Source organism: Pelophylax lessonae (assembly GCF_965119305.1).
Source record: "Pelophylax lessonae genome assembly, chromosome: 3".
In the NCBI taxonomy this organism is placed as follows: domain Eukaryota; kingdom Metazoa; phylum Chordata; class Amphibia; order Anura; family Ranidae; genus Pelophylax; species Pelophylax lessonae.
In genome coordinates, this window is record NC_138770.1 from 407,868,200 (window position 1) to 407,940,288 (window position 72,089).

The window sequence follows — 72,089 nt, forward strand, 5'->3', positions numbered from 1 at the left end:
CATAAGAGCTAGGGGGAGGAGAAATAGCAAGACACTAATTGGTCCAGTAAATGGCTGTGCAGTGACAGGTCTGATTATTGGAGGAAAGCAGGCTGAGTTCCCAGCACAGCTAGAGAACTTACCATGGTAAGCTCTCCTGCATAGTGTGGTCAGTTTTTAATAGAAAAGCAGAGGGACTGGCAGGAACACCAGGGATTTCACATAAAGGAAGCAACACAAAGAGAACAGGAGACTTTCTCATACAAGTACATGGTACAGCAGGCACATATCAGGAATATGAAGTATTGGGGTGAAAAACGCTTTCAGGAGGAAAAAGCAGAGTGACAGATGACCTTATCACTGTGCTGATTCTCCTGTCACTATCCATGACAACTCAGGCTTAGAGAAAGTAAGTTTATTGATAGCAGCTGTCAGTCAACCCAGAAGACTGGGGACATCCTGAGGTTAATATTGCAGAAAATGGCTATATTTTAATAGGTTAAATATATTTTTTTACTGAAGTTTCTTTTAAGATTTTACACAACTGTTATGGCACGAGCTGATATTCACCACACCATGTCACATATTCTTTAAAAGAACAGTGGAAAACATTTGATGCAAATTAATATGTTTTAAAATCCAGACATTCTCTAAGCCTTGACTGGGTTATGCCTGGCTTACACAGATGTACGCAAGCATAAACCCATGCGAGGGCTGTATTTTGCCTGCACAGGATGCACAGGTGTTACGTGCATCTGCATGCAGGCAGTCCTGTTCATGCCAATTGGAATGAAGCAGCTGCACAGACACAGCTGCTACTCCCAATCTGATATTCGTTGGGTAGCATGTGCATTTGGGCCCCTAATCGCACACTGTCTGCGTTCAGGGATCTGCACACACCTGCACCCACACAGATGGCAAATTGAGAGCAGTAGCTGTATCCATGCAGCCACTGCATCCTTATTGAAATCAATGGAACTGCCTACATGCAGATACACAGAACACCTGTCACACAGGTGTACGCTTCAATGGTTGGTTCACTTTTATCTAATAATTGGTTTTGCAGATAAGGGGCATCTGTAGACAAAAACAAACTTTGCAGCCTTGACTAAAGTTGGATAACGCCCTTGCTATAGGTGTAAGCCATTTACATGGTGTGGAAATGAGAGTGAAAGTGGACCTAGTTGATGGAAAGTGTGATGAGGCTGAAGCATTATGGGTGGAACTGCACATAGTTAATCATTTGAGTTTGTTATAGGCCACCCAGTGTTAATGAGAAGGTGGAGACTCAGCTCCTTGCACAATTAGAAAGGACTGTAAGGGCTGGGACAGTGATGATAAAGGGAGATTTTAACTACATGGAAATTGTCTGGAGTAATGGTACCGCAGGAACAGTTAAAAGGCAAAAAATGTATAAACCTATTTCAAGACAATTTTATGGCATGGTTTGTAGAGGATGGATGCTTTGCTGGACCTGTTAAGCTCAAACCATGGAAAGCTTATTACCAATGTTCATATAAAAGAACATCTGGGTAGCAGTGACCATAATATGATTTAATTTAATGTTAGCTGTAAGCAATAAGCACATACTGGAAATATGAATACACTTTACTTTAAGAGAGCACATTTTCCAAGGATGAGGGATGCTCTTCAAGACTTAGACTATTGGCATTGATGAACTCAAAACAGATATGGGGTTTCTTAAAAAAGACTGTATCTGAACTCACTGCAAAGTATATTCACATGGGGCAATATGGCTAAGAATAAAACAGCCAAAGTTAAAAAAGCTACAAATAATAAGAAAAGAGCGTTTAAAAAATATAAAAATGAAGGTAACACTATCATCATTTAAATGTTACAAGGAATATAAGAGAATACATACAAAGGAAATCAAGGCCGCAAAAATTCAAAATTAACGACAGATTGCAAAAGATAGTAAGACAAACCCCAAATAAACCTTCAAATATATTAATAGTAAAAAGGTCAGGTCTGAGCATGTGGGCCCTTTACAAAATAATTTGGAGTGGGTGACTGGGGACAAAGAGAAGGCAAATTTATTAAATACCTTTTTCAGCTCTGTGTATACAAAGGAGCACGGGGAAGCTCATGTCCATAATGGGGATGGTATTGACACAGTCCTAAATAATCCACAGTGGCTCAAAATTGATATGGTCAATAAATATTTAGACAGCATAAAGGTGAATAAAGCACCTGGACCAGATGGCCATGGATTCTAAAATAATTGAGCTCTGTCATTTCAAAAGCATTGTTTCTCATTTTTAGGGACAGTTTAATGACTGGAATAGTACCACTGGATTGGCGTAGGGCCAATGTGGTGCCTATATTTAAAAATGGATCAAAGTCTTTACCAAGTAACTATAGACCTGTTAGTTTACCTTCTATAGTTCAGAAGATACTGGAGAATTTAATAGAAGACCACATAGATGAGTTCTTGCTGGAAAAAAATATTTTAAGCAACAGACAGCATGGATTTATGAAAGACAGACATTGTCAGACAAATCTGATTTCTTGTTCTGAGGATGTAAGTAAAACCTTGGACAGAAGGGTGGCTATGGACCTGATATACTTGGATTTTTCAAAAGCATTTGACACAGTTCCCCACACGGCTAATGTGTAAGTTAAGTCTACAGGCTTGGAAAGATCAGTCGGAGTCTGGAAGTCCCCTTTAGCAAGGGGTCCCCCAGATCACGCCAACCCCCCCCCCCCCCCACACACACACACACACACACGTGAATGGGAATCGGGTCCACGTGGGAATCGGGATCACAAGTTTTTTATTAAAAAATAACAATAAAAAAATAGTGTCCCTCAATGTAAATCCATCCTCAATCACGATGCCTCTTGAGAGGCGTCCCACCGAATGCCTTCTCTCCGCTTTGACAGCTCTTACATAGGCAAGGGGTGGGGCTACCTGCCTACGTCACTCGGTGACACCGCCCTCTTTTGATGTCACGTGACATCATAAGGGGCAGTGCCACCAGGTTACGTAGCTGGGTGGCCCCGCCACTTGCCTATATAAGAGCTGTCAAAGCAGAGAGAAGGCATTTGGGGGGAGACCTCCCAAGAGGCGGAAGCGTTTTTTATTTTTTCTATTTTTCGGGTCACGCGGGTATCGTGATTGACGATGCATTTACATCGAGGGACACTATTTTTTAATTTTTAATAAAGGACTTTTCTTAAACTGTTTTCTGTGGTTCTTACTTTTTGACACTTTTCTGGTGAATGGGTAGGGGTACTATGTACCAGACACCCATTCACATAGGGGAAGGGGGGCAGGGATCTGGGGGGCCCCCTTGTTAAAGGTGGCTTTCATATTTTGATAAGCCCCCCAGATGCAGACCCTCACAACCACAGCCCAGGGTTGTTGGGAAGATGCCCTTGGATGGATCCCCTTCGTCTGAAAGGAGCCTTAGGGTTCTACATAGCGTTTATATATTGTGATACATAGCACACACATTGGGGACAGGTTCACTTTATCCTGACAAAATCCTGTACTTTATTTATTTCTCTTTGTTGCACTAATGTGTTAAGTACAAAAATACTGTTTTTGAACATTTGTTTATGGTTTTACTACATCATCTTTCTCAACGGGAGAAAGGCAGGCGGCTAATGTAAACAAAGCCGCCTGTCTTTCTCCCCTGTGTAACAGCAGAGATCATACGATCCTGCTATGTAGGACCGTAGATCTCTGCTGTTACATGAAAAGCCACGTCCAATCACAGTTAGAAGCACGCCCACACTTAACCCCTCCTTCTCCGATAAAGTTAACCCCTTCCCTGCCAGTGTCATTTTTACAGTAAAAGTGCATATGTATAGCACTGATTACTGTAGTAATGTCACTGGTACCCCCAAAAGTGTCAAAAATGTCAGTCAAGGGTCTGATCTGTCCACCGCAATGTCGCAGTCCCGCACAAAAATCGCAGATCGCCGCCATTACTCGTTAAAAAAAAAAACAATAAATATGACAAAAATCTTTCCCTTAGTAAACGCAATAACTTTTGAGCAAACCAATCAAAATAAGCTTTTTGCGATTTTTTTACCAAACATATGTAGCAGAAAACAAATTGCCCTAAAATGTTAAAAAAATTAGATTTTTCCATTTTTTGGGGGGGGGTTCCATTTAAAAAAAAATGGGAAAAATATTGTTATTTTTGCAAAATTGTCGCTCTTTTTTTGTTTATAGCGCATGATCAAAAATAGCACAGGTAATCAAATACCACCAAAAGAAAGCTCTGTTTGTGGTAAAAAAAGGACGTCAATTTCATTTGGGTACAGCGTCGCACGACCGCGCAATTGTCCGTTAAAATCGCGCAGTGCCGAATTGCTTAAGTGGTTAAGGTCGGCTTGTAAGTTGCATAGCTTGATGTTATCTGCAAACACCGAAATGGTACCTTTAATCCCAGACCCTATATGATTTATAAATATATTAAAAAGTAAGGGTCCCAACACTGAACCTTGGGTTACACCACTGATAACCTTAGACCATTCAGAGTAAGAATCATTAACCACTACTCTTTGAATTTGATCTTTTAGCCAGTTTTCTATCCATTTACAAACTGATCTTTCCAAGCCTGTAGACTTTATCTTACAAATTAGCCGTGTGTGGGGAACTGTGTCAAACGCTTTCGCAAAATTCAAGTATACTACGTCCACAGCCACCCCTCTGTCCAAGGTTTTACTTACCTCCTCATAAAAAGGTTTGTTTGTCAACTTCTGTCTTTCATGAATCCATGCTGTCTGATTCAATCCATCAATTAGAGTGGCAATATGGAAAACAACTTGTATAATACCATTATGCACTATATGACTGCAAAACAATTTTAGAGAGCATCATGCGCAGAAAACGTTTACAAAAACTTTTAGAAACGAAAAAAAGGAGAGCATAATGTTATTTTTTTTCTTTTCAACTTTTTAAATGCAAAACAATTGTACCAATCATTTAAAGTCATGGATAGGGGTTGCCCTCATCCCTGAGAGACAAAGAAAACAAAAAAAGCCCCCTTATTGGATGGGACTATGAAGGCGACCACTACCAAAGGAGTATAAAAGAATGTAAATTTTATTATTACATAGACAATAAAGTATCACACAGTCGTAAGAGATACATTGAAAATGTTACGGCTAAAAGTGAGTCTAAACTGAGAGAAAGTAGCCTCATTCATGGAAAAAGGTGGTCCTCCAATACCCCGACATGTTTCAGGTGTTCATCACCTTTCTTTAGGGGTATAGGGAATGGAGGTTTTATAGCGTTTTCTAAATCATCAAAGAAAATCAAAGATTTAGGTTTTATCAAAAGGAATATGTAACAATCCAAATTATAATCAAGATATATACAACAGCTGGTGAATAATATAATACATACCAAAAATTAGGATATTTGATGTAAAGACAATAGCCGTATAATTTAAAAACATCACATAGGTCTACGGTGAACATGCCAGGTAGTAATAGGGTGGCATACAATGATCTAGAGCAGAAAAGTCCTAACCAATCAACGCTGACATGTAGTCTGGCAACGGTCCCAGAAAAAGGCAGGTGGCGCCCAAAGGAATTACTGTAGGAAGGTCTGCAAATTTCAATCATAGTGAATTTATTACTAGTGGTACCCAAATAGGTAAACCAATCTTTGTGTTATAACTAAAAGTAATAATAAGCCATTGGAAGCATGGTGACTGAGTGTTAGTACCTGAAAAGTTAGATCTCCCATGCAGATATCTGCTCTCAGATGGATAGGAATCAGGATGTATAAAATAGTAATATATACTATTATTATATTCAGGATACAAATAAAAAAATGGGACATGTTAAGGGATCACTTAAACTTACTGGACATTGGTCCCGGAAGGCATCCGCATGACACCCAGCAGCTCAGTGTGTGGAGCCACCAGTGAGTCACGGTTAAATGCTGACCAGGGGCGTGGGACACCGGTGCATGCACATTGAGTGCCTTGCACTGCACCAGTGTGGAAACTGGCCAATAGAACAGTTCGTTCCTGGAGCACACAGGGCCACCTCGGAAACCGGAAGTGCGCGATGCTCTTCAAGGACGTCGGCACAAGAAGTGACCTGGCAACGCCACCCGAAAGGAGTGCCGCAGGAATTTCAAGCGGGTGAAAGCCAGCACTAAACAGAGGGGGTGCTGCATTAGGAGGAGTTGTGACCCCTCACTGTGTGTGTACTCACTTTTGTGAGATACTGTAGCTTTTTCCTAAATCATCAGAGAAAATGAAAGATTTAGATTTTATCAAAATTAATACGTAACAATCCAAATTATAATCAAGATATATACAACTGCTAGTGAATAATATAATACAAACTTTTGAAATGCTTACAAGTTTAGGAACTGGTCTTTAACATAATTTTTCTTTAAAGGATAAGTTCATCTTTAGGAACATGTTACATGTTCCATTAGTATTTAGGGTGGAACATGTAACATGTTCCAGCTCCTGCACCCTCTCCCCTCACTCTCCACCTCAGTGTGACAATGGGCTGGTCACAATTCAAAAACAGCGTGGCTGTGGGGTACTTCACCGGATTTCCTGTGAATGAATAGACTACAACTACAGTAGCCACTTATAATTCGAAATGGATTGCGATTGCACTCATAAGCACTCTCATAGGTAATTCACAAGCCCTGCAGCTTGTAAACAGACAGCCTGTATCAGAGGTACAGGCTGAAAGCGGAAGGGCTTGTCTGCAGAAGCCTGACATTGCACCCCTAATCCACTGATTATGGGTGCAATGTTTTCCAGGCTCCTGCAGGAAAAATAATAAATGCACATTTTTTTCTGCAAAAATATATGTGTTTATTAAATTTTTCTTGAATGGCGAACTTATCCTTTAAAATTGATACAGAGTGGTTTCTTAACAGCTTTTTTACATGCGTGCTAAACTTTCTAATAAGAAAGCCCAGCACCAGCTCTCCACTTATTGACTATTCTTTTCAGCTTTCTGTGTTTTCTAAGCTAAGCTGAATAACTTACAATCAAATAACATTAGTTGGGTCAGGAGGATCTTTAAAACATATCAGTAAAACACTACTAAGAACTCCACCTGCTGGCTGTAAATTTTAATGTTATTTATATGTAATATTTCATTTTTGGATAAAAAGGCATACAATATTTATCACAATTCTGTGTTTTAGTTTAGAACAGAAATCATACATATTTAAACATTATACAAAAGATTCTCTTTAGGCAGCTTTCTTAAAGCCCTCTATGTGCCAACATCGGACTATTAAATACATCTGTCTATAGGAGTGATAGCTATACTTTTAACAACCATTAAGGAAACTTCAATGGATTTTAAGCAAGCTTTTAGCAATTTCTGGCAGGCTATAAGGCTAAGCTCTACGTACCATAATAGGCTGTTTATGTTGCAAGGGAAATTGCACTTTGCAAGGGAATTTTCTCTAGTGTCTTAGTGAATGTAGTGAAGCTCTGCTGACCGACATTATCAAATAATGTGCAAACAAAAATGCTTTTTTTTTGTTTTTGTTTTGTTTTGTTTAATTTCCTTACATGTGATTGCGCTTTCTTTGCAAAATGAAATTTTACCCACAATACCTGAGCTCTGGGGAAATTTCCCTTGCAAATAGAACAGCTTATTTGCCTTTGGTAAATCAACCCCTAAATGTTTTCCATGTACTTGGATCTGATAGTGCTTTTATGTCTGTAAGCCTTCCATGCAGCTGTATGATGAGATTGTTTAGGGAAGAAGCGGATCTACCAAGATGGATTTTCCCAATGGATCCCACAAACATGAAAAATCGCTGATGCAAACTTACCTGTTTATGAAATGAATGTTTAGCAGCATAGGTGTGCACAGCCTATTGCATTAGGGTGTGCACCCCAAAGTTCAAACACATATGCGTGTGTGTGCATGTATATATATACTGATGGTGTAAGTAGAGCGGTGGATGGTGTCATAATGGCAGAGATTGGTGTCAGTAGGGCAGTGGATGGTGTCAGTATTTTTTTTTTATTATTATTATTGTTATTTTTTACTTATTTAGTTGGTTATTATTATTTTACATTTTTTAGGAGAAAAATTAACAAAAGAGAAAAAAATGGTATTTGGTGAAATATCAGGGGATAAAACAGGGCAAATAAGTGCCACACGGGGTGATTAGGGTGTGCACATGCACACCTAGCACACCCTGTGTGCACGCCTATATTTAGCAGCCAGATTGTGCATGCATTTCTGATAACAAGGGGACAGCTTCAATAATTGATTCCTATTGTTTCTTTATTTTACAGCAACAATTCTGCCATGATTTAAACTGAGCAACAAGTGATTGGGTTTTCTTTGTGAGAAAAGCAAACTGAGCAACAAAAAACAAGTTTCTGTGTTGGCCAACATACACCCTCTGACAATGTGATGTAGTTAGATTAGCCACAGCAGCAACAGTAAGGAAAGAAACAGATGTCCTGACCACTCAGCTCTGAAATGACTTCAGATCTCCTGTGTGAATCCATCACTGAATGCTTGTACTTCTTTAATTTATGACATAAAAATACATGTATGGTACAAAGCATGGCAAAGTTATATTTATACAAAAAATGAAAATGCTCTTTTTAAAAAGGGAGAATTTCAGGTAGATATAAAATACACAAATTTATGCATCTCTGTAATTATAAATATATATTTTCTATATGCAAGCGATGTTAACGTCTTAATAAACCCTTTTTTTTTTATTTAAATGGCTTTTTTCTCCTGCAGCCAGTCCCCAAGCCACAGGCACCACTTTCCCATTTTCAGATGTCTCCTTGGCTTGCTGACTGCTAGGGAGACACCCATATGTGTTCCTGGCAGCAAGTCACATTCCCCTGCCCCCTGTAACTGACTGTAGAATCGAGAAAATTGGGATAGTGGTGCAGATTGGAGGATCCAGTGGCAGTGAAGCAGCACTGCAGGTAATTGTTTAGCCACTTCTGGACCAGAAGATTTTCCTGCTTAATGACTAGGCCCTATTTTGCGATTCGGCACTGCATTACTTTAACGGACAATTGTGCGGTCGTGCGACACTGTACCCAAATAAAATTGACGACCTTTTTTCCCACAAATAGAGCTTTCTTTTGGTGGTATTTGATCACCTGTGCGATTTTTTTTTTTTGCGTTATAGACATAAAAAGAGCGACAATTTTGAAAAAAAAAAAACAATATTTTCCACATTCTTTTATATGACATCCCCAAAAAAATTAAAAATCAATGTTTTTTAGCATGTTAGGAAAATTTGTTTTCTGCTACTTTGCTGCTATTTTGATTGGTATGCGCAAAAGTTATTGCGTCTACTAACTACGGGAAAAATTTATGTCATTTTTGTTGTTTTTTTTTTTTTTTTACTAGTAATAGCGGCGATCTGCGATTTTTTTGCTGGACTGCAACATTGCAGCAGACAGATCGGACCCCTGACTGACATTTTTTACACTTTTGGGAGTACCAGTGACATTACTACAGTAATCAGTGCTAAAAATATGCACTGTTACTGTACTAATGACACTGGCAGGGAAGGGGTTAACACTGTGGGTAAGCAAGGGGTTAAATGTAAGCCTAGGGGAGTGATTCTAACTGTGGGGGGGTTGGGCTTTTGAAATGATCACAGAGACATGCGATCCTATATAGCAGGATCACATGGGCTCTGTGATCATTGCAGGGAGAAGGACGGATGGCTGTGTTTACATCAGCCGACCGTCCTTCTCTGTCAGTGGGGAGAGATCGAGAGTGTCAGGTGGCAATAGGAGCCGCCTGACACTCGCGCAAGCTTTCCCGCTGATGATCAGGGGCAGGAGCCCGCCTCCGGTGGTGCGCGCTTGCCCCCTAGCTCCTCCCAGGCAGATGATGCCTATTAACGTGGTTTTGCCTGGGAGAGCCAGCTTGCCGACGTAAATAGACAGTACGCCGATGGCAAGTGGTTAGGGACAGGGGAGCAGAAAAAGTTACTGGGCATTTTTACTTGAATGCAGAGAATTTATTACGATAAAAAATGCTGAGCATTTAGTACCACTTTAGGTACCAATATTTGACTTTGCTTCTTGCAGTCTACAGAACAGGCTACATGGAGAGTGTTACATCATCCCCCACCTCTCAACCTTAACCAATCAGAGAACAATTTGCATGCATTCATTCTCTGAACGGCGTCCGTGCTGAGCGGCCGGCCTGATGCATTGTGAACACAGAAGGCCGGCCGCTCAGCACGGACGCCGTTCAGAGAATGAATGCATGCAAATTGTTCTCTGATTGGTTAAGGTTGAGAGGTGGGGGATGATGTAACACTCTCCATGTAGCCTGTTCTGTAGACTGCAAGAAGCAAAGTCAAATATTGGTACCTAAAGTGGTACTAAATGCTCAGCATTTTTTATCGTAATAAATTCTCTGCATTCAAGTAAAAATGCCCAGTAACTTTTTCTGCTCCCCTGTCCCTAACCACTTGCCATCGGCGTACTCAGCACAGGACCCAGAAGCAAGTGGAGATCACTGGCATAGCAATGTATACTTCAGGTATGTCCAACTTCCAGGGACATCGGTCGGGTATGATATAATCATAGTTACATTAAATGTTTGTTTTTACCTGTCGGGTTGCTTTAACACGCACCCGGCTTATAGCAGATTGATGGCCAGACAGGTCTTTTGTCCTTCTATGAATATTATGGAAGAAATGGGTGTGGCACTGCTTGTTTTTAGTTAAAGTGCGCTTTAAAATTGGTGTATTTAAGAAAAAACTTTCTGATTAACAATGAAAAAATAAATGAATATGTGAAAAACCCTTTTATAAATGTGTGGTATTCTTTCCTTGTGCAAAAATCATAAAACACTGAAGACATTATTACCACCATATTTATAATCTGCAATCAAGTGACTGTGCTGTGCTTGCAATATTTTATTAACATCCGTGAAAAAAGTGACATGCGCTTAAGTCCAATAAAATATCAATAAAGTGACATGTGCTTAAAATCAAAAAATGAGTCCATATTTCAGTGACAATTGGATATACAATCCCATGAAGTGTTGGTGGTTTTCACACGTGCTCTTCCTTCTCCACCTCACCCAGCAAAAATTCATCCCTTACTAGAAATAAGCCAGTATTCACAGCACTATGTGGCTGTACACAATATCAACATACAGGATTTTCTCAACCCCTCCAACAGGTTCCTGTCCCTCCTGATTCCTCACATGCAGAAACATCAACAACAAACGGACCCCATAGTGTAAAGCCATAAAAAAAAATGTTTATTGCAATATACAGAAATGCACTTACATTGTGCAAGAAAAGGTTCAGCGTTTAAAATCAGGAAGTCCGAGATGCTCTCAGAAGGTGCCGCGGGGCCATGCAACGGCGCAATCTATCACCGGCTGTCACCGGACACAGCCAATGAATGATCACTACACTGGCCCACTGCCAGTATCAGGTGATCACTGTGACCAAACACAGCAGATCATACCATCCATTCTATACACTGTGTTGCTAGCTGTGATTGGTCACATAAATCACATGGTACACACAGGGCAAATCACAGCCTATCTGTACCATATGATTAGCTTTGGCTAATCACAGCTAACCACAACAAAAAACACTAAATAAATCTGTTTATTTCAGTAAAAATGGTTGCTTATAACAATGAAATTCAGTGGTATAGGCAATCATAATGAGTAAAGAAAAGAAAAAAAAACTGATCACACACCTTGAGTAGAATTGTTGTAGCACTGTCCCTGTAGAGCTTGCTGTGTGATGATTTCTTGAGTCTCCTCTCATTGCCTGGAAAATCGAATTTCTTTAAAAATTTTGTCCAAAATGTATTCTGCTACATATCTTTAATAAAAAAAAAAATAAAAAAAATCCCAATAAGTGTATATTGATCGGTTTGCATAAAAGTTAAAACACCTGCAAACTATGGTATATACACTGGAAATTTTTTTTTTTTAAATCACTAATGACGGTGATCAATGAATTCTAATGGGACTGCAATAGTGTGGTGGGAAATCTGACACTCACCGACATGTGTAATATGTCTAAAGTGTGCTGTTTTTACTAATAGTTTCTCATCCCTGAGAAGCAGAGGAATAAACAGAGAGATTGTTCTCTTTGTACAGAGCTATGTGTTGATTATCAACACAGAGCTCTGGGCTGTCATTGTACACAGCCAACCAGTGGGTCCCGGCCATGAATCATTGGCCTGGACTTGCTGACAGACTCTCACTGTGTACAATCACAGTGGGTGCCACGGATGGGGGGGGGGGGTGTGTGCATGCGCACACCCTAGACCCAGAAGTAGGCAACGTTGCACAGGTATGTTGCTTTGCCTGTACGACCCACCTGTCTGCAGTCCATCCCGGTTTACAATTGGCTAAGCTCAACATACATGTTACACATCTGGGTGTACAATCTCTATACAATATCTAAACTATCTAGATTCTAAATTTTTTTTCATTTTGGAAAACCCTTGTACTATATAGTTGTTGGTAGATCTAATGGAGCTTGCAAAGTGAGATTTTGATGGGTGTGGTGAGAAGAAATGAACTGCCAGTTTGGACCAAATTTTGCTTGTTCAGTGTCATTCTAGCTGCTAAATTTGACAACTTCCCTTCAGGCTGGTTGTTAGGAAGCCAGCAGCTGCCAGCACCCTAACAACCATGATTTATCACCATATGGCCCATTCAGCTGTCAACCAGGGAATCCTGCCTGACAGGGGAATGTAAACAAAGGGACAGGAATTGTGGGTAGTGTGTAAAAATCTGAGTGCCCCCTGTCCCCAATATTCATATCAAACCCTTACCTGCATTCACACCTGGTCATTTTGTGAACACCCACAAAAAAGTGCGTTTTTGCATGTGTTTGTGAAACACATGAAAAAAACATTGTGTGCGTGCAGTACCATTCATTCAACTCAAGCGCAGCAAGAAGATGTGCATCAAAAGAGTCAAAATGCAAAAAAAAAAAAACGTACAAAATTCATGGAGAAAAGCCCCATGCAAAAAACAAGAAAGAAAGAAGTGTCCCTCTCTGAACATCGTTACAACACCCTTTTCCAAGCATGCAGCCTGAACCATACCAGACGTCATGCCCTCAACTTGGGGATGCCTTGCCAGGAAGGACCTTCCTAAAAAAAGCACCTTGTCCCGATGTTAATGCGGGTTAGGGCGTCTTCCCCACAACTGTGGCCTGATTGTTAAGGCAAAGGATTTATTAGAATATGGAAGCTCCCTTTAACAATAAGAGACCCCTGGATACTGGCCACCACGTGAATGAATAAGGGGTAAATGCTACCCCTACCCAGTCACAAAAAGGAAAACAAATAAACACACTTTTTGACAAGTCCTTTATTTTAAAAAAAAAAATCCCACAATGTTAACCCATCTTCAGTCTAGATTCACATCTATGCGGTCTGCGTTGATGCATTTTTCTGCTGCGTTTTGCTGTTTTTTTATCAACATTGTTGATGCATTTTTGCATGCAGTTTTCATGCATTTTGTGTTCTTTTTTCCCTTTTAATACACTGTTTATAGCTGGGTGATAAGGAACGGGCTGGAAAGCCGGTCGCCACGTCCCTAACAACCGATGAGTCATCAGTTGTCAGTGGGGTTCCCGAAGGGCCTGGTATTAATTTGAGGGGGACCCCAAGCCGTTTTTTTTCCAAATTCTTTTTGCCGGCAATCATTTTTTTTTACGTGCAGCTGTCAGCAGAAACCCCGCTGACAGCTGATGACTTATCAGTTGGTAAGGACGTGGTGGCCGGCTTCCCGGTCCGCTCCTTAGCAACCAGCTATACACAGTGAGTTAAGGTGAAAAAAACCTGCAAAACGTAAAACGCAAAATGTAAAACGAATCAAAAACGCAACATTTGCGTTTCTGGTGCGGCTCCATCGAAGTCTATTACACAAAAACTGCAATCTGCTGCAGGAAAAAAAGTCCCTGACCAATTCCAAAAACACATTAGCTGAAAAACGCATAGATGTGAACGTGTATCATAGCAATCCCTTATAAATGGACTATAGTGCATTTCTGCAAACCACAAAATGCACTAAAAAACACATAGGTGTAGGGTCAGTGGCATTGAATAGCAATCCACATCAGTTCACACAGTTCACACCAGTTCACACCACATGAGTTCCAGTGCTTTTTTTCTGCATCAAATAAAAACATAGAAAGTAGGTTATATGGTTTTCAATAGCAAAGTTCACATCAGTGCTTGCAGTTCCAGTGCGTTACGGTTCCAGAAAAAAAAGTTGAACATGCTGCATTTTTTCTGCACAGAACTGTTCTGAACGTGGTAAAATACATCAAAAACGCACCGGAACACACATACACGTATCAAAAACACACTCAGTACAGTGAAAAAAAACCTAGGGATAGCAGAAGAAAAAGAACATCTGGAACGCATCCGGAAATTAATTAAAAACGCACTAGAATGAATCAAAAAATACGTATGCATCCGGAATGGATCTGGAGGACATTCTTGTGGTGTAAACTAGCCCTAAATCATAATAAAATGATGTGCAATATCTGCTGAAAGACAAAAAAACATCTTGACAACTACCAACATGATCTGCTCCTGTCGCTTATTTGCACCAAAATACATTTCCCAGGGCCTCGTGGCTAACATTGAACATACCCGACCCAAAGCACAAAGGGTCTGGTCAGAAGAGTAACTAGAGCCTTCAGGGCCCTGGTGCAAGGAACCAAGAAGGGCCACCCTGCCCCCTCCTTCGGAGCCCAGGGTCCTAACCTCCAGGCCTGGGACTCATCCCACTAATTCCAGTGCCCTTACCCCCATTGTAGGGCCCTTTATTATGGTCCCACAGTGGGTCCCTTTCACATGTTCTGCAATGGGCCCCCTTCCTGTTTTCTTGGGTAGGGTTGCCACCTTTTCTTCAACCCAAACACAAATACTTTAGCGGCACACTGCAAATTTTTTTTTGTACTATACACTATACATATATTTTGAGATTAAATAACATTTTTATTATATGGATTTAATCACAAGAGTCCACAGAGGTCCCTCTACATCTGAATCCACAGAGTTCCATTTTACATCTTAATCTGCAGAGTTCCCCTTTACATCTGAATCTGCTGAGTTTGCCATTAAATCCTAACCCGCATACATCTGAACTCAAAGAGTTCCCTTACACTGTACGGGGTGACTCCACAGACTCTGATTTAAGAGGGAATACTGAGAACTCTGATGTACGGAGGGAACTCTGATGTAAGGGGGAATTCTGAGGTGTGTAAAGAGGTGCAACCAGAACCCCCATGTACATCTGGCAACCAGAGCCCCCACGTACATCAGAGTTCCCAGCATTCCCCCCCTTACTATGGGTTCCCAGAGGCCCCTTACATCAGAGTCCACAGAGTTCTCCCTTACATCAAAGTCCACAGAATTTCCACTTACATTGTAAGGAGGAGCTCTGTGGATTTTAATGTAAAGGGGAACTCTAATGCAATGGGTGCTCTGGAAACCCAGATTTAAAGGAGTTGTAAAGGCAGAAGGCTTTTTATCTTAATGCATTAAGATAAAAAGTCTTCTGTGTGCAGCAGCCTCCCCAGCATTCCCTAATACTTACCGGAGCCCCATGTCTGTCCAGCAAAGATCTCAAATGCCTCGGCCATCCAGGATTGGCTGAGACACAGCCGTCATGCCACTGGCTCCCGCAGCTGTCAATCAAAGTCAGTTAGCCAATCAGGAGAGGGGGGTGGCAGCTCTGTGTCTGAATGGACATGCGGAACTGCAGCTCAGCTTGGGTGCCCCCATAGCAAGCTACTTGCTGTGGGGGCACTCGATAGGAGGGAGGAGCCAGGAGCAGCAACCAGGGACCTGAGAAGAGGAGGATCTGGGCTGCTCTGTGCAAAACCAGCTGCAAAGAGCAGGTAAGTTTAACATGTTTGTTATTTATTTATTTGTTTAAATGAGACTTTACAATCACTTTAAGGAAAGCCTCTGATGTAAGAAAGAATTCTGTTGACTCAGGTTTAAAGGGGAACTCTGCTCACTAAAGCCCCTCTTACATCAGAGTCTGCAGAGAACCCCTTACTTCTGAGCCCTTTTTACATTAGTTTACTCACTTAGAGGCAAGAGAGAGAAGGGAGGGAGAGACTTCAGTCACAGTAAATGGTGAGCTCACAGACCTGAAGATAGAGGCTCAGGTAACAGCTGCCGGCATCTTTCATCTGCACCATGCATCATCGGGCTGCAGGGCTTTAACATTTGTGCCACACATCCCCCTCTCTGAGGCACAGCACTGCGATTGGAGATTGGAGTGTGGGCGAGCAGACCAGGGTGGGAGGAGGAGGAGCAGATCCAGCTCTCTCTTTCCTCTTCCATTCATGCAAGGTGGGGGGGGGGGGGGCTATCAGTGCTGGCTCTGGGTTGTGCTACAGAGGCACTCTCAGCTCAGATGACTGCAGCAAGCAAACACCTCTGGGGAAACCTTGGCGACCCTGGTAGTTCCACCACTGAGTCTGGTACAGGTGAAGGGAATTACTGGCTGCTCTGTTTACAAACAGAAGTATGTGGCACAGGAGCCATAATTTCCTAGCAATGCAACCACTTGATCTCTAGAAGGTTTTACACCTTAATGACTAGGGCATTTTTTGCTATTCAGCACTGTACTATTTTAACTGCAAATAATGCGGTCATGCAACACTGTGAGCAAATTCGATTTAAATCATGTTTCTACTTTCTGTTATAAAACATATCCAAAAAAAAAAATTTCTTCATAAGTTTAGGCAAAAATGTATTCTGGTACATCTTTGGTAAAAAACCAAACTGCATTTTTGGGGACACTATACTATTGGGGACACTAGTTCTGATCATGGTTAAGATACTGGTCAGTACAGACACTATTTTGGTAAAAGTGGTGATCAGTAACTTACAGGGAGACTGTGATTGTGTGGCAGTCAATCTAATGCTAACTGACAGTGGCTGAGAGGGATGCTAACTAACTAACTGACACTGACATTGCTAATGACACTAAAACAGTATACCGAGATAATACTGTACACTGTACTAATGGCACTGGCTGGGAAGAGGTTTAATTTAGATTTTTTTTTTAAGTTTACTTAGAGCATTATTTAGACTACTCAGCAACTTGAAGTTTTTTACTTTTTTTTTTTTTTTTTTTGAATTGGTACATATCAACCAGAGCAGTACCCAGCCCTCCAATTCATTTTACAGAAAGAAAGAAGGAAGGAAAGAAAGAAAGAAAGAAAGAAAGAAAGAAAGAAAGAAAGAAAGAAAGAAAGAAAGAAAGAAAGAAAGAAAGAAAGAAAGAAAGAAAGAAAGAAAGAAAGAAAGAAAGAAAGAAAGGAAGGAAGGAAGGAAGAAAGAAAGAAAGAAAGAAAGAAAGAAAGAAAGAAAGAAAGAAAGAAAGAAAGAAAGAAAGAAAGAAAGAAAGAAAGAAAGAAAGAAAGAAAGAAAGAAAGAAAGATCAGAGCCATCTGATATAAACTACAAAATAAAGAACTAATAGGATTGCACTTCCCCTCCCATGTATTTCAATGAGGTTCAGATTATGATATTATACCATGGGTTGCAAGAAAGAAAATAACTTGATTCCCCAATCAACACAGTCAATCCCTCCTATGGAGCTATTGTGTTCTCCTGGCGGAGGGGGGGGGGGGGGCGCAGAGAGCTGACCATGCTGAGAGAACACAGATTACTGTTAGTGGCTAAAAACCCTGGTAATAGTCGCATGCTAAAAATCTGACATGGGTACTTGGGTACAAACAACCTGCCCATATGTCCAGCTTTAGGTGTGTTTGCTGAACCTGACTCAGACTGGGTGGTAGTTTTGGCTCATCCCTAGTGGTAAGCTACAAAGTAACAGTATAAGAAAGAAAATAAACGAAAAGAAAAGAAAAGGAAAGGAAGGGAAAGGAAAGGAAATGAGAGAAAATGAAAGGAAAGGAAAGGAAAGGAAAGGAAGACAAGGAAAAGGGAAAAAAAAAAAAAGAAAAGAAGGAAAGGAAAAAAAAGGAAATTAAATGAAAGGAAAGGAAAGGAAGACAAGGAAAAGAAAAGAAAAAAAAAGAAGGAAAGGAAAGGAAAGGAAAGGAAAGGAAAGGGAAAAGGAAATGCAAGAAACGAGAAACAGGAAAGGAAAGGAAAGGAAAGGAAAGGAAAGGAAATGAAAGGAAAGGAAAGGAAAGGAAAAGGAAATGCAAGAAAAGAGAAACAGAAAAGGAAAAGGAAAGAAAAAAAAAGAAAAGAAGGAAAGGAAAGATAGATAGATAGATAGATAGATAGATAGATAGATAGATAGATAGATAGATAGATAGATAGATAGATAGATAGATAGATAGATAGATAGATAGATAGATAGATAGATAGATAGACAGGAGCCATCTGATAAGCTACAACATAAAGAACTGATAAGAATGTACTCCCCCTCCTAGGTAAATGCAGTGATGACACCCTGGGACAAGCCTAATAATAATAGCATCTCCATGACACAATGACACCAGGCAGTGATTGGTTTCTTCTATGCCCACCTCTCCTGGACCCCCCTTCCCCTATCTCCCACCTTCTCCTGTCCAGTCTAGAAGGAACGTAATGACGCGTACGTGAGATTTAAATCCCCGATGTGCAGACAGGCAGCCCGTGCACTGAGTCAGTCCGATGTGGAGTTCTTAGTCCTGCTTCCCAGTGACAAGGATCGCACACAGCAGCAGTAGAGGGACAGAGCTGGCAGGTAGATCGCCGCATGCTGCTGCTCCAGCTATATACTCTAAGGGACTTTTCCATCAGGACATTGAATTTTCTTGCAGCCCTGGACCTTAATGAACAAATACAGCAAATCATCAGAGATTACTCAAAAAAGCACTAAAGAATCAACGTGGTCTCGCCATGAGCTGTTTGGATGTAATGTACCAAGTGTATGGTCCTCCTCAGCCTTACTTTACAACAGCTTATAGTCCTTACCACCAGGTGCGTTCTGCCAGGATGATGCGATCCCTATGTCTGCATGTATAGGGGTTCAGTACTAGCAACCAGATATAAATGGAATATGACATTTTATAGATATAAGTGATCACTGTATCCAGCTAACTCTTAAACTGTTTAATAATGTATGTACACTTATACTGGGGGAATATGGAAATAGCAGTGATCTTCTGAAAATGCTAGTCGCCTGGATGTCATGCTGATCCAATAGTTTGGGTATTTTTGTGAGGCACAAGCTTGAAACAAATCTGCAGATCAGTAGCTCTGACTTTCTAATGTGTATGCTTGTAGCCAGAGACAGCCAGGCAAGGAGGGTTTGTAGGATGACCATCTCAATGTTTCATTTACAGATTAGACTGGAGGTGTCATTCCCACTTTGCTGCAGACTTCATTTGCAGAGAGTGCAAAGAGCTACTAAACTCATAAAGAAGTGATGCATTGTACATCAAGTTAAATAATTAGACATCCAGTACATAATTATAACTTGTGATTAGAAGAAGGGGTTGTTTAGTGTCTAGACTAGGACCCCATACATTGCCCCCAATATATGAATGGTATACAGGCTATCCTGAGTGTGTCGGGCTGGGGATCCGCATTTCCCACACTCTGCACCTGTTCTAGTTTATTTCTCCTCTTAGTACATTCACCAGAAACCTTGCAATCCCCCATTGTTTCCTCCCTGGGCGAAACCAATCGCTCACCAGTTTCCCATCACTGGCTGCTAAGGGTGTCTAATGCACTTCCAGGCGGGACATCTCTTCAGTGTTCTATAGTATGATCACTTCTCTGCACTCTTCTGTATGAATTCTTTGCACTCTTTTTTTTTTCTATATATAGTATGCTCACCTCTCTGCATTTGTATCTATTATATACTATAGTATGATCACCTCTCTGTACTATATGCTGTAGCATGATCACTTCTAGGCACTCTTCTGTATGAATTCTTTGCACTCTTTTTTTACTGTATAGCATGCTCTCCTCTCTGCATTCCCATCTATTATATACTATAGTATGATCACCTCTCTGTACTCATCTGTATGAATTTTCTGCACTCTTCTATACTGTATAGTATAATCACTTCTCTGTACTATTCTGTACTATATACTATAGTATGATCACTTCTCTGCACTCTTCTGTACTATATACTATAGTATGATCACTTCTCTGCACTCTTCTGTGCTATATAGTATGCTCATCTATCTGCACACTTCTATAATATATAATATGCTCACCTCTCCGTACTCTTCTGTGTGATATAGCATGCTCACCTCTCTGCACTCTTCCATACTATATAGCATGCTCACCTCTCTGCACTCTTCTATACTATACAGTATGCTCACCTCTCTGCACTCTTCTATATTATATATTATACTCACCTCTCTGCACTCTTCTATACTATATATTATACTCACCTCTCTGTACTCTTCTATACTATATATTATACTCACCTCTCTGCACTCTTCTATACTATATAGTATGCTCACCTCTCTGTACTCTTCTATGCTATATATTATACTCACCTCTCTGCACTCTTCTATACTATATAGTATGCTCACCTCTCTGCACTCTTCTATACTATATAGTATGCTCACCTCTCTGCACTCTTCTATACCATATAGTATGCTCACCTCTCTGCACTCTTCTATACTATATATTATACTCACCTCTCTGCACTCTTCTATACTATATAGTATGCTCACCTCTCTGCACTCTTCTATACCATATAGTATGCTCACCTCTCTGCACTCTTCTATACTATATATTATACTCACCTCTCTGCACTCTTCTATACTATATAGTATGCTCACCTCTCTGCACTCTTCTATACTATATATTATACTCACCTCTCTGCACTCTTCTATACTATATAGTATGCTCACTTCTCTGCACTCTTCTATACTATATAGTATGCTCACCTCTCTGCACTCTTCTATACTATATATTATACTCACCTCTCTGCACTCTTCTATACTATATAGTATGCTCACCTCTCTGCACTCTACTGTACTATATACTGTGTAGTATAATCATTCCTCTGCACTCTTCTGTGCTATATAATATGCTGATCTATCTGCACATTTTTATACTATACAGTATGCTCACCTCCCTGCACTCTCCCTATACTATATAAAATGCTCACCTCTCTGCATTCTTCTGTACAATATACTGTAGTATGATCACTTCTCTGAACTCTTCTGTGTGATTTAGCATGTTCACCTCTCTTTACTCTTCTATACTATATAGTATGCTAACCTATATGTATTCTTCTGTATTATATACGGTATAGCATGATCACTTCTCTGCACTCTTCTGTGCTGTATAAATAGAAAATAATCACTTCTCTGAACTCTTCTGTGCTATATAGTATGATTTCTTCTTTGCGCTCTTCTGTGCTATATAGTATGAAGATCACCTCTCTACACTCTTCTGTTTGAATTTTCTGCACTTTTCTGTACTATATAGTATTGCCCCACTGTATAATATGATCACTTCTCTGTACTCCTCAGTATGATTTCTGTGCACTCTTCTGTACTATATAGTATGATCACTTATTATCTGCATTCTCAATCTCATGCACTATATAGTATGACCACTTATCTGCATTCTCATGTACTATATAGTATGACCACTTATCTGCATTCTCATGTACTATATAGTATGATCGCTTCTCTACACTCTTCTATATGAATTCCCGGCACTCTTCTAAATGAATTCTATATGCACTCTTCTGTACTTTAAAGAGTGATCATTTATCTGCACTCTACTATACTTTACACTACACCTTCATTGCACTCTTCTGTACTTTAACTTCTCTGCACTCTTACATTATAGGTGTACGTTTAGTAAACTGAGAAGTTTTCTCTCAGTTCAATTCTCGGCAGTTCTCAGAGAAAAAATATCTCCTCTGGCACCCAGTTTAGAAGGGTGAGAACTTCACTTCTCACAGGGTGATCAGAGGAGAAGTTTTTTCTCTGAGAACTGCCGTGATCTCTGTATAACTGGGTGGACTGCCTGTAATCTCGCGAGATTTTGTGAGATTACAGGCACTGCTAAATTTAAAAAGTGAAACTAAAGTTTAAAAGAACTCGTAATGACATGTTCTGACACATGAAAACATATATATACACACACACACACATGCACGGTATATATACATACAGTATATAAATATATATATATACACATACACACACACACACATATATATATATATATATATATATATATATATATATATATATATATATACACACATACATACAGTACATACATACATACATGCCAATCTGTATGCAATTGCACTGTATGTTGGCAGATTGCATGCAGATTGTACACCAGACCACAGGCTATCGTTTGTGGTGTGTGGGTGTGGGGACAGTGGGAAGAGTGATCAACACAGGGGTTCTGGCTTGTAGGATAGCTGGAGGAATCCTAGTAGTGTGTGGTAATTGCTAGACTGCTCCCCAACCCTTAGAGTGCATCAGATTGTATGTAAGATTTGTATCTGCCTGTGTGTGGTCAGCCAGCTGGATTGGACTGGAGTCTCCCTCTAGTGGTGACCGAAGGCAGTGCAGGCTGTGAAAGTATTGCAACCAATCTAATTACTTAAGCCCCGTACACACGTACCGATCGTCGGCCGAACGATCGGCTGTCTTTTGTCCCCGGGCTGTCATGTCCGCTGAAAAGTGCAAAAGACTGCACACGAATTTTGTCCGCCGACTGCAGAAGTGATGTCATGTGATGGTTAACTTTCCCTGTGTTTTTTCTTTTATGAGCATGCCCAGTCTTGCAAATCTGCTGTCTGTCGGCCGAATTCTGTACTGACTGGCGAACAATCGGCCGTTCTGGTGTCGGCATACAAACATTTTAATGCTTGCACGACAGATTCTGTTCGGCCGAAAGTGCGCTGTCGGCTGTCGGAAGCATCATACTAACAAGCCTACATTTGGCCGATCGGTCGTCTGCCGAATCTTTTCTGCGACAATCGGTACGTGTGTACGAGCCTTTAGTAGGAATTTTCTTTATTTCCGTTATCCCCTTATACTGCCCAGTCACGATTCATCACGTCTCGTTTAGCTAGTCGCCGTGGGCGTGGTTGAATCGTGACAGATTGGTTTCCTCCCACACTCCAAAGACATGCTGGTAGGTTAATTGGATCCTGTATAAAAAATTGGCCCTGCTGTGTATGTATGTGAGTGATGCCTCGTACACACGTACCGATCGTCGGCCGTAAATATTCGGCCGACGACCGATCGGCCGATTGTATGCTTGTTAGTATGATGCTTTCGACAGCCGACAGCGCATTTTCGGCCGAACAGAATCTGTCCTGCAGGCATTAAAATTTTTGTTGGCCAACACCAGAACGGCTGATTGTTCGCCAGTCAGTACAGAATTCGGCCGACAAACAGCAGATTAGCAAGACTGGGCATGCTCAGAAAAGAAAAAACACACGGAAAGTTATTCATCACATGACATCACTTCTGCAGTCGGCTGTTGTTGGCCGACAAAATTCATGTGCAGTCTTTTGCAGTTTTCAGCGGACAGGACAGCCCTGGACAAAAGACGGCCGATCGGTACATGTGTACGAGGCATTAGGGACCTTAGATTGTAAGCTTCTTGAGGGCAGGGACTGATGTGAATGTGCAATGTATATGTAAAGCGCTGCGTAAATTGACTGTGCTATATAAGTACCTGAAATAAAAAAAAAAAATATATATATATATACATACATACATACACACCAGTACATACAGTATATATATATATATATATATATATATGTATATATATATATATATATATATATATATATATATATATATATATATACACACACACACAGATATAGATGTGATTGTATAGTTAATGTGTTTCTAACCTGCTGTTGATGTATATTTCACTGCAGTAGGGAGAGTTTTTACTTTCACTTTTGGGCACTGGGACATTCACAGCAGAGATCTCCTATTTCTTCCTGCTATCTCCACCTCTGAGCTGGAGAAGTAGGAAGAGGAGATCTTCAAAGAGAAGCACAGTGATCAGGTGACATCATGTGTTTCTAAACTGGCCGTTTCTATTGCAGTGAATGCAAGCTGTTTGTGTACTGAGATGAGAAGAGAAGACTATGTTCTCCACTACTCTTCTCAGTATTTTAAACCTGCAATGCTCTGAGACAAGCCGTGATCATCCAGATCTCGGCTTATCTCAGTTTACTAAACGTACACCATAGTGTGATCAATGATCGGCACTCTACTGTACTTTATAGTATAATAACGTCTCTGCACTCGTCTGTACTTTATAGTATGGTGACTTCTCTGCTCTCTTCTGTACCTTATATGATGACTTCTCTGCTCTCTTCTGTACGTTATATGATAACTTCTCTGCCCTCTTCTACATTTTATAACATGAAAGTGTGACGTTAGTGTACTATAAAACCCGATTTCTTTGCACTCTACCGTTCTTTATAGTGTGACTTTGTACTTCTCTGTTTACTTTATAGTAGGTCTCTGCACTCTGAGACTATAGTACAGACAAATCACACTAGAGAAGCGCATAGAAATAATCCTATAGTACAGACAAGTCATACTAAATATTGCAGAGTAGTGCATATCAGGCTGTAAGGGACAGCCGGACACCCACTCCTCTTTAACTTTATAGCATGACTTGTCCGTGCAATATATTCTTATTTCTGTGCAAGTCTCTATACTATATAGTGTGACTTTTCTGTACTATATGGTCGTATTTCTGTGCAAGTCTCTATAGTGTGACTGTGCCATACGCTCATTTCCCAGCACTCTTCTTCACTATATGGTGTAACTTGTCTATACTACACAGTCTCATTTCTTTTCACGCTTTTATACTGGGGATATTCTGTTGTCTGATTTCTCGTCTGTACTTAATAATTAGACGTGCACTCTTTTTTACTATATTGTGTGCCATGTCCATAGTATATAATCATTTCTTTGCACTTTTCTGTACTAAATAGCAATTTCTCTGCACTCTGTACTATATAGTCATCTCTCTGCACCTGTCTGTATTTTATAGTAATTTCTTTGCACTTTTCTGTACTATATAGTCATTTATCTGCACTTTTCTATGCTATGTAGTCATTTCTTTGCACGTGTATGTACTGTATAGCCATTTCTCTGCACTTTTCTCTACTTGCCATTCCTCTGCACTTTTCTATACTTGCCATTTCTCTGCACTTTTCTATACTATATAGTAATTTCTCTGCACTTTCCATGTAGCCCTTTCTCTGCACTTGTGTGTGCTATATATTCATTTCTCTGCATATTATTATACTATGCAGCAATTTCTCTATACTTGTCTGTACTATATAGTAATTTCTCTGCACTTTTCTATACTATGCAGTAATTTTTCTGCACTTTTCTATACAATGTAGCCATTTCTATGCACTTGTCTGTATTATATAGTCATTTCTCTGCACTTTTCTATACTATATGGTCATTTCTCTGCTTTTTTCTATACTATATAGTCATTTATCTACACTTGTCTGTACTCCTCTGCCCTTGTCTGTACTATATAGTCATTTCTCCGCACGCCATTGCTGTGGGAATATTCTGTACCTTATAGTCTGATTTCTCTTCTGTTCCCTCTAGCCTGACTTGTCTGCAGATCTCTTGTAGGTTATAGCGGTCCTTCTCTCTGCACCTCTCTGTATTTTAGAGAGTACTTCGGAGAAGTTACTTTGTATCAGCTAAACTCTCTCTTTTATTAAACTTTGTATAATAAATTGGGTGTAATTTAAATTAGTAAAATAATACACGAATACAGATTACTAGGTAGACACAATAACTGATAACAAGAGAGCACAATTAAATCGATAAGACCATAGACAGACAGATCAGTAGATAGATAAATATTCGTTTGTTTTAATTTGATAATATTCATCGTTTGCTAGCTATAGGTTCACCTTAATGTGATCTTGTTTTATTATTCCTAGTTTGTCAATACTGTCTACACATTCCTTCTATTATTATGATCTAATTATTACCTGATTAGTTGGCCTTTTTTAAACTCACTTGCTGTCAAGAAGGTTTATATATTCGTTTATGGTGTGAAATAAATACTAACCAATGTTCTGCCAATTTGACAACCTATAAACGTATCAGCTGTCAAGCAGGTTTATATATTGGTTTATGATAATCTGATAATAACATTAACTCCATTAACATTAACATTTTCTACCGAGAATCTTCGTTTATTTTCATGGTAAATGATCAGTAACCCCTTTGATGAAACGTGTAGGGATTTGTTTGCATCCATTTGATATTAACCCTATGCTGCCAAGAATGTCAATGGCTTGCTCAGTATAAGGAGCTAGAGAGCCGCAGACACTAGTGCGACAAACCAGTTTTGGCATTGGGTTGGCAGAGCTGGTAAAGGACTAGGGAAATGACTATTGGATGTGAACATGTGTTGTTCCATGGGAGATTGGCAATAACAAGTGTGCCTGGCTGTCATAGCTGTCATAGCTCTCAGCACAAGAGATCTGTTGTTGCACAGAGTCATTCTACATGTGTGGCTGATGGGACAGGGACTGCCTAATCCCACTCAGTACAAACTGCACATCTCTCTGTTACTCTCCTAATCTGTACTGTTGCTTAATGAATTAAAAACTTGGCTGATGGTTGTTGTCTGTTTATATTACACAGAAACTAGCCTTTTACTCCAAGATGCAGGAAGCCCCAGAAAGTGGCAGCAACAGCAATGGTAGCAGTGGCAGCAGTGGCAGCTCCTTCTCCAGCCATACCCCAGCCAATATTAAAGAAGAGGACTGCAGCCCAGAGAAGGAGAGCCCTCCAGAAGCTGAATACATAAGCTCCAGATGTGTCCTGTTCACCTATTTCCAGGGAGATATCAGCTCAGTGGTGGATGAGCACTTCAGCAGAGCTCTTAGCCAGCCCAGCAGTTATTCTCCAAGCAGTGCTGCTGCCAAGACTGCCAGGGGTGCCAGCTCATGGAGGGGTGAGTGCATCATCACTGTGCCCAGATTATTAAAATGTCCCTATGTATTGTGCATCAACCAATTAAATGAACCTGTGTAATCATTTTATCATTTTTTGATAGCCAATCTAAAAAAAATACTGTATCCTGATAACTGTATGCAGTTAATATGTATTGATATTTCTTATTGCAAGCATTTATATAGCACTGACAATTTAAGCAGCACTTTACATGTTGTGTATTCAGATAAGTGGCTGCCCTCAAAGAGCTTACAATCTAAGGTCCCTACCTCACATGCATACATACATAATTACATACATATAGTAGAATCAACTTAGACAGTTAATTAAGCTGCCATATCACTTAACAAATTCCTTTTTTTTTTACTTGTCTATATTTGCAGACTATGCCATATTAATATTGCAGACTAATCTTTCCAGAAAAAGACAGGAGCCAATTTTGAAAAAAAATCAACAGTTACAGCAACTGTTTAATCACCTGGTAGCAGTATTATAGTTTGTCTTAACCATGTCATGTACACGAGAAGAAAAAATATCAATGCAATAAGATAGGGAAAAAATAATAATTATACTGCTGAATAGGATTTTTACCTGCATTAGCTGCACACAGTCATCAGAATTAAAACATTTAAGTTACTATTACTGGAATGGTGAATGGAGCAAAACAATTTGTGCAAAGGGTTAGCTGCTTGGTTATACATATAAATATACATATACATATACATATACATATGTAAACATTCTGAAAATTATTTGATAGTATCTAGTAATGAAAACTCCTTTTAACTGTCTATCTGTATGTTAATGTCAGAAAAAAGAGCTAGTGGGTTTAAGGAAATATGTCATCCTTACTACAAAAATAGTACCTTTTTTTGTATATTATTAGAATATATCCCCTGTTATAGTTAGTGTTTAAATATACAGCAATACATTTAAACATATAGAGAGAAGAGGACTACATATGTGAAATCATATGTTTAGGCCAATAAAAGTATTTAAGACTGTGATCATGTTTATTTTTACTATTTATCTTTGTGCTGTAAAGTTTGGAGTTTGAATAAGGTACAGCTTTATGAATATGCACCTTGCTGCATGTATTTATATTACAAATGTGCCTTGGTTATATACATATGCAATAGGCTTGTTTTACTAAAAGCATATAGGCTGTTTACTGATTACTTTCCAAGGGAAGTTGCACTTTGCAAGTGAATTTTCCCTGGAGTTTAGAGATTAAGGTGAAACTCTGCTGGCTCCCATCATCTAATCGTGAGCAAGCAAAAATGTTTTGCTTTGTTTCGTTTTTTTATTTCCCTTGCAGAAGATTGGGTATTCTTTGCAAAGTAAAATTTAACTACATTCACTAAGCTATGGGGAAAATTCCCCCTGCAAAATGCAACTTCCACAGCAAAGTGAACAGCCAATTCCCTTTAGTAAATCAACTCCAAACTATCTTAAGCTATCTTGTATACATGACAAACATGACAAACATGTTCAAGTTCAACTATTCTGTAATAATAAACCATTTTAATGCTTACAGTTTTTAATGTGCTTCTCAAAAAGAGTGAAAACATCACTTTATACTACTTAGGAAGTATATGTTTGCAGATGTTTTATATTATAATTGAAGAGACTGGTATATCAAGGACTGAGGCAGGGGCTGCAGAAGCACCTGCCTTGGGTAACATGCCACAGGGGTGAAGCTGGGGTGGATGCTACCCCTATATCCACTGTTTTTGGTTTGTAGACCATTTCTTTTCATCATATTGTAAGTCTTTTGCATTTTATTTTTTGCAGTTAATTGCATTTTAGCAGTATTATTCCTCCTATATTATAATATTTCTTAGATATCTAAATAGGTGTTTCTACTAAGAGGTCATGAGTTCCAACTGCATTTGATATATTTGAATGGAACAAATTTGGATACTGCTGAAATGAGTTTGACTGATTGACAAAACAGTTTACAGCCAGTAAGAGACATTTGTTATGTCTGTCGTGGACGAATACTTAGTACTCTGGTTTCAAACATGCAGAGAAATACAGGACACTCGTTTTTATGGCAGAGGAGACCTCAGTGGGCTTTGAAAAGCTAAGCTGTCCGCTAAGACAGATTAAATCTATGATGCTTTGCATGCTGTTTTCATGAATAATACCAGCACTGAACCTAGAGGAGAAGGAACGTATAACTGCAACAGACTATAGCCATGGTGTGCATATGATAAATTAAAATGTGAAAAAAGTAATGAAAACAGCTGCTGCTCACTTAAGAGTTCAAAAAATAATAGTTAACATATTAGTTGTTGTTATGATTATTTTTGTTGTTACACATTATGGTGGAGTAACCTATTACGCAGTTTTCTACTGAGTATATTTAAGGACCTACACTTAATTGTAGAGGTTTAACTAATGATAGCTGTTTTTTTTTTTCCACTTCTTGAATAAACACGCATAATAGCGTCTTACGACTAGGTATGCTTATATATGCTTGTGTACTGCAAGCACCTGCTGCTCTATTCTTATCACATTATCTTATCACAGAGATACAGTAGTCCACACTGACAGCCTTTTCATCAGTTAAGCTCTAGTATTGGTATGTGCTAAAGCCATGTGTATTCTATACATTTCTAGTCATTTGCCTCTGAAAAAATTGCTCAAATCATGTGTCAAAAAAAATTGCCTAGATAATGTCGCTGGACTACATTTGCAGTATAAGGTTTGTGTCTTGGCCAAAGATTTGCAGTATGGGTGGCACACAATCTAATTAAACCACTAATATGTCCTTAGACTGTGTGGGAAAATGAATATAGATTTCAAAGCACACCCTGAATAAAAGTTATACTCTTTCATCTGACAATCACATATAATCTGCATTTACGTTATTAGTTGCATGTACTAGGCAGTGTTACCTTTTAGGTTTTGATTGTGCTTTTTTTTTTTATTTTTATTACATTTGTAAAATGAATGTCCAGTTCTCCAGACGCGCAATACTAAGTAACAGCACATATCATTGTACACAAACAGTGGTAGGTTTACAAAAGGAATCATTTTAACCTTTGTTCATGTCAAGGTAGTTTATAGAATAGAATGTTGCTCTGAAATGAATTGTGGATTTAACTGGGTACAGGCTGGATTGAAAAATGACTATTTTACTAGATCAGCTTTATATGGGAATATTGAGTTGTTAATATTATATTTGTATTCCTAACAACAAAACAATTTATAATTCCCTTGGGTGAAATCAGATCATTACATGATTAGTTCTAAGTGACTGCTATGGGTTACTGCACTTATGAATTAGAATTTAAGAGTAAGCAGCTATAAACATTATAAAGCTAAATGTGATTAGAACAACACAAATGACAACTAAGTACTTTATATGTTGGGTGCCATATTCGCCTACTATAAAGGGATCCTGTCATAAACAAAAAAGCAAAAAAAAATTCATGGACTCCCAACAATCACTAATTGCATAAAATAGCATATTTTTACTGAGTCTGTCAGTGTCTATTGTGAAGTTAAACTGCAATTATGAATGCACTGTGGGCACTGTTGTGTAATGCTGTCAAGACACATAGCAGCGTCAAAAAGTCCAACTCTCTGTTCACAGGCTGCTCTCTGTTAACCTTTTGGAGATTTCAATACCAAAATGTTTGACTTTCTACTGCTGGCTGCTTGAAATTGTCATCCTGAATATAGATAGTAATAGCAATTTCTGCAGCGTGTCAAGTCTGTATTCTACAACACTAATGTTTGCTCACATGACTCTTGATACGCTTAGAGTAACAAAAGAAGCTATTCTGTAGCTTTTAAATGCAGAAACCATTCGCATCAGTCCTTGAGAGAGATGCTTCTACCCTAATTTCCACAATTATGCACACAGACATGCAGTAGAACCAGTTACTTAGTGAAAGCTAATATACTGGCATGTTTTTCAATTGTGGAAGGAAATTTAAACAACTACAGGAAACACAGGGAGCACATTTGCACATAGTAAACTAATAGGTTCCAAAGCTTTATTCAATTTTACTGCAATTTTACTGCATTTGGCAAAGGGTTTAATGAAGTGAGCAAAGTGTGTCATGTGGATATCTGTTTCAAAATACAAGAGCTCAAAGATATTACAGTATCTCACTAATTACAAGCTGTCTTTAGAGTACTTTCAAAAGTAAATCCATCTGGTTTTAGAAATATATTGCATGCAAATGTTTTAAAAAAAACATTGGTAACAATATTTGATTTTACTGGTATGGATGTATTCATTTGTATTTTCTTCACTTACTAATCTGAGACCGACATTTTCACAATGAAGGTGATTTACTAAAACAAGTGAGTGCAAAATCTGGTGCAGCTCTGCAGAGAAAGCAATCAGCTTCCAGGCTTTATTGTCAAAGTTTACTTGAACAAGTTGAAGTTAGAACCTTCTTGGCTGCCATCCGTTTTTTCACTCTCTAGTTTTTTTTTAAATCAATCCCTGTGTTTTTAAAAATGGTTTCCTGAACACATTGTGTCTTTTTTTTCCCCATGTCAAATGTTTTTTCCTTATAACATTTCAAAGAGGCACTCTAATGCCAGCTTCACTTGCAGTGGAAGTGCAGCTAAAACCTTAGATGGCCTGTTTAGAGCTAGAAAGACAAAGGAAGCTAGGAAAAGTAATCAATAAATGCTGGCACACTGAAGAGACTCATAATAAATTTCAATGTGTAAGACTGTGGTCTGAAGATCTGACTGCTGCTAGATTATTCAGAAAATGAACCTACTACACCAGCTGCCCAGTTTGAAAAAGAGTGGCCATTGCTGTGGACAGAGCATCATTAGATGTGTGCATCTAATGCATTTTTTGAATTCCTATATTGCCTTGGGTAAAATAGAAGAGAACATACATGTACTGATGTGGACTTTATAAAGTTGTTTCTTGTTTTTGAATTCAGTATCTATGAGGATAGCTGTCGGCCTAAAAAGAGGTATCAACTACAATAAACAAATTATTGGCCCAGGTGCAAGCAGGATGCTTTTCGTTGTGCTTTAACATTACAATTGTTTTGCATAAACATTTTGGCTGTCATTTACTTTATATGTACTATATATTTATCCATAACATCCACAAACCAAAAACTAAGGAAAGGATGTATTTTTTAGGCACATAATGAAGGAAACTGAGGTATTCTTGGGGTTGGGTTTAGGCAGGTTATGTAACTTTTAGTTCCTTACGTAAAGCATTTGTTTTGCATTTGCTCAAAATTAAGTTCACATTAGATTCTTCAATATTTGTGTGAATTTCGCCTAGCATTAAGAAGTTGTAAAATAGCTGTGTGTGTAAACAAAAACTATGAGGCAATCAGCTAACAGCGTCTGCCTTCTGTGCCAAGATGGGTGGGCAGAAAATTCATCAGAAAAGTCCAGGCTTGACAAGTTTCATAGTAATTTGTGAGTACAATTAATATTGTTATAGTTGCTGAAAAGTCAACATATTTAGTGCAATCGTTTAATAGTAAAAGAGGCCTCTGTACTAAAATAGATTTATAAAATCTGGAGAAAGGTGGAGGTGCTGTCTAGAGCAATCAATCATATCTGCATATCCAACCTGCACTTAAAGGCTTTATCATCTGCAATCTGGTTGCTTTGGGTAGTCATTCTAATTATATAGTTTCTATCAATTAATCCTAAAACATATATGGACTGAAAATATATCTTAAATAATACTGTAGGATTGTAGATGAAAATATTATTGTTGCTCATATCAGAACTGTTTTTTAAATGTATGTGGGGGTGCGCCTTTGTTTCGGAGAGCATTATTAGCATTATTAATATTGATGAAGGGGTTTATTTTATCTTAATGGAATTTTTATGTGTTTTTTTTTTTCTCTTAACAGAAACGACTTTTCCTATGAGTCAAAGAAGTTTTCCTCCATCCTTTTGGAACAGCAGTTACCAGCCAAATGCAGGGGCTGCTCCCTCATCACTGGGCAGCAGCTTAGGCAGTCCTCTTACTGGTCCTCACAGTGAAATTCCTTTTGGAGCAGATCCTTATTCCCCTGCTTCTCTTCATAGTCACCTACACCAAGGTCCACCTGAGCCCTGGCACCATGCCCACCACCATCACCACCATCATCACCCATACTCAATCGGGGGAGCAATAAACAGTCAGGGTTCCAGTTATCCCCGGCCTGGTATGCATGAAGTCTATAGTACGCACTTCGATCCTCGGTATAGCTCTTTACTTGTTCCTGCATCAGTCCGACCCCACAGGATCACTCCTGCAGGTTCAGCACCTCCTTCAGCACAGTGTGATTTAGGCAAGGGAGAAGCAACAACCTCTGCATGGACAACTCCTGGACCTTATCCAGGACCAGCAGGAGACATGGGACAAAGCCTTAGCCTAAATGTGGATGCAGGTAAGCAGCGTCTTAAAACCTAAACCGACCTACAACACCTGTGAGATTTTACATTTAAGGGTCAATATTTCTTTCAGGACATTTTAGACACTAAAAACACATGAATTCACTATTTTTCAAGTGCTTTTTGTTAACAAAAATATATGTTTAATATAGCACATTTATTTTTAATAAATATCATTTACTGTGCCATCCTTGCCTGCCATACATTGTATGTGTAATTGTAAGTTTATACATACATATACTCGAAGAGGCAAATGTGGCCATGATTTTTTTGGACAGTGAGCATTAATGCCCTTTTTGAATTTTCCACTGTCTCTTTTCTATGGTCAGTTTGACAGTAGGCAACCATCATTTAAACACTTGAACAGAACAACCACCACTTAATAGTGTTAAGGTTTTATAAAAGGTAAAAGGTTTCTTCAAGGTAGGGAATAATATTATTACTCATACACATTTACCTTATTTTCCAGATGGTTTGAAGAGAGGACTAGGGTGCATTTAAAATTGCTGCCACATCATCAGGTTTAGAATGGTTTTAAATTATTTTATACCAGATGATAAGTCTTGAAAACAGGTAACCCATGTGTTAAACCTTCCCCTATATTTATACTATACTTGGTAGTCCTGAAACAGATTATAGAATTTTTGTTTCTGCTACATACTAGCCACACGTATGGAAGGTTACCTACACATCAATCAAGACTTTAGTGCCCTGAGGGTGAACATTACTTAGGCAAATTTTTCATATACTGTATACTATTGCTTTATAGAAATGCTACACACAGGCCACCAGTTTCATAGTTTAGGTATCCACTTAATGACAATTATATATTGCATACTAGCCTTCAGTTTGTGGTCTTGTTATACACTGCCATCTGTTAGGAGTCCTTGCTAAACACTAGACCAGAATATGATGATTCTTTAAAATACTTTGTAGTATTTATGTAATAGTGTTATATTGGCAAATTGATTTACTAAAGGCAAACAGGTTTACCACTTTGCAAGTAACCCAAAGATTAGTAAACAGAGTGTTTCGTTTGAAAGCATGTTTGCTTGCATATGATTTGATGATGGAAGTCAACAAAGCTTTACCCTAGTCACTAAGCTCTGGGGCAGATTTCCTAGCATTCCCTTATGAAGTGAACAGCCTATACCTTTAGTATATCAACCCCTTAGTCTTTCTGTGTCAAAGACCAGGGGAGATGTCCACTAATACACTGAATACCATCCATAAAGTCTTGCTGTAGGTTAGGTAAAGCTTAGCAACATGTTAATCAACAGCTATCAAGTCCTATTACACGAAAGCCTCATACAGACTGGAAGTTTTGCTAACTCTTCTAGTTTCCTTTTCTCCTGGCAGCAGAGTTTTAGCAGAAAAAATGCTTGATGCTTGTAAACTCATGTAACGCATTTAGAAGCATCAAATGCTTGAGCATGAATTCATTTCATTGACCAGAATAATATTATATTATGGCAATTGAAATTAATTAATAATAAATAAATGTTCCTAGTGCTTAGGCGCATTTAGATGCGTTTGCACGAGCTTAGGCGCACCAAGCTTTTTTCTGACAAAACCCTGCTGCTCCTGGACGATCTGGCTCTGACCTTTTTTTTCTGCCTAAATGCCCCTACCTCTAAACTCCTTTTAAACGCCTATGTGTGCATGGACACATAGGCTAACATGCAGGGGCATTTAGAGGCAGGAAAAAATAATGAGGTGCAGCAGAAAAAATATACTGTGCAGTCAAACTAAAGGTTTGTAAGGATTCCCTAAAGTATTTTAAATATATTCATTAGGGTGCAATTCTGGCTACTAACTGTCCCTTTAATGGAGTTCAGCTAAAATTAGCAAATATAAGCTCAATTATTTCTACTGTTTGAGAAAATGTTTTGTTTAATTGTAATTACAAGCAAGCATTCCAAACAATCAATGACACTAAAAGACTTACAAAAGCGATGACACTTAACTATAGTCAGGAGATGTATCTCTGAGTGCTAGCTGACTTCTCTGTTTTCTTTCTACTGAATTGTTTTTAAGTGCTTGTGCTTCACCTTCATGTTGTTAATTCAGTGCATTCCTATCCTTCTCTCAAGTCTCTGTTGTCTTTTTAAAGATATTCTGAATTGTTATGTGAGTTAGAATTGAATTAGTTGATCAGCTCATACTGGTTACAGGGTGAAAAAATAAGCTCTTCTTTTTTTTAGATTACTACAATGTATAAGATAAGTACTGTTATGAACACAAGATGGCGGAGTTATCCATTGCTGATTTAAAAAATATTAATCTTTATGACTGAGAATTTGAGAATGATTTGCAAAATGTCTCCAATTCTTATGTTTTAATTTCTAATAATCCTATCACTATATTTTAGAAGAGAAAGTGTAAAGAAAAAAGAAACAGTAGTATGAGAAAAAAAAAATGCAAATAATGTTAGAATAATGGTGTTCATACGCCGAATAATTTAGCCCGAATAATGCACACACAAAAAGCAAATTTAAGTGATCACCACCAATGCGCACTATTTTTTCCAGATCATGGAAACTGTACTCACAGAGAAATGATTTCCATGAAGTCACAGGGGAGAAATTGTGCATAGGACACCTATATCAAATAATGATATAATAGAAATTGTAAGCAGCTAAAAATGTTTAAATCAGCTGAATCTCTATGTGTTTGTTTGTTTGCCTTCTATTAAGAGAGCTGATATCTTAAATCTACTACTTTTTAGAGGCTGACTGTTTGCATCAGACACATCAAACTGAGGGTGCAAGTATAGTAAACATAATAATAATAAATGTACAGCGTCAACAAAAAAACACAAATGCTAAAAATTTCAGTTTGATGAAAAGTCCCACAAATTTAAATGATACAACTCAAAGGTTGAAATCCAAAAAGTCCAACACCAGGAGATAAGATCAAGGTAGGTTATCTCCTGGTGTTGAACTTCTTGGATTTCAACCTTTGAGTTGTATCATTTACATCATCAAACTGAAATTTTTAGGATTTGTGTTTTTTTGTTGGCGCTGTACCTTTATTATTATTACCTTTGACATATTTGTTTATGTATGGCAGCCTACTGATGTTCATTGCACATTCTTTGCATTAGTCTGTAGTGTGACCAAGCGCGGCTGTTTTTTTTGTTTTATTAAGTATAGTAAACAAGACGAATAAAAAGAACATGACAGTGTCAAATTGGAGCTATCTGCACTGCTGACTTTTTTTGTAACAAAAAATATGCTTATACATTTAATAGGTTAAATAACTATGCCAACCTAATATCAAGGAGACAATGAACTACTTTAAGAGTGATTCACTAAAGTAGTTGTTTTCCTCTGGAGAAGCAAATCTTGCTTCTGTTCAGATGCCTTACACATGTTCACTGGATGGAGTTTAAAGAGCTTTAGTGATTCAACCTGTACATGTTTATCTAGGATGCTTTGTCAAGTAGGAGCTATTCTTAATGGGCCCCGTTAACAGCACAAAAAATGTTACGCTGTTGTCTTTATTAAAATAATTTGTTAGATGTGGAGCTTCACAGTTGTTACCTTAAGTGCCGGTTCACACTAGTACGGCTTGTCAGGCGACTTGGTCAGCCTGACAAGTCGTGCACCGTCGCGGTCCATTGTGTGGTACAGGAACGGTTCTAATAGGAGCGACACAAGTCGCTCCGACTTAGAAAAAGGGTCCTGTACTACTTTGGGGCGACCTGGAGCAACTTGCATAGACATTCTTTTTAAGAAGTCCGTGCAAGTCGCGCCGAAGTCGCGGTGCACGCGACTTCACAGGTCGCCCCCTAAGTCGGATCGCCATAGTGTGAACCGACACTTAGAGGTAAGGGCATTGATAACAAAATATAATTTCTTGAACAACTAAATTATTCAGGTTTAGTGGAACTAGAAAAAAATGTACACATGCATAGCTTTTCTAGAAGACAGCTTGATTTTGTTCCTGTTTTGCTTCATATAAAACATGGAAGTCACAATCCCAAGAGCCATTTTGTTCATTGAAACCTAATTCTAGAGCTTGCGAGTTAGAAATTATGTTATTGAGGATGACCATTATATTTTGGATCTTAAAACCCAAATTGTTGATTTCAATGTTTTATTGTTTTTCCCCTCATTTAAACACAAAATGATATTTATCTCCTCATTTAAGCTTTAATACTCTTTATTTATTTATTTTGAAATGATACATAAGGTAAGAGAGAAAAAAGGGGTGGGATGGGTCCCAATGTTTCCATCATACCATACCACAGTAAAAGACAGTGAATCATTAAACTGTGTTCTTAAATGCTATAATCCAACACAAAACATAGGGGTTGATTTACTAAGACCAGAGCATGCAAAATCTGGTGCAGCTCTGCATAGAAACCAATCAGCTCCTTTTTTTTTTTTTTTGGTCAAAGTTTAATTGATCAAACGGAATCTGATTGACTACTATGTACAGCTGCATCAGATTTTGCACTTTCCAGTTTTAGTACATCAACCACATAGTAGCTTGCACTATATGCAGGTAGTATTTAATTTAAAGGGCTATACTTTTTTAGGACAGGAATCTTTTCGCAAAACGTTTTATTTTATATGGGCTGCTTTTATTAAAAACTTTTCTAACAATTCAAACATCTTCTAAATGCCACAACATAGCTTTTTCTTATAACAGTGCTGGTGCTTGCTTGTGTTTCACCCTATCCTTAAATAGCTTGTGCCTTTATCTCACTCACCTTCTCATACGCCTCTTTCTACTTCATTCTCCTTCTCTGCCTCCTCCATTCCCAGGTTTACAGCCTCAGGATAAAAGCAAGGATCTGTACTGGTTTTAAAACTTGTTGCCCCCCCCCTGCAGATCCTCTCCACCTTGTAAAATTTGGTGGCTTTCTGAGCTGACATGGAGTTGCTTTGGTTTGGTGGTAACAGCTTGTAATCTTGGTTTTCAGCTCGACGCTACACCTTCTGCGGAGGACCTCTCCTGAGCTGATCTTCTTAAAGACTCTGAACCAAACCTTTTACACCAAGGCCCAGAAACACATGTGCCCAGCACTGAGACTGTAACAAGAGGATGGGAACAGGACTCCACTCTACAGGCCAAGTGAGAGGAGACATGTTTATTTCCTCCTTGCTCAGAGACTCATATTTTTATTTAAGATGTGTTCAACAAAATAATTGATGCCACCAAAAAATATAAATAGATATAATTATATATTAATATAAATCCAGATGTTTTCTTATGAGGAAGAAAAAGACTATTTTTGTTGTGAATATTTTTTATGCCTATGTCAAACTGTACTTTCCAAACCAAGCTGCCTGTGAACAAAGATCCAGTGTATTTGTAGTATTCACTTTCTGACTGCACAGACAAAGCACACCCAACACACATACAGACAATGGTAACAAAGGAAACAAATAAACTTTGGTGGACTAAAAGCCCATGTGTGGACATACAATACAGTCTGCTGTGAGTGGCAAGAATTTTCCAGAGCCACCTGCCCAAAGCTTATAGAAATGCAGCTGTTAGATGGACAACTGTTCAAACTCCAGAAATATGACAAGCAAGGTGGCACTTCTCAGGGTTTAGCCCAACAATTGCATCTGATTTTTTTTTTTTTTTTTTTTGTACAAGGAGAATTTTATGATGAAAGAAGAAACGCTTTAGAACACTGACAGCCTCTACATGGATGGAACAACTGCAGCAGGTGAAAGGAGATACTTTGCAGAAACACATTTCAGAGTGGACAATTGATCTCCCCAGTGTGTGTATACGTTGCTGTCATCCTGTCACTTTAATTTGAAATACTGTGAGAGATGTATTTAAGTGTAGGGATTCTGCATTAAACTATTTTAATGTCTTTAGATGCGTTTATAAGCTAACCAAATTATTTTTTTCTATTTTGTTGACCAAGGCAACTCAACCAACTTTACAGGTTAACTCATGATGAGAACAAAACACAACAACCTGAAACACATAGGTGATTTATGAAAGTGGAAGCCAAGAACACTGGAACAAATCTGAAGTTGCTGCAATTAACATTCATGTTTGAAATCAAAAATTATATTTGATTGGTTGGTGAGCAGCACCTTCTCTTTTGCTTTCTTTGCTCAAGGTTTCATAAATCATCCTGTGTAAAACATATATTCAAAGTGATTCTGTCATGTGTCACGTTATTGCGTAATGTTCTAGAATATTTTGAAGAATAATGAATCACTTTACTTTTAAAACTGTTTAATGCTAACAAAATTTGAAATTTAGCAAAATTGATGTTTTATAATAAAAATTTTGACTTTATAGTATAAATCTGCATGAAAGCAGGAGCTCTGAGCAGTTGAAATCACCAATTTTAAAACAATTAACATTTTAACTAATGTACAGTTCACTAAGATTAGGGACTTTTTAGGCACTTGTACACAAAATAATCTAAAAGTACAAAGCTAATAAACATACAAATTCATTAAAACCATCATATAAAGACAGCAGATGTTCAGCCATATAAATATGTTTACAAAGACCATCCTCACATCTACAGGTAATAATAACCACATGTGAATACATAAAACCCAAACGCATTTCAATTTTTAAAAAACTCTTCATCAAGGGAAACTGATGGTCGATAACATATGCATAGAGATGACAGTGAGATGCAGCTGAATCCCACCATGTCAACAGAGAGCAACATCCCTAAGGGCTGTTGAGCCAGGGAAGCACAGGGGGGCACTATAGATGTCAAACTGTCTGTCCACTGGATGTATAGGAGTATACATAGGAGTATATATGGATTTCTTCCATATGGAAAGATGTTACTTCCAAAAAATATCTTTTAAAAAAAAAAGAGGAGCAGTGGAAAGTGCAAGTCTATATACATAGCTCACTAAATTGGTAGGTTCCTTCCATATATACAGTAGATCAAAACCAAAAAAGGCTTGCCCACACACCCACTGTTCATATCCACCATATATAGTATACCACAAAAATGGCCACCAGATTAACCCATGGGTTTTGGTTTTTATCTATATATGGAAGGAACCTACAAATTTAGTGAATTATATAAATCCGCACTTTCCTCTGCTCCCTTTTTTTGGAGATATTTTTTGGAGATGGCATCTTCGTTCCATATGAAAGAAATTCACATAGACTGCTATGTCAGAAATCGGGCTCACCTGGCCCTCCATGTCAGCTCACTATCTAGTGGACATACCTATGGAGATCTAGGAACCCCTTGTGCTCAACTGGCTAAACACCCCTTAGGGATGTTGCTCTCTGTTAACACATGTTGGCATTTAGTTGTATCTCGCTGTGATCTCTATGCATATGTTATTGACCCTCACTTCCCCCTGAAGATTTTGTGAAAAATGTAAACATGTTGGGGTTTCATCTATTCACATGTGGTTATTATTATCTGTAGATATGAGGATGATCTTTTTAAACATATTCATGTGATTGATCAGCTGGCGATTGTATATAATGGTTTTAATGAATTTGTATATTTAATACATTTGTACTTTTATTAACTGCACATTCCACTACATATGGGATGTGGTATACAGCAAGATCAGCCTTATAGAGTTATAACACTTTAACTCTTGTTCCTTCAGTGGAGAGTATCTATTATTCAAACCCAACGCCCAACAACCAAATAAAGTATAACTCATCATATCTTTTCCAATGTAAGGTTTTATGGAAGATAAGACAAGATCTGGAATGATCCTCCAAAGAAAAAGAGAGACTTATTTTGACCCAATAATTTATTTTCTTTATTTGACTTTTTTTGTTCACAAAAGCAGAAGAATGACTTTCAAGCCTTTTTTTTTATTTTTTTTATTAAATGTCACATTATTCACCCTTTAGCCACTTAAAATACAGTATCTACCAGTAGGCTACAATATCCCCGAGTTTGGTGTTTGTGTCCCAATAAACACAAGCCTGTCAGCACTGGAATCTATTGTCTGCCCGATGTCACACCACGCCACTAAAGATCACTCATAGGGCATATTTCCCTTAAGGCTGAACTCAAAGCAAACAGATAACATCTAAATATGGAGATGAGATACGAGCCCTGGAGTTGTTTTACTTGCCAGAGGAATTGTATTTCTGTCCATCCATCCCTGAGATTTCTACAGTTCTGCCACACAGCACAGCCTTGTCTGGCAGAGCAAGTGACCTGATTTTTCTCTGCTGCAGTTTAATAAAACAAACCCACCTTCCCCCATCCTGTAATTGCCAAAAAAAAAAGGAGAAAGTAGAAGCAGCACACTAATGAGCTCATCTCGCTTATCAGCATGCCCCTTGTTAGCACATGAGAACTGCAACTGATTGGCCCCTTGTGCTGCTGCTCCAGTGAGCTCTGCTTTTGAGGGGATTGCAAGAGGTTGATATCTAATCTAAGTTTAATTAATTTACTTACACTGCTTGCATTTAAATATTTATTAATGAATAAAGAGCTATATTAATTTGTGTCTTTTATATCTGCCATACATGTTGCTGTCCAATTTTGCAATCTTCCACAGATCAACCCCAAAAAATATGTAGTGTAAAAGCTTGCCTGATTGGATGTAGATCTCATAACATAATTTTAGTAGGAAGACTTTAGTAATGGTGGGAAGGTGTAGCAATGTCTGCAAATATTTATCTATCAGTTATAATAAGCGGATGTTGCAGTGTTCTGGTTCTGGGTCACATGACTTAAAGCCTCAGTGGCAGCGCATCACACTACATCAGAAGGTTAATGAAGGTTCTGAATTTGCAGTCCACAGTCAAGTTAGCATGCCAAAAACTGAAAACAAAAAATTTATATATTGCAGTTCCCACTCTTTAGATTTGTTAAATGCATTAGTTTCCCTTTTTAGCCTTTATTTTTACTTAATGATCCAAGTAGCAACACACTTCCTATCCCAGGATGGAAGCACTCAAAGGACTGGACTACTTGGACTACAAACACCTCACCCTCTCTTAATTTATATTACATAGAGAATTTCCTTTTAGTTCACATATAGCTGAGAAAACTAAAATAATATGCTCAATCCAGAAAGTTGTAGTGTGTACAAATTCTGTGGGCATCCTGGCTTATAGATCTGTGGACCCCTTTTAGTGTATGCTCAAACAAAATATGGTAGGGCAAGTGACCTGGTTATATTTCCTGACTAAGTAGTGGGTCTATTTTTCACAAGCTAAGCCTCTTAGCAGTTGTTTCATGATGCAATTAAACCTTTGCATCCCCTTTGCCTTGTGGCTATTAGGGGCGTGGCTATTAGGGGCTAGTGTGTGACTTGTGTAACACTATATCGCCAGTGATTTTAACTATCTGGTTACAGGTTGGGACTTCAACTCAAACTTGGTAAAGTGATCCACGATAACTAGTGGATCTAGTGGAATGATGGTACCTGTATTCTGTAGGTGTAGGAAAATCAATAAAAGGGCTTCCAGTGGGGTAGACATGTGTCAAGTCAAAGGTGGAATTTAAGCCTCAGCCCCCTTCAACACTGAACTGAGCACACAGTCTCGGCAGTCTTATTCAACCACCTGGAACACACCCACACACAAGGCTTCTCTCTTAAACCAGGTGAACATGTTTTTTCAAACCCAGTGCCATACTACCATGTGGATTCTTTCTCCTCTAAAAGGGCACTGGCCCTTGACAGTACAACCTTACAGGTCACTGATGACTCATGAAGTAACATTACTCTTTAGTACAGTATACCATCCCTCAGAATGGGGTGGCAGGATTACTCATTCAACAGTTTGTTGATTTCTGGTAATAGCTTTGATCTTTCTCTGGCACTAGGCCTCAATTAGGGAGGCAACCCTAATTCTATCTCTGCAGACATGCAGGGTTGTCGTCTGTAGTTCCACAGACATGTAGGCTTTTGCACTAGTCTGGTGTCATAAGTTCCCACCTGCTGATTGGTATAGCAGCTCCTTGGCCTGTCTCAGACAGTACTTTCAATTGTGCTGACATACTCCCTGCTAGGACTTCCAGAATCTCTACCATTGCTTCCCATGAGAAAATTGGATATTGCCTGGATTAACTACTCTTGTCATTATTATCTATAAATATTAATATCCAGTTGTATCTTTTTTAAAGCCAGAACCAGCTAATGAGGGAGTCTATTCCCCATTTTCACAGTCTTTACTGTGAAGAAGCCTTTTCGAAGGTGAATGTTAAATCTCTTTTCCTTCAGATGTAAAGAGTGCCCCCTTGTCCCCTGTAATGATCGGAAAGTGAATAACTCTACACCTAGTTCACTATATGGACCACTTTCTGTTTGTATTTATATATGTTGATCATATCCTCCCTTAACCTCCTCCTCTCAAGAGAGAATACAATCAGTTCGCTAATCCTCACAGCTGAGCTCCTTCATGCCTCTTGTCAATTTGGTTGCCCTGCGCTACACTTTCTCCAGTTCCCCAATATCCTTTTTGTGAACTTGTGCCTAAAACTGAACTTCATATTCCAGATGAGGTCTAGCTATATATAGTGTGATTTTCTTTCCTGCAATCAAAGAAAATCACTTGATTCCCACAACAACACAGTCATTGTTGATGGGAGAATGCCCTCCATGAAGCTATTGTGTATTGTATTGCTAATCCGACAGGCTGGTTGCAACCAAGTTGATAGATCGATTAACTTGGGTACAATCAGCCTGCCCATACATGTTCGAATCTTGGCCAGTCCCTGCTTGTTAAACCAGCTGAGATTCTAACCATTTTTACTAATAGTTTGTACAGGGGCAAAAAATATGGCTCTTCCTCTGGATTTTTTACCTTGTTTAATACAAGAAAGTATTTTGCTAGCTTTAGAAACTGCAGCCTGGCATTGCTAGCTATTATTAAAGCTGGCCATACAATATACACTTTTCTGATTCAATTATTTTTAGATTTACCTTTTAGATCACCTATGTACTGCAAGGGCCTGCCTGGTTGCATACAAATTTAAAGTAGTTAGGTTTAACCAAATATTATGTGGTTTTGGTAAATTTAAAGGTAAATTGTACATGAGAATTGTATATTGTATGGCCAGCCTTCAGATCCTTCTCTACCTTTGACTCCCCTAACTGTTCACCACCTAGTGTGTATGATGCATGCATGTTTTTAGCCCCCAAGTGCATACCTTTACATCTATCAACATTACACCTAATTTGCCAAACAGTTCCTCAATTAAATAGTGCATTGAGGTCAGCTTGTAAGTTAGAGATATCCTGTGAGGACATTATTCCACTGCAGAGCTTGGTGCCATCAGCAAACACTGAAATGGTACTTTTAATCGCAGACCCTATATCATTTATAAATATGTTAAAAAGTAAGGGTCCCAACACTGAACCTTGGCGTACACCACTAATAACCTTAGAGCATTCAGAGTGTGAATCAATAATCGCTATTCTCTGAATACAGTCTTGTAGCCAATTTTCTATCCATTTACTAACTGAATTTTCTAAGCCTGTAGTTTTTAATTTACATAGTATTTGCTAGACATGCGCAGAATGAAAAAATGAGTTTCATTTAGTTTTTTTTCGGATGGATTTGTTAAGTTTGAAATTTTGTTTAGTTATATTTTTTTATCTTCAAATGATTTACGTAATTTGTTTCATTTTAATCCCAATTGAATTTCTCATACGTATTTGAATTGAAATCAATTTGAATCAAATATCTGAAATTTAGTTTGGTACTACTGGTTCGTAGACTGTTTAAATATTTGTGATTTTTATCAGATAAAAATAAGTTTTAACAACAAAATGGACCCAACAGAGTATGTAAAATGAAATTATAGGCAACTTATCATCCTTATAATTTATAAAAATTGTTGAACTACAAGAGTATCAACATGTGCTGGACCCCAAACCCCTTAATGCTATTCACTCGTGACCAAAATGGAATACAACATTTTTTTGAATGAATTGGAAATATCACATTTGGTCCTAACTGTGTATGATTAGATCTATGGAATGGAAAATCTAGCCTGTAACAGATTTGGCAATTACTAATTGGGCCTACACATTATATGATAGATGGAGGAAAAATTCCATATGCGGAATAATTATAACATTTTTATACAGTGTGTACACAAATTTTAAGAGACAATTCAGACCTTTCAAAAGAAAATTACTAAAGGTTTACATTTATCTCATCACTGAACAGAACTTAAGATTTACATGTCATATGTATTGGTTTTGTACAATAAAACATCCCATGAGAAATACTGCACATAATCACAAATAAAAAAAAAAAAAAAAAGAAATATAACCCAGAAGAACATGCAGCCAGTCATAGCAACAAAGTAAATATCATTGGTATTATAATAATAGTCTACGAAAAATATGCATATGACAATATGTATGACACAATGTCCTTCTATTAATTATGATGAGAGTTTTGCAGCAACATGTTAGTCTTCTTGTTTCTGTCGTCCTTTAGGCCAGTATGGAGAATAAAATAGGTTCTACCCTAATCGACCAGCACTCTTGGAATAAGCTCACCCAATATTTATCATTAAACATATATTTTTTTTAACCATCCCTGGTTGGTTTTGATGGTCTAGTTTGATCTTTAAGAGTTTACTGTACCTACTATGTACAGTACGTATGCCACTGTTGTTTGTTATTCTCAAACTGTGTCTTATCTGCTTTGTTTGCAAGTTCTACCTACATTTGCCATAAAGTTATATGTGTGTATTGTTCTCTATTTGTACTTACAGTAAAGCAAGGTATGGATGGTTTTGAATCTTGGCTGGTTAACCAGGGACCAGCCAAAATTCAAGCCATCTATGGACAGGAGGATTGTATCCAAGCCGATTCATCGATCGACCTAGTACAATCAGCATGTCAGATTTTTCATGCTACTATAGCTGCTAGCAGTAATCATTGTGTGTTCTCCCAGTAGGGATGGCTCCCCGCGCCCCCCTATTGGGAGAACATAATAGCTTCAGGGGAGGGATTCCCCCACCAGCACAGTGTTGATGGGGAATTAAGCGATTTTCTTTCCTGCAACGCATGGTTGTAAAAAAGAAAATTGCACCATCTATGGCCAGCTTAAACCTTTAAAAAAAAAAGGATTAAAAACAGAAAAAAAAATAAGAGTCCTAGGTTCTAAAAGGCATATATGTTGATCTGGACACAAGTAATGATAACATTTTTCATTCACCAGAAATATTGACTGTTTTATTTTGACACATTAATGTATTTGTATTATTCGTAAGGTTTATTCAGAATATGTGAAGTGTTCTAAGTTATAAAAGAAATATTTGACTTCAACATTTTGCTGTCTCTATGTACAGTACTGTGCAAAAAATTTAGGCAGGTGTGAAGAAATAATGAAAAGTAAGAATGCTTTCAAAAATATATATTTTACTTATTTATTTGTATCAATTTAAAAAATGCAAAATGAGCGAACAGAAGAAAAATCTAAATTAAATCTGTATTTGAATACCCTTTGGCTTCAAAAAATTATTTTAGGTACACATGCACACAGTTTTTGAATGAAATTTCAGATAGTCAGCAATATGTTTATATTTTGAATTCAAATTAATTTTCAAATTTGATTCAAATTCTAATGAAATTTTGTTTAGTTATCATTTATTTTGGATTTCCTTTAAACTTGTAACTTTTGTGATTTGGAAAATCAGATACATCTGAATTTCCAAATTTAAAAAAAAAAAATGTCTGTTAGTCGCATGTGGGGAACTGTGTCAAAAGCTTTGGCAAAATCCAAGTATACTACATCCAGAACCACTCTTTTTTCTAAGTTTTGGCTTACCTCCTCATAAAAAAAAAAAATAAGATTTGTTTGACAACTTTGGTCTTTTGTGAATTCATGCTGACCTTTGCCTAAAATATTATTTCCAAGTGAAAATTCTTATGTATGGTCCTTTATTAAAGTATCTTCTTGACTATAGAAGTTAAACTAACCAGTCTGTAGTTACTTGGTAAAGAGTTTGATCCCTTTTTAAATATAGGCACCACATTGGCCTTGCGTCAATCCAGTTGTACCATGCCAGTCATTAAACTCGCTAGCGGTATTCCCGAGTGTGGCTCGGGGTTAAATTTCAGTGCCAAAAGTGGTAACCGCCAGGGAGATCGCTGGATCCTGTAAAAGAGGGTACTCACCTTGTCCCCGGGATCCAGCGATGTATCCCGGCGGTGTGCGGCGGCCGGATCTTCCTCCCGATGCTCTGTGCCCCGGCTTCTGTCTCCTGCGACGTGACGCTCGCAGGGTGGAACCGGTGGCAAATTCAAACAGTAAAACACACCAAACACACTGATACATTATAAAATAAAATAAATTCACATTAGTTTTCCCCCCAGTGCCCTTTCCTGCAGTTTCACTGTACTTTATATATATATATATATATATATATATACACGTGTATCTATATATATATATATATATATATATATATGTATACACACATATATATATATATAAAATATATGTATACATATATATAAATATATATATATATTTATACGTGTATATATATATACAGTATATATTGATATATATATATATATATATATATATATATATATATATATATATATACATACATACTTTAACTTATTTATAGTTATTTATTATATTATAATTTATGATTTTGTGTTTCAAACTTTATAATACCCGAGATGTTATAAAGAAGAACGCACAGTAAAAAAAACATCATATGTAAATAGTTGGTTTGGGCTGCTCGTTCTTAAGAATTACATGCAAAATAATGGTACCGCTTTCAGCACCTAAAATCGGAAAGAATCATGTCGCTAGGGAGGTTAAAGAGTCTTTAAATATTAGAAACAATGGCTTAGATATAATGGAGCTAAGCTCTTGGAGGATCCATGGGTGTAAGCCATGGTGGGGGTGCTTTGTTCCAGTACAGCCAGTGCTGCTCATAGTATCCTTGCCAGAACTTCCAGAACTCCCTGAAACAAATCTGGATGTGTTCTCCAAATGGCATTATAGCTTTAGCCCTGGAAGTGGCTGGTGCTATGTTTTACCACCAGCTACTCCTTGTTACAAAGATCTATAATATTTACTAATGAGATTGCCTGAGAATTGCTGACCTAGATTGACCTGACTACTGTCTTGTTTGCCACCTGCCTTGACCCCTGCCTGGATCTGACTACTCTTTTGATTGCCACGTGCCTGGATCTCTGCCTGCACTTGACTATTATCTTGTTGATGCCCTAGTATACAGTCTTCACACCATAATCTTCCTTTGCTCATTCACACCTTGCTGATGAAATGCTGGAGACCATGACCTAGTACCAGCCTGCAACAAAGAGCTTTATTGAAGACCAGCTGGTGCTTACATTTCACACTTTGGGTGACCCTGCATTACCTTCCAGGAGGTATTGCCATAACAACAAAATGCAGTGGGCTCCATTGACAGAACCAGATTGTATGCGGTATGTAAGTGTCTGGACAAATTTTCCCTAAATTTCGCATGCAATCCTGCAACTGTCAATAATACCAATAAGAAAAGAAAATAAATAATGAAATGCATGTGATAATTAAGAAGTGGTCCAGGCATATAATATAATAGCCAATTTTGAGTCATCTCTGGATTTTTGGCTCAGTTCTCTCAACAGTAATGCATAGAAACCTACATATGGAAATATGGAAATCATTGGGGTTGATTTACTTAAAGTATAACTAAAGGAAAAACTTTTTTTTTTTGTTTTTATGGTTGTCTGTGCCCCTATTAGGGAGATTCACCCTCTCTCTATTTGTCCTGTTTACCATTTTCATTTAAAGTAAAAGTAAAAGAAAATCCTCAATTTTGTGTTGCCCTCAGAAACATAATAGAGGGGAAATCTTCCAATGGGACATGGATGGGGGGAAAAAAACTGGCAGGGGTTACTCTACCCAAAATGGAAAAAAAAAACGTGCCTAAAGTTCTACTTATACACAATTTACAAGTTGCTCCAGAGCTTAGTACATGAGGTAAAGTCTATGTGCCTTCAGTAAATCAATCCCATTACGTTTAGTAAATCCACCCCAATATATGTAGTGAAATTTATCTATTTTCTCCAGTCATTTTGTCAGATTTTTGTAGACTTTTTTTGTGTATATATATATAAGCATATCCATAATTTGCTACAAACCTCCTAATCATGCCAAACATTACACAATGTACATGCATATCACAATGGTCTAATCCCTTGTTAGAAAATATGGCATATGTAGTGGGGATACTTTACTTTTTCACGGTTATTTTTAGAGATATCTTTGGCTCAAATATTCAAAAGACAGAAGGGGATTAGACAAGTATTCTTACAAAGCTGTTAGGGAAGAAGTGTCATCAATTTGAAGGTTTGACAGATGGATACCAGATTGACACTTTCAAGAACATCAGAGAATGACAATGGCTATACTCTAACAAGAAAAAACAGACCTGTCCAAAGATATAGCAATGACTTTGCCAAATATCACAGCAAAAATGACTTTAAGGCTGGGTTTACACATATGCGAATTGGATGCGGCTTTCTCCGCATCCAATTTACATGACAGGCGAGTGTGACCAGCTCTCAAAAAGGGTCCTGTGCATCTTTGGGTCCGATTCAGGTGTGAAATCAGGCAAAAATTCAGGGCCTAATTTGCACCTGAGCCAGTGAACAGGGACGCACCAGACCCCAGACACGAACCTGCAGTGCATTTGTGTGAACCCGACCTAAAGCAGGGTTTTTCAACCAGGGTTCTATGGAAGCCTAGGGTTCCGCTAAAGGTTATCAGGGGAAAATAGTATCAAAAATTACACACATATATAAATGTATGTAAATATGAAGTGGTGGCGCTGCTTATAAAGTGCAAACAGGTATATATAAATATATAAAACGAAAAATATAATGTAAAAACACAGATGTGATTGAGAAATAAAAATATAAATATAAATGGTGAATATGTAAATAATACCACAATATAGTGAAATTCCAACATAAAATGGTATTGGGAATGAGTTAATATGAAATATATGAAAAAATATAAAAATATAATAATAAAATAAAGTGAAGTATAAATAACCACCAGAGTGCGTAGTATGAAAAGCAAAGTACTAAAATATATATATCTCTTAGTATATACCTAAAATAATAATATCAGCATGTGGCAATAAAAATACAAAGGCAATGATATAAAAGGTGTGCAAAAAGTGCAACAATTAAATTGGGTGTGCAGGAAACTTTTACAGAAAAAATATGAGTAAAGTGCGGGAAACTGTTTTTACAAAGTGCAACAAGAAGTGATGTGATCTAGATTCATGTGATAAATAGTCCGTATAATAATAAAGGTGCAAACAGTATTATGGGCAAGCTCAATGTGCAAAGAAATATGAACTCCAAGGTAGAAATGAGAAATGGTATTAGATCAGATCAGCTATTAAGATAAGTCCATATATAGATGGTTGTGCCCCGAGGAGTGGTGAATGGATAAGTATCCAGCGGTGACCCCCAAGGTGGGTGACTGGCGAGTGGTGGGGAAACCTCTAGTAGAAAAACCTACTCACCAGATTTTTCTACTAGAGGTTTCCCCACCACTCGCCAGTCACCCACCTTGGGGGTCACCGCTGGATACTTATCCATTCACCACTCCTCGGGGCACAACCATCTATATATGGACTTATCTTAATAGCTGATCTGATCTAATACCATTTCTCATTTCTACCTTGGAGTTCATATTTCTTTGCACATTGAGCTTGCCCATAATACTGTTTGCACCTTTATTATTATACGGACTATTTATCACATGAATCTAGATCACATCACTTCTTGTTGCACTTTGTAAAAACAGTTTCCCGCACTTTACTCATATTTTTTCTGTAAAAGTTTCCTGCACACCCAATTTAATTGTTGCACTTTTTGCACACCTTTTATATCATTGCCTTTGTATTTTTATTGCCACATGCTGATATTATTATTTTAGGTATATACTAAGAGATATATATATTTTAGTACTTTGCTTTTCATACTACGCACTCTGGTGGTTATTTATACTTCACTTTATTTTATTATTATATTTTTATATTTTTTCATATATTTCATATTAACTCATTCCCAATACCATTTTATGTTGGAATTTCACTATATTGTGGTATTATTTACATATTCACCATTTATATTTATATTTTTATTTCTCAATCACATCTGTGTTTTTACATTATATTTTTCGTTTTATATATTTATATATACCTGTTTGCACTTTATAAGCAGCGCCACCACTTCATATTTACATACATATTTATGTAGCCTTTGGCTATATTTTAAGTGAGGCTGCAGCTTACCTGTGCACGCATTTAATTTATCCTCTGACATCCTTAGCGCGGATTTATTTATATTCTATTACACACATATATAAATACCCTGTGGCAAGGCTGGCAGTGGTGACAGTGGCAGTGATTTTGATAAACGAGTGACTGCTGGGCATAGCATCTTCTAAGCTTGAACATCATGAACAGAGGGGAGGCGCAGTTTGGCATCTTTGCCCTGGGCACTGGAAGATCTTGTCCTGGCACTAAATAACCTTTTTCCACCAATAAAAAAGACAACTTGAATAAATAGCACATCTAGGGTTTGAGCATCATCCTATATTAGTGCAGCTGGGCGAGTACAGCATCTAAGTGTGCAAGACAGTCGCCAAATGCAGCAGAAAACACCGCTATATAATTTATATAGGGCAGGATTCTATGCAGTTTTATGTTCCCAAGGCATTGTTTCACTGCAGAGGAGCTTTGTAGTTTGATGCCTTCTCAACAAGGGGGGATATCTTCCTTGCCCCTTGAAGGAGTATTCCTGTCTATCCTTCGGCATGAGAAATCTTTCTAGAGCGCAGTCATTTCTTCTGCCACGTTCCATACTGCAACTTCCAGTGGAGCTGCCTGTTCACTTGTAGATGGGTCTATGGATTTCCCACTTACAACAACCATGGGTGCATTTGAGCCTGTATGTCATTCTGGGCCTGTGTACAAGATCATAGGTTGGGTCCTCTTTACCAAGAAAAAGAAAATGTGGCGAGTGTGCAACATTCTACAGCAAAACGTAGATGTGGTTTCCATTACACTAAATATTGGGCATGGTTGAAAGGGTGATGAAGAAGAAGACTATTATTATAAAGAATTAGGCAGTGTGAAATAGGAAATGTACAGCACAGAGAACAGAATACGTTGGTGCAGAATAAGGAATGTACAGCATAATATACAGAATGAGCCTGTGTGGAATAGAGAAGACATAGCACAGTGTAGATAATGAGGCGGTGTGGAATATAAAATGTACAACACAATGTACATAATAAGGCAGTGTGGAATAGGAAATGTACAGCACAGCATATAGCATGAGGTGATATGGAATATGGAAAGCACAGTGCAATGTATAGACGTGGTTGAAAAGGAAACATACAGCAAATATAATATATAATGAGTTGCTGTGTAACAAAAAAAATTTACAGCACAGTGTTAAGGTAAATGCAATGTGTTGTGTAAATGACCCTTTAAAATTAAAATACACCAAACTGCTGGTCAGCCAGTGTGAGCCTGCATACTGGACCCTTGTAGAGTAGCAAGGTCACTTTAAAATGTCCAGGGTCACCTCAAGTTATAAAGCTGTCTCCTAAAACAAAAGAAAAACTGAAATCTGTCTGCACCCAGACAGTAGCCCTGGCATGTGTACAACCCCATCTGGCTGCTTTTGTAGAGTAATGGAGGGACTAAATGTGATGGAACCGTCCAGCACCCAGCTTGGGTGCCTACGTCAGTATACTGCTTCCTCCAGTCTGGACATAGGAACCAGATATTATAGCTGCAGTATACAAGACTAGCTGACAATAGCTTCTATGAAAGCTGGAATTGTTTATTGAAAACTCACACAGAATTTATAGTACACCAGGTCAGGTGAGCCTGATCACATTATCGTATGCAAAGAAAAATGGAGTAAAAATTAACATAACTAAGGAACAGCTAACATAAACTATGAACATTAAGCTACTTAAACAACTACCCACCTAGATGATTCAGTGCCCACCCAAACTATTCTGCACTAAGCTCACCACCCTAAATAGAAAGTACAATACACATTATCCTAAGCATAAACATCCCACAATGGTTCAATAACAAGGTAGAGTGGTACAATATTAATCACCTGTTCAAGACATGAGCAGACTGAGAGAAACAATAGGTGACTTAATTAACACAAATAACAATGGGAGAAAGACACTTAGGAGGCACACTATGAGAGAGATCTACTTCCAATAAACACATTAAAGCAAGAGATCTCAGACAAGTTACTTTGAGCTGATGATATTATCATCTGTTCTGAATCTCACAGTCTGCAGCAGTCATTGTTGGTAATGGGGCATCTAGGCTCTAAACATGGATCCCGGGCCTAGATTCCCAGAGTCTGTGTGTTTTGGGAAGGCATGAACTTGATTCAGAAACAAGACCACTCCAAGGGTCCCCCAGGCATTTGCCTCCCAAAGAGTAGTGTTCCCCTAAAAGCCAGGGCCCAAAGTCAGTGGGTAAGAGGTCACCCTGCAGTCTCCTCCAAAAGCCCCTGTCCTGGCTGGGTCTGTCAGAGTAAAATCGCAGCTCAACAACATTGTTTTACCGCCCCTGACCACAAGTGCCCTTAGTGTATCAGACAAAGATGAAAGAAGAAGTGCACACGCATGCTGAAAACTGCTCAAGCAAACAGGAAACTTCGAGCAGAGCTTCAGCTGGCTTTGGCTCAGTAGCACTCAGAATGAGCAACTTGACTAGTCCATCCAGAAGAGTCAAACCACAGCCTGTCATTAAGCCCCACCCTCTCTCTGGGCGGGCAGTGGCAGTGGCAGTGTCATTACTAGCACATATCACCCACCCTTCATCGCTGTTTTACCATGAATGCAGCACTATTACACTAAGGTTCTTTTTATAGCAGCTCAAAAGGATGGTATCATCCTGATTTACTAAAGGCAAATAGACTGTTCACTTTGCAAAGTGTAGTTGCACTCTGTAAGAGTAGTTGCTCCAGAACTTAGTAAATGAGCAGAAGCTCTGCTAACTTCCATCATCCAATCATGTGCAAGCAAAAAAGCAGTTTTTGTTCTTTATTTTTCTTGCATGTGATTGGTTATTCTTTGCAAATGGGAGCTTTACCTCATTTACTAAGCCCTGGAGCAACTGCCCTTGCAAAGTGCAACTGAACATTGCAAAGTGCACAGTCTATTTTCCTTTAGTAAACCAACCTGAATATCTGCAGTGAGTAACTGCGCAGTGTGCTACATCCTCCTTGAGGCCCATGTGTACTGCACATCCCTCACACATTAAGGATTTGGCACTGATGTCTCTGCTGCTGGCACACTTCCATCAGTGTTTGGAACTTCACACATTTTCTGTTTCCATCTTTCTTTTGCAAGGTTTCTCTGACCTTTTTGGACATCTGTCCATCTACAAATTGTTCCTCCAGCCTAGCCATCTGTCCACACACCCCAGCCAGGCCATTCTATTTAGCCCATTCCCTGCTGCATATCTTAGTTGCCATGTCTTGCAGAGATAGTGCATACTGCAGAATTATTTTTCTCTTTCTCTCTATTTTTTGCACTGAAATGGACTCTGAGATCACCAAGTGTTACTGTTTGGCCAAGGGAATCTTGGACTTCCACTAAGAGGTGCAAGATTAACCGTCTTACTTCTAAACTTGGGTGTTAATGGCAGGTCCTTGGGTAGCTGTTGCTGTAGGAATCCTGTCAAAGATAAGGGGGCATTATTGCAGGGGCAGTAGGCTGGGTATAGAGTGGGGTGGTTACCACTTATTTGTACAGCTTGTCGGCTGAATTTGAAGTAGGGACACATTGGATACCTTCGCCTGCCATGGTGCTTTTGCTGAGTGTCCAGTGTGTCCCTGTGCCTTTAAGGAGGAATGGACAACCTCCAGACAAGCCTACCCTTAATTTATCCACTGCCATGGGGGCTCCAAATTGGAGACTTGCAAAACTTTAGAGTTAGGACCACAAAATGCAGAGGAGCCCATTGAGGCACTGTGGCCTTTACATACATTTGCAAATGTGTGAAACTAAAACCTCTGTTTTAACACAAACTATTACACAGGGCCAATTCAGTTTGGTTGCAGACTAGCTGGTAAGTGTGCTGGGAAATTCTCTGTTTGTTGTAATGTGCATCTTACTGTAAAGTCTTGTTATAGATTTGGGTGGTTGCCACTAATTTGTAAAGCTTGTCAGCTGAATTTGATATGGGGACATATTGGATACCTTCAGATGCCATTGTGCTTTTGCTTGGTGTCAAATGTGTCCCTGTGCCTTTAAGGAGGAAATTCTCAAAACTATAGAGTTAGGACCACAATATGTAGAAAAGCCACAGCGAGGCAATGTTTCCTTCACATTTATTTGCAAATGTGTGCAAATAAAACCTCTGTTTAAACACAGTTAGACAGGGCCGATTCAGGTTGGTTGCAGACTAGCTGGTAAGTGTGCTGGAAAATTTTCTGTTGTTTGTAAGGGGCAGTAGATTGCCTGCTTTCCTCTGGAAAACTGCTACCAGGCATTGCTGTCGCGCCACTCTCATAACCATGTATAATATTCCCATTGCACTCAAAAGGAAAAGGAAATCCCTCGAATGTAAACGGGTGCTGTAGCAATTGCTAGCTGGAAACCGGCACCATATGTAGCACCCTCCTAGGTAAGTGCTAGGGTAGTTAGTGTGTTTTTGATAGGAAAATGTAGTTGCCACAGTTAGGTTAGGGTAAAAGCATAGTTTGGATCACTGTATCCAGTGAAGCTATAATTGTTTAGTTAGTCCTGATCTGTGAGTTTGGCTGCTGCAGTCTGCTGCATAGCTCACTCTGTATCCAGGCAACTTGAGAAGTTTCTGGATGACAGGTGTGGAGCTATGCAGATGGAAGCATGAATATCAATGCAGCCCTGGCCTATCCTAGAGAGGCAGGCTCTGAAGGCGGTCTGGGAGACTGTATTTATTCTTAGAGCACACAGAGCTCTGGGTCTGTTCCCAGAATGGAGGAGTCCAGCCTTAGTGGGCCACTCTGCTTTCTCAGGCACAGGCTGCCATGAGGAGGCCTCAGGTGGTTGGCCTGAGGAAATAATGCTGAGACCCAGGTGCTTGGAAGAAGCTGACTGAGGGAAGCTGTCTGCCACAGATCTGTCTGATATCACTGGAGGGCATTGCTTGGAAGATTGGAAGGAGGCATCCATCTGTCCTTGGGCCTTGTGAGTACAGACATGGGAAAGATCTTTGGGACCTTGTGCTATAGTTACCCTTCTGGTGCCTAGTTATAGTCAGCTGTGGGTCTGTTAAAGAGGACACCAGCTGGTGTCCTGAAGAGCTCTGTTCAGATACTTTACTACTAAGAGAGGCTTTACTCTACTGGCTCTACTACTACCTAAGCTATAGGAAGATTAGGTCCTATTCTTGGAGTATTTTACCATTTCCCTTATTCTTATCCATGTTCTCCTAATATAAAAACAACAATAGAAAAGCATTCTCTAGACTGGAGTTCTGAGAAAGAGGGAATGAGCCTGTTGTGCTGCGGGGCTGAAGTTGGGAAGACCTGAAACTTAATTCCTGTGGCTCCTATGGAAGTAGTGCTATACATAAGTCAAAGAATTTCTTAACCCTACACCATGGATCCTTGAAATACTGTTCAAACTTTTATTCAGATGATCAAATCACAAAGGTTAAGTGCAATGTTTCAGGGTTACGCAGGACCCTGTCCTCAGGCATGTGTTAATCAAATATATTCTTTGATGTCTATAACTATTGTGTGATGTGGACGATACTGTTCGTAAAACCAAGTTTAACAGAATAGGTAGAAGGCTTAAAAATCAGACAGAGAAAACTGTAACTTGCCATTTACCAAACAGGTGAAAGGTTAAAAACGGTAATGCAAAACAGGTTTAAGATGGAAAAAATATGCATATATTGAAGATGATATCTTCAAAAAACAGTTCAGAAAATGGATTACTTGTAATAAACCTCATAAACAGCATCCTTCACTGTAAATTTCAGGGTAGCTCTGGTAACACAGGTTTATAGCTGGAGGGATCAAAGAATAAAGGGCCATCCCATGGGAGCTATAGTACTCTGGTAACAACCAGGGAAAGTTCCCAACAGTAGTTGGGTATTCTGGAGAATGTGCTGTTAGGCTCCAGCCAGGCTGCTTAAACACCAGTTCTGACAGAGGAGGGCTTCTCATCTGTCTACAGATCAGATGCTGCAAAACTACCTCTGCCTCATCTTTGAGCTCCAGAGGAAGGAAAGCAATTCAGGCACCTATGGAGTTGTGGAAAATAGAATTAAAGTTGTCTCCACATTCACCTGAACATGTTAAGCAAATAATGTAAGTACTGCATTACCTTCTTACCTACCTTCCTTCACCTTTCCTACTGCCTGCCTTTGAGTTTAGGTCTGCCCATTTTGCATTTTTTCTGCAGTCAAAGCTGGTTAATAAGTTCATCTGGGTATGGAACATGCAATAAGACCTCATTCTTTCCATAACTATTTTAAAACTCCTGGCAGTGCATATAGTCGTCAGGATGGATAAATGTTGTTATTACATTCAAGTATCTGCCTGGGTGAGATGTGTGTGTGCCCAGAAATATTTCAAGGGAGCAACCGCTTCATGATTTATTGCCCAGATACTCGATACCTTTTCCTTCCTTGTCCAGGTAATTTTGGTGAAGGAGTGTCTAATAATACACGATGGACGGATTAAATTAACATACTACTTAATTTAAATGTGACACTATGCCGACACTTTCCAGTATGTCTAGGCTTCTGGTCTTTAATACTGTGAATTAAAAACCCAGAGAAGTGTGAAGAATTACATCAGTAGATACACAGTACATTAGTAGATTGGCTGCTGAATATACTACATACACTATGGCTTTTATTTTACTACAGTTGTGCACAGTGTAATGACCTTGTCCAGAGTCCAAACTGCAGTAATTCATTGATCTCTGTGAACTGAAATACCCCATGGTCAGTGGGCTTAACTCTGTTAAGTTGTGCCTCCAGATAAAGCCTATTTTTGATTTGTGGGTAGAGTAAAGGCTAAGGTATATCTAAACCCAAGAATAAATGTTAATTTTTTGCGTACATGTATTTCCACTGAAAGACATCCCCTCTTACTCTGTATGGGTGACAACTGTTTGCATCACCCCTCACTTTAATTCTCATTGACAACAGTCAACAAGACAAATAATTACCATGAATCTCTCCAATAAGGACAGAGACAGCATCAAAATCCTAAAGGGGTATCTGACCATTCTCCATGCTGTTCAAAAATTTAAATAAATTCTGGCTGGAGTTTTACTTCACACAGACCCAACCTTTTGAACAGCCTAGTGTATTCCAATGCTCCCACTCAACAACCACTCCTTAAATTAGTCCCATTTTGGATCTCAGTTCTAAAAATCTGTTTCTTGTAAGCAGTTTTGTCAAAGCATCTGCAATCTTTATCAGCAGCTCTGATCCTGAAACCTCTTGTGGCCTGGATTCTTCTTTTACAGCATTTGAATTGTCTGTGTTAATTTCAGAGTTAATTTCAACTCTGCCACCATTGACAAGGTTTCTAAACTTTTTTTATAGCACTCACCTGACCACCTGCCCCCTGGATCCTGCTCCCTTACAAATGCTACTTTCACCCTTTGTCTCTATTCTACACTCTCTAACTCACATCTTCAACCTCTCCCTCTCTTCTGGCACCTTCCCCAACTCTCTAAAACATGCACTAGTCACCCCCATCCTTAAAAAACCCTCACTGGACCCCACCAATCTTAACAATCTACACCCTATCTCCTTACTCCCTTTTTTCCACAACCGACTCAGCAACCATCTGACTGAGAACAAACTTTTTGATCCCCTTCATTCTGGATTTCGCCTTCAACACTCCACGGAAACCATTCTCTTTAAACTCACAAATTACCTACTAATGGCTAAAACCAATGCACACTGTTCTGTTCTACTCCTCCTAGACCTCTCTGCTGCCTTTGACACAGTGGACCACCCCCTCCTCCTCGAAAAACTCCACTCCTTTGCTCTCCGTTACTGAACTCTTAGCTAGTTCTCATCCTACCTATCCCATCGCACCTTAACCTTCTTAGCGGTATTCCCGAGCGTGGCTCGGGGTTAAATTTCAGAGCCAAAAGTGGTAACCCCGAGCCACACTCGGGGTACCGCCAGAAGCATCACTGGATCCTGTAAAAGAGGTTTCTTACCTTGTCACCGGGATCCAGCGATGTATCTCAGCAGTATGCGGCGGCGGTTCTTCCTCCCGATCCTCTCTGTGCCCCGGCTTCCGTCTCCTGCGACGTGACGTTCGCAGGGGGGTGGAACCGGTGGCAAATTCAAATGTAAAACACACCAAACACACTGATACCATTAAAAATAAAATAAATTGACATTACATTGCCCCCCAGTGCCCTTTCCTGCAGTTTTACTGTACTTTATATATATATATATATATATATATATAAGTGTATATATATTGATATATATATATATATATATATATACATATATATATATGTATACACGTATATGTATATGTGTATATACAGGGCTTTTTTTCAGCAGGAACACGGGGGAACGCAGTTCCGGCACCTCCAGTCTGAATGTATGCAATGGCAAAGGGGTGCTGGGGTCAGCGGGGTAAGCTGAAGGGCCTATTGATGCTGGCTGCTGGGGGATCTATTGTTGTTGGGGTGAATCTATTGTTGCTGGAGGGCATTTTATTGTGGGTGGGGCTATTGTTGCAGTGGAGGATTTATTGTTGCTTGGGGGAACTATTGTTGCTGGGGGGCTATTGTCGTTGGGGAGGGTCTATTGTTGCAGGGGAAGATTTATTAGGGGGGGGGCGATGGTTGCAGAGGAAGATTTATTGTTGCTGAGGGGATCTATTGTTGGGGGGGGTCTATGGTTGCTGATTCCAGGGGATCTATTGTACTGCTTATCTAGTTATCATTAACAAATTCCATAGAAATTACCTAGAACCATAACATGATACTTGGTTCTGTATTCTCTAAAAGGGGGTACTGGTGGGTGGTAGAGGGTGGAACCGAAGGACAGCGCTTGGAGGTGGGTAGGGGGTGGAGACAAGGGGTGACTCAGAAGAGGGGAGTACCTGCATCTATTCTCTGAGAAAAAAAGCCCTGTGTATATATATATATATATATATATATATATATATATATATATACGTATATGTATATATATATATATATATATATATATGTATACATACATACTTTAACTTATTTATAGTTTTTTATTATATTATAATTTATGATTTTGTGTTTCAAACTTTATAATACCCGAGATGTTATAAAGAAGAACGCACAGTAAAAAAAAAAAAAAAATGTAAATAGTTGGTTTGGGCTGCTCATTCTCAAGAATTACATGCAAAATAAATAATGGTACCGCTTTCAGCACCTAAAATCCAAAAGAATCATACCGCCAGGGAGGTTAAGTATCACTAACAACTATACCTTCTCCTCTTCTCTTCCTTTCTCCATTAGTGTCCCCAAGGTTCTGTCCTTGGACCTCTCCTATTCTTAATCTATAACTCCTCCCTGGGTCAGTTGGTTGCCTCCCTTGAATACAACTTCTATGCCGATAACACGCAAATCTATCTCTCTACCTATCAGCTCACTTGATCCTCATGCTGCACACATCACAAGCTTACTAACGGACATATCAGCCTGAATGTCATACCACTTCCTCAAAATCAAGCTATCCAAAACTGAGTTCATAATAATTCCTTCCCCTCATGACTCTTCCCCTAATTTTCCTGTCAAAATAATGGCTCAACTATCAACCTATCCTCCCATGTCAAGGTCCCAGGTGTAGTCCTGGATTCCGAACTCTCCTTTCAGCCCCACATCCAATCACTGTCCATAGCTTGCCGTCTCAACCTCCACAACATCTCCAATATACGCCCTCTGCTAACCAATGATACCACAAAGCTTATAATTCACTCGCTGGTCATCACTCGCCTCAACTACTGAAACTTCCTCTTCATTGGCTAACCTTTAAATAGGCTATCCCCTTTAGTCCATCAATAATGCTGCCGGGCTCATCCACCTTACAAACCGCTCAGCGTCTGCTACCCCTCTCTGCTAATCCCTCCACTGTCTTCCACTCACCCAATGAATTCAATTAAAAATACTAACAATAATTTACAAAGCCATCCACAACTCAACCTCCAGCTAATGTCACTGACGTAGTCTCAAAACACCAACCAAATGGTACTCTTCATTTCTCCGAAGACCTCCTGTTCTTTAGTTTCCTTGTCAACTTATCCCACACTCACCTCCAGGACTTCCCCAGAGTCTCTCCCATCCTCTGGAACGCTCTACCCCAATCTGTCTGACTATCTCCTGCTCTGTCTACTTTAAGACGATTCCTGAAAACTCATCTCTTCAGAGAAGCTTATCTGGTCTCCACCTAACAACTGTACATTTATTTTCTCCAACAACCCATCCCCCACAGTTATTACATCTTGTATCTCTTGACCCTCCCTCCTAGATTGTAAGCTCTAACGAGCAGGTCTGATCCCTACTGTATTTAATTGTATTGTAGTTGTACTGTCTGCCGTTATGTTGTAAAGCGCTACGTAAATTGTCGGTGCTATATGAATCCTGTATAATAATAATAATTTCTGTGTAACAGTGTTTGTGTTAGTTCATTAAATTTTGAACACTCTGAAGTTTCATTGACTATTACACTTCTACTGGTGGTTACCTTGTTTGTGTCTTGGTGTACAATTCTGTACCCCTTTTGAGATTCACTGTATCCCACAAGTACACCTTCCTTTGTGCAATCATCCCACTGTGTACGTTTTCCTTTCGGGATGTGGACATAGGCTTTGCTTCCAAAATTTTTTAGATGGTTCAGATTTGGGGCCCTTCCATTCCACAGTTCATATGGAGTTTTTTTCATTTTATTTTCCTGGTAGTGGATTTTGGAGATAGCATGTGGTCATAATTGCCTCCCACCAGTATGTGGTTGACATAGCCACATCAAACAACATGGTTCTCCCACTCTCACATAGAATATGGTTAATTCTTTCTGCAACCCCATTTTGTTCTCAGTTGTATGGTAGTTTGAAATATTATTTCATGCTTTCGGAGAATCACCTGTGTGTTATCACCTGTATATTCAGTTCCATTGTCTGTTTGCAATACACTCTGCATTTTGCAAAATCTATTGCTTACTTGAGCCAAATACTGTTCAGGTTTCTCTGGTACTTCACTATTGTTATGTAACAGATAGAGTACCTATAGTATATATACCTGTGGTAATCATCTATAAAAGTTAGAAAATACCTCTTCTTTCTGGAGTAAATTTTTCCATTGGCCTGCAAAGATCTGAATAAATTAGGTCCAGAGGTTTTTTTTAGCTTTGCTGTCACTGTTTGGAAAGGCTTTTCTTGTCCTTTTTCCTTTTATACAGCTGTTGCTTTTCATTGTTTGATCATATGGACTAATTTTTATTCTACATACATTGTCATTTTCAGTTAATTTCTTTATTATGTCAGGACTCCTGTACCCAAGCAGTCTGTGGCATGTGTGAATGCAGTTTGAATGTTTTTCCTCCTTGGCAGTATTACCCACCTCATTGCAGTTCATCTGTAATTTTAACCTTTGCAAGTAAGATTTCCTTTTTGTGATGGCACAACTGTTATTTTAGATGGTTACTACGTTGCCTTGTTTTGTGAGCACTGACAAAAGATTAGTTTCAAGAGCAGACACAGAGGACATTTTTCAAAGGTATCTTTCTGGTGACACTCTTGGAAATAGGACAATAAAGAAAACCGTCTCCTATTCATTCTGATTCCATTATTTGCCCATTGACCCCAGGCACCTGTGATCCCACCCAACTGAGAGAGAACGACGGTCTGCTTTTGTAAACACAGCAGACCATTGTTCTCACTAGAATGAACACAGAGAGCCTGTGATCCTCTTATTTAGGATCACAGTTATCTGTGTTCATTACACAAGTCCCTCCCAATACAGTTAGAAAACACTCCTCTAGGTTCACATTTTACCCTTTGATCACCCCTGGGTTACCCCTTCCCTGTCAGTGTCATTATTACAGTAACAGTGGATATTTTTAGCACTGATTACTGTAGTAATGTCACTGGTCCCCCCCCAAAAGTGTCAAAAATGTCAGTTAGGGATCCGATCTGTCTGCCGCAATTTTGCAGCCCCACTAAAAATCGCAGATAGCTGCCATTACTAGTAAAAAAAAATGACATAAATCTTTCCCCTAGTTTGTAGACATGATAATTTTTGCGCAAACCAATGAAAATACGCTTATTGGGATTTTTTTTACCAAAAATATGTAGCAGAATACATATTAGCCTAAAAGGATGAAAAAAATGCAATTTTTTAATTATTTTTTTTTGGGAATGTTATATAGCAGAAAGTGAAAAATATTGTTTTTATTTCAGAATTGTCACTCTTTTTTTTGGTTACAGCGCAATAAATAAAAATTGCACAGGTGATCAAATACCACCAAAAGAAAGCTTTATTTGTGGAAAAAAAAGGACAACAATTTTTTTTGGGTACAGCATCACACGACCGCGCAATTGTCAGGTAAAGTAATGCAGTGCCGAATCACAAAAAGTGGCCTGGTCATTAAGGGGCAAAACTTTCCGGTCCAGAAGTGACTAACATATCTAATGTCAGTTGATCATCTGGACGTACATCAAGTGCTGTGACAAGCATTTCATAACTTTTTGGTAAGCCACTGAGTAATAGTGTTGTGACCTAATTTTTTTTTTCTTCTACTATACCTCATATCCTGGCCTTTCATCAGCTTGGTTTGGTATAGCTTTCTAATCAAATACAGTTTATTGCTGAGATTAGCTCTTTCATGCACCGTTTGTAATCTTTCCCACATTTCTTTAGCAGTTTTACACTTATAGATATGTATGATTTGATCATCTTCTATCCTAAGAGAGATTGTGCTCTGAGCTTTTGGTTTTTCACTATCTACTCATTTGAAGGGTGTTCTGGCTTGACTTAATTTATACATTTTCACGTACCTTCTCTTATTAGCAGCATTTTAAACTTTAATTCCTCCCCCAACAAAACCTATTATGACTAACCTGTATGCTTACCTATTTTCAGGTGGCTCTGGTTCATTTAAGGGATCTTGCTCCTCTGTGTAAACCAGCAGCCTCTGCAGGGGATAGGAGGGAATGCCGACAACGGAAGAGCCATAGGAGCATGGGTGACATATTTGTTCCTAGGCATTACCAGCCATTGTCAAGTGCTCTCTCCTCTTCCCTTCAGCAGATGCTGGCGGACACAGGGGAGATCACTTCACCGGACCAGAGCAGCCTGAGAACAGGTGTGTATAGACAACTTTCTTACACAGTTTAGTCAGAATAGGTGTTAGGAGGGGGGGGGGGGGCGGAACATTTTTAAGAGTAGTAGGTTTGCCTGGAATTCTACTTTGAATCTGATTTGCCCATTTGTAGTATTTCTCCCCATGCAATATACTGTATTTGTATACATTATATCTGCATGCAGCATTATATCTATCCCTACTGTATATCTTCCCACATCTGTACATCTGTTCCCCAGAAACATGCTATCTCCATTACCCTTTTCTCTCTCCATTTCAGCTTTATTAAAAAAGGTAAATTCACTCACATGCAATGGGGATCCCCCTGAAGAAGACACGTAGTCCCTTGTGTCGTCATGCGTAGGTGAGGGGCCAGGCAAGTGATGGTGATCAAAGTACTCCACAGTGGCAGGTACGCTGGAACGGATCCCACTGAAGAGGGTCTGCGCTCGGCCATCCGTCATATACACATATACCATCATTATATTTCCTGCTGGGGTAGATTGATGCGCTCAAGCACCAACTGCATGTGAGTGAATTTAAGTTTTTTAATAAAGCTGATTTTACCATACGTTATTTGCATCATGGTTTTATGTTTCTCCCCATATGTGAGAGAGCTGCTGAAGCTATATATCTAATACTGGGAGCTTGGATTAAAAGAGGAATATAGGAAACCATCCTATCACCTTGTGAGGGTATACCAGCTCTTTTAGACCAAGCTTAAGTGTGAGGTCACATTTAATGAGGTTAGAACCCACCCATTAAGGGGGTAACAAGAGTGGAGGTGACACATCTGACAAGCTGTCATATTGTTTCAACTATTTTCACAGCACTGGTGATTGGGATCATATATCACCTTCTCATCAATTTTTATAATCATTCACTATTTATTTTTATTAATATCGCTATCACTTTTTATTTTTGTTTATGATGATTTATCATGTGTGTTGTTGTATATATTATGAATTAGTTTATTTATCACTGGATATTTTAATTAGTATAGCACTTACTGCACAGCACTTTTAATGATTACCATTTTTTTCACACTAACTGATTGGGGAGTTATTACTGCAGGCTGAAGTTTTAAGACATAGTAGCTTACAGGTTTACTCTTATATACAGGTGGAGAATGTAGTCTATAGTGAACAGTAAGATAGAATAGATTCCTTTTGCAACAATATATGCCTACCTTCATCCAACCACAGTGGGGGAATCAGCCCAACATGATGTAGATGGGCAGGAGAAAATATCACGGGGGGGGGGGGGGGTGCCACTGACCAGGGATCCAAGGCAGTCACTAATTTGGATACAGTATCTAAAGGAAACAATTGAGAACCATAGTTTGATGTTATAAATTTCCCATTTAGGGTTAATCAGAACAAGGTCAGTATAGTGGGCTTACTTATATTGCAGGGTAGATAAGGTAGAAAAAATGTTCCTTTGGGGACAGATAGAAGGTAATAGTAATCCCCAAAGTTATATGTCCAAGAATCTGTAAAAAGAGGAAAAGATAGCCTCCTGAATATCATTATCATATCAATACACAAGAGAATATTTATGGCCCACTTCAGCATCTGCTAATATATCATCCAAAAAAGAAAGTTAGAGAGTATGTTACCTAGTATTGTCTTATAGTTTAAAGGTCCCTTGATACAACGGCTTCATAGGACTGATCACCTCCTCCTTATATATGAGCTTAATGGGGGGGGATGTGCCCTGCCTTTAAACTCCATGGGCAGGCAGGGGTCCTCTAAAACCTCCCGAGCAGGAATTGCGCAGCATTGCCCTCCACCAGACTGCCTGCTGAGGCATTGCGGGCGGTGTGCAGGTGTACCATTAAAAAACCCTACCCGATAACATTCCCTACCCTCGTCACTTCTGGTGAGGGTATGTCAGGCATCAGCTGAGCCGCTTACCAGTGCGCATGTGCGCACAGAAAATTATCTCGGCTTCCGTGAAAAAAACCCTACCCTCCTTTCCAGTCCTTAAAGTTGCGGCTTCCCGTGAAAATACCCTACCCTCATTCCCCGGTGGGTGCAGAAAAATTACAAAGTGCCTCCTAACGGAAGAAAATGTATATATATTCATTGAAATGGAATGATAAAAAAATAAATTTATATATTTTAAATTTTCCTCCATTAGGAGACACTTTTACATTTTCCTCGACCCGCCTGGGAACGAGGGTAGGGTATTTTTACGGAAGCCGACATAATTTGCTAACCCAACGCTTTAAGCACTGGGAACGAGGGTAGGGTTATTTCACGAGAAGCCATTGTAATGTTAAAAAACCCCTACCCTGTGAAAATTCCCTACCCTCGTCACTTCCGGTGTGAGACGATAATTTACTGCCTGAGCATACGCACTGGAAAGCAGCTCAGCTGATGCATGACGTACATGCACAGGAAGTGATGAGGGTAGGGAATTGTTACGGGGTAGGGTTTTTTAACGATATACCGGGACGCCCACGGAGGACGGCTAGATTACGTCATCAGCGGGATCACCTGTCTCATCGGCGAGGGGCGACATCACAAGCCAGAAGCCCATCAGCGCGTGTGTGGTACCATGGAAACCGGGAAGCTTTCCGGTTCCAATGACCAGAGAGAGGGCCGTCAGTGCTACAAGCCCTAGCGGCCCCAGTGCGCTGGGTGGGAAAAGAGGAATGGATGAAGAAGGCAGCTCCATCTAGTGGCAGACTTGGGGAACAGGCAACCACAATTACAACAATATAAAGAGAGAACTGAGAACATTGTTTATGTAAATATGCAAAAATGAAGCATTCCTTTACCTAGGAAACAGGGAAGAAAAGAGAAGAGCAACTGCTTCAATAGCATTATTCCAAACAAGAGGCACATTAGCTAATCGTACAAAAATACATTATTTAAAACTATTTAAAACTATCAACATAGAGAAATAATCAGCATTGTAGTGGCTTTTTCTGTAAGTAACTCATATGCCTGGTCAATCGCTAACCCAGTAGTGATATCACAAAAGTATTCTGATTAAAGTAGTATGCCCCAAATGCCATAAGAGGCTTATTAAAGAGACAGTGGATCCAATTTTGGATGAGCGCATGTGATCTAGTCTAATTCTGGACCCCCTGATACAAAGCCTTCCAAAAAGGGTTTAAATTATATAGATTTGTTTAGACCGGGGGGGGGCAGCTGGCATTTAATTTAAATATCAACCTCTGTTCCCGTTGTAGAATAATTTTGTTCCAGTCTCCCCTCCTCCCCCCATATACCTGGGTGCACTCGATCCAGAATCACAAAAGAGACTCTGGGAAAAGTGCCCCCATGTACAGAAGCCACATGCCTACCTAGGGGGAGATCTGGGTTACAGGATCTCATACTTGTCAAGTGGCGGTATGCCCATTGCCAAAACTCTATTTTCGTTTTTCCCACGTGCAAACATGAGCAGTCACACAAAAGGAGATAAACCACCCCTTTTGTTTTGCAGTTAGCAAGATGTTGTGGTGTGAATTTCTCACCATTGGGTCTTTAGTGGTGCCACCCCTGTACTCACTTGAGACTAGCCTGTCCTTAAGAGACCTGGCTCTTCTGAACGTGAATGCTGGAGACTCCAGAACCATAGGGCCAACTATGGGGTCCATTGTCAGCATGTGCCAATACTTCTGAACAATCTGTCAAATTGTGAAGTGTTGGTTAGAAAAACAAGTTATAATGCTGATAGGGTTACTTTTTTGTTGAGGGGCGGGAGTGTTCTGAAGCAGATCATGCCGTGTCCTTGTTAGTGCTCTACTATATGCCTTTTTAAGGCATGTAGGGCAGTAGCCCTGGGAGTCTTTCCTTTAATTGGTCTGCCTCTTTTTTGAAAACAATATTGTCTGAGCAATTCCGTCTGATTCTTAAAGGTATCTCCACTTTCGTGGGGAAAAAAATAGCAAATAAAGAAAAAACTATATAGCATATACCAGTGATGGTGAACCTTGGCACCCCAGATGTTTTGGAACTACATTTCCCATGATGCTTATGCACTCTGCAGTGTAGTTTAGCATCATGGGAAATGTAGTTCCAAAACATCTGGAGTGCCAAGGTTCACCATCACTGGCATATACAATTTGTGACACACTAACCATCCCACACTATAAAGATATCATCAATATATCTACAGCATAGGACCACCCTCTCCATGTTGGGGGCCAGGTCTTCTGTTATACAGATCATCCGTTCCCACTCCCCCAGGTACAAATGGATAGGGCAAAATAAGTCCCCATAGCTACGCCCTGCACCTGGACGAAGTGGGAACCATTGAAGACAAAATAGTTGTGATTTAAAATGAAGTCAAATGTGTTAACAACAAAATTGTTCAATTTCCATTCATGACGGCTTTTATGAGAAAGGATATGTTTGACACAAGCCAATCCTTTATCGCGTGGGATGGAGCTGTATAGTGCCTCTATATTGATAGCAACCAGAGACACTGTAGGGGGGATGTACAGACCATCAATGTTTTTTAGTAAGTAGATTGTATCCGGTATATAACTGGGGAGACTCAAAACATGTGGATGTAAGTGGTTATCTACAAATTGACTGAGATTCTTCATCAGGGACCCATTCCCAGAGATAATTGGTCTTCCTTATGGGTTGTGTAAACTTTTATGAAGTTTGGGTAAAGAATAGAACGTCGATGTGCGGGGAAATGTCATACATAAAAAATACCAATCTGATTTTGAAATGATATTGAGGGAGTATGCTGCATCTACCAACTGGTAAAACTCCTGTTGAAATTTTTCAATTTTAGTTGTGAAAATACGACAGTACCATTGTTTATTGTGAAGGATTTTGTTGCACCTATCTATGTATTTGTCGTTGTCCATGATCCCAAAATTGCCCCCCCCCCCTTATCAGAGGGCTTTATGATGATCATGGAGTTAGACGATAGCGCTTGCAAGGCTTGCTTTTCTACTGCTGATAGATTACAATGTTTATCATATTGGGGCCTAAGGCTTTTGATTTCATTACAGGAAAGTTTTATAAAGGCCAGGACATTCTAGTTTAAACTTAATTCTGGAAATGTATCTGATTTCTTTTTGTTTCTTGTACAGGCTGATGGTTCGTGTACCAAATCCTTTTGTTGATCGAATTGCTGCAGCAAGTGCTCCAGATAAATTTGATCAATTAAGTCCAGAGGGTCATTCTCTTCTAAAAGTGCAACTAAGTGATCTATGGATTTTATTTCCTTAGGTTTAAACTGGGGATCACTTGATTCACCCTTTGAATATAATTGTTTTAGAATGAGTTTCCTGGCAAAAAGTTGAAGATCTTTGATAACTTCAAACTTATTCAGATCTTCCGTGGGACAGAAACTTAGTCCCCTAGCTAATACCCATCTTTCCATGTCAGTGAGTGTGTATTTAGATAGATTGACCACGCTAAGAGTCTCATCATCATGTTGGATTAATGAAGATGATGTGTTTGATCAAGTGTTCCTCTTATCTCGTGAAGGGGTAAATTGTCTAGAGTTGGATCTAAAAAAAATTCCTTGTGATGGATTGCCTGATTGTGATCCTGAAGGGTTTAATGTAGACGTGAAAGAGGTGTGCAGAGTGTTACCAGTGGAAGAAGGAAAATATTTTAGACCCATAGTACCATGAGTGTTACCTGACACCACATGCGGGCCCTCAATGGATCCAGTGAAAAGTACTTGCTCAGTGATATGCTTTTTTGTGGACCTCTTCTGTGATCCACCACCTTGTGAGTTCCTTTTCAATTTACGTGATTTCATCGATTTTGAAGATCCTTTTGAGGAAAAAGAGACAGAAGAGTTAGAGGATACGTCAGATATAGCATGTTCCTTTTAATTGGATCTCTTCCTAAAGATAAATTTTGTTCTTGAGCAAGATGTATACCAATTGTAAGCTCTATTCTCCTGAAATGCTAATTCATCTCTGTATAGATTTTTCCCTTTTTTGACCAGAATTTCTGGGTTGTACTGTTCTAAGTGCTCGTGACAATCAGGGATTGTCTCACTTTAGAGGGATTTTCTCCCACTTTCTGTTGTGGCTATGTAATGGAAAGTAAAAGGAAATATCCCAATGGGATGTAAAACAAAAACGTTTTAAAACAAAAAGTTTTGCTTTTAGTTCTACTTTAAATATTCCTCCAACAATACATATCCTCTCTGGCAGTAAATCTATCCCACAGCAGTATATCTCACCAAGTTTTAAATTCTCTCTCTACACACACACACATACACACACACACAATCAATATTTTCTCATCATCTAGCACTATATTCCTCTTCCAACATTGTCTTCCTATCCAAACGTATATTTCCCCTTAGCTGCACATCTTTTTCCTCGGGGGCAGTGACATTCCCTTAAGTGTCTGGTTCCACCTGGAATGGACAGCCATATCATCCAATCAGAGATTAGGGAATACAGTACATGCAGAAAATTTGCTGAATAACTGCTTGTAGGGTACACAATAGTCCAGGTCAGGTTCCAGAACAGCTGCATACTATCCTGTAATAAACATTCACAGTTATTTCTCTGGTACAGTAATCACTATATGTTATCAGTAATATATCACAGTAGTGTTTTACTTATACAGTGCATATTTAAAATTCAAAAGCAGAACTTTTGCTGTTGTCAATTTGAAATTACATGTTGGCAACATATTCTGCAGTGATAAGCAGCTATTCACGATCATAATTTTAATTGCATATATAGGAAAGCATGTTTATTAATAACCATAATGTGTACTTAACATTTTACTGACATTTGATGAGTGCATCTGATTTGTGACAGCCTGTCTGCACACAGTACATTTGATAGCATGTGGTTTGTGACTTGTTGCCTTACTATGAGTCAAGCACACAATTAACAGTTTCAGAATGTTTCTATGAAGTGTCATGTTTAAGCAGCAGATTTAAAAAAATGCCAGGAGATGGCACAGCAAGATAACAAATGGTCCTTAAAAATTCATTTCAGATCCAAAGAAACTCATAGGGGGTATGGAATAGCCACACATATGCCTCCTGATGGCTAGACAATGTATAATGTGGGGCTTGATTTCCAATCATCAGGGATATGAAAATAAATCTCAAACAATTATTTCTTCTTGAAAAATTGGACACAGAATTTCAGGCATCTACACACAGAGTGTTTTCAGAAATATTTTTATTGAGGCAATCTTTACCAAAAGTGGAATTAAGCAAATTATGCATCCATTTCAATATACACAGTGGTATGCTACGACGCAGCTCACAAATATGCTGGGAGCCCTGAGAACAGAACAAAACAGATACATTGTCCTTGACAAGTGGCAACCTCTCCCTCCTATTCTAAATGATCCACATTATTGCCTTGACTTTTCATGTTATGTTTTCTCTCTTTCTTCCACTTTTTATGATATCTTGCTCACCATGTCTCAAATCACACATATTCATGTGCTAAGCCTGTTCTTTGGATAAGTGTGATGCTTATCGGATAAT

The 72,089-nt window shown here is 38.9% G+C and overlaps 1 protein-coding gene across 2 annotated transcripts; it reads left to right on the forward strand.

Moving 5' to 3' along the window:
* The first annotated feature begins 18,527 nt into the window (after positions 1-18,527).
* VGLL2 (vestigial like family member 2) lies at positions 18,528-39,159 on the forward strand. Of its 2 annotated transcripts, none has more exons than XM_082249345.1 (4): positions 18,528-18,920; positions 26,609-26,921; positions 32,788-33,309; positions 38,247-39,159. In XM_082249345.1, the coding sequence occupies exons 1-4, from the start codon at positions 18,840-18,842 to the stop codon at positions 38,285-38,287; spliced, it is 957 nt and encodes a 318-aa protein (XP_082105471.1). In that variant the 5' UTR covers positions 18,528-18,839; the 3' UTR covers positions 38,288-39,159. The 2 variants fall into 2 exon arrangements, with proteins under 2 accessions (XP_082105471.1, XP_082105470.1); XM_082249344.1 differs by lacking the exon at positions 38,247-39,159 and adding an exon at positions 38,089-38,240.
* Positions 39,160-72,089: the final 32,930 nt, after the last annotated feature.

Excerpts from the sequence above, each read along its gene's own strand:
- VGLL2 (XM_082249344.1), top strand. The coding sequence starts at position 18,840 with ATGAGCTGTTTGGATGTAATGTACCAAGTGTATGGTCCTCCTCAGCCT. Across the intron at positions 18,921-26,608 it reads CTTATAGTCCTTACCACCAG|AAACTAGCCTTTTACTCCAA; the intron begins GTGCGTTCTGCC and ends TATATTACACAG. Across the intron at positions 26,922-32,787 it reads GGGTGCCAGCTCATGGAGGG|AAACGACTTTTCCTATGAGT; the intron begins GTGAGTGCATCA and ends TTCTCTTAACAG.